We start from the raw sequence: 71010 nt of genomic DNA on the forward strand, positions 1-71010 counted from the left end.
CAAACTCGGAGGGCGGAGTTCCAGAGCGGTGAGTATATAAAAAAACCTATCTCGGGGATTCTCGGAGCAGACTCGGAGGGCGGAGTTCCAGAGCGGTGAGTAAATAAAAAACTTATCTCGGGGATTCTCGGAGCAGACTCGGAGGGCGGAGTTCCAGAGCGGTGAGTATATAAAAAAACCTATCTCGGGGATTCTCGGAGCAGACTCGGAGGGCGGAGTTCCAGAGCGGTGAGTATATAAAAAAACGAATCTCGGGGATTCGTGGAGTAGACTCGGAGGGCGGATTTCCAGAGCGGTGATTATATAAAAAAACCTATCTCGGGGATTCTCGGAGCAGACTCGGAGGGCGGAGTTCCAGAGCGGTGAGTATATAAAAAAACCTATCTCGGGGATTCTCGGAGCAGACTCGGAGGGCGGAGTTCCAGAGCGGTGAGTAAATAAAAAACTTATCTCGGGGATTCTCGGAGCAGACTCGGAGGGCGGAGTTCCAGAGCGGTGAGTATATAAAAAAACCTATCTCGGGGATTCTCGGAGCAGACTCGGAGGGCGGAGTTCCAGAGCGGTGAGTATATAAAAATACCAATCTCGTGGATTCGTGGAGTAGACTCGGAGGGCGGAGTTCCAGAGCGGTGAGTATATAAAAAAACCTATCTCGGGGATTCTCGGAGCAGACTCGGAGGGCGGAGTTCCAGAGCGGTGAGTATATAAAAAAACCTATCTCGGGGATTCTCGGAGCAGACTCGGAGGGCGGAGTTCCATAGCGGTGAGTAGATAAAAAATCTTATCTCGGGGATTCTCGGAGCAGACTCGGAGGGCGGAATTCCAGAGCGGTCAGTATATAAAAAAACCTATCTCGGGGATTCTCGGAGCAGACTCGGAGGGCGGATTTCCGGAGCGGTGAGTATATAATAAATCTTATCTCGGCGATTCTCGGAGCAAACTCGGAGGGCGGAGTTCCAGAGCGGTGAGTATATAAAAAAACTTATCTCGGTGATTCTCGGATCAGTCTCGGTGGGCGGAGTTCCAGAGCGGTGAGTATATAAAAAAACTTATCTCGGGGATTCTCGGAGCAGACTCGGAGGGCGGAGTTCCAGAGCGGTGAGTGTATAAAAAAACCTATCTCGGGGATTCTCGGAGCAGACTCGGAGGGCGGAGTTCCAGAGCGGTGAGTAAATAAAAAACTTATCTCGGGGATTCTCGGAGCAGACTCGGAGGGCGGAGTTCCAGAGCGGTGAGTATATAAAAAAACCTATCTCGGGGATTCTCGGAGCAGACTCGGAGGGCGGAGTTGCAGAGCGGTGAGTATATAAAAAACCAATCTCGGGGATTCGTGGAGTAGACTCGGAGGGCGGAGTTCCAGAGCGGTGAGTATATAAAAAAACCTATCTCGGGGATTCTCGGAGCAGACTCGGAGGGCGGAGTTCCAGAGCGGTGAGTAGATAAAAAAACTTATCTCGGGGATTCTCGGAGCAGAATCGGAGGGCGGAATTCCAGAGCGGTCAGTATATAAAAAAACCTATCTCCGGGATTCTCGGAGCAGACTCGGAGGGCGGAGTTCCAGAGCGGTGAGTATATAAAAAAACCTATCTCGGGGATTCTCGGAGCAGACTCGGAGGGCGGAGTTCCAGAGCGGTGAGTATATAAAAAAACTTATCTCGGGGATTCTCGGAGCAGACTCGGAGGGCGGAGTTCCGGAGCGGTGAGTATATAAAAAAACTTATCTCGGGGATTCTCGGAGCAGACTCGGATGGCGGATTTCCGGAGCGGTGAGTATATAAAAAATCTTATCTCGGGGATTCTCGTAGCAGACTCGGAGGGCGGAGTTCCAGAGCGGTGAGTATATAAAAAAACTTATCTCGGGGATTCTCGGAGCAGACTCGGAGGGCGGAGTTCCAGAGCGGTGAGTATATAAAAAAACATATCTCGGGGATTCTCGGAGCAGACTCGGAGGGCGGAGTTCCAGAGCGGTGAGTATATAAAAAAACCTATCTCGGGGATTCTCGGAGCAGACTCGGAGGGCGGAGTTCCAGAGCGGTGAGTAAATAAAAAACTTATCTCGGGGATTCTCGGAGCAGACTCGGAGGGCGGAGTTCCAGAGCGGTGAGTATATAAAAAAACCTATCTCGGGGATTCTCGGAGCAGACTCGGAGGGCGGAGTTCCAGAGCGGTGAGTATATAAAAAAACCAATCTCGGGGATTCGTGGAGTAGACTCGGAGGGCGGATTTCCAGAGCGGTGAGTATATAAAAAAACCTATCTCGGGGATTCTCGGAGCAGACTCGGAGGGCGGAGTTCCAGAGCGGTGAGTATATAAAAAAGCCTATCTCGGGGATTCCCGGAGCAGACTCGGAGGGCGGAGTTCCAGAGCGGTGAGAAGATAAAAAAACTTATCTCGGGGATTCTCGGAGCAGACTCGCTGGGCGGAGTTCCATAGCGGTGAGTAGATAAAAAAACTTATCTCGGGGATTCTCGGAGCAGACTCGGAGGGCGGAATTCCAGAGCGGTCAGTATATAAAAAAACCTATCTCAGGGATTCTCGGAGCAGACTCGGAGGGCGGAGTTCCAGAGCGGTGAGTATATAAAAAAACCTATCTCGGGGATTCTCGGAGCAGACTCGGAGGGCGGAGTTCCAGAGCGGTGAGTATCTAAAAAAACTTATCTCGGGGATTCTCGGAGCAGACTCGGAGGGTGGAGTTCCGGAGCGGTGAGTATATAAAAAAACTTATCTCGGGGATTCTCGGAGCAGACTCGGAGGGCGGATTTCCGTAGCGGTGAGTATATAAAAAATCTTATCTCGGGGATTCTCGGAGCAGACTCGGAGGGCGGAGTTCCAGAGCGGTGAGTATATAAAAAAACTTATCTCGGTGATTCTCGGATCAGACTCGGTGGGCGGAGTTCCAGAGCGGTGAGTATATAAAAAAACCTATCTCGGGGATTCTCGGAGCAGACTCGGAGGGCGGAGTTCCAGAGCGGTGAGTATCTAAAAAAACTTATCTCGGGGATTCTCGGAGCAGACTCGGAGGGCGGAGCTCCAGAGCGGTGAGTATATAAAAAACTTATCTCGGGGATTCGCGGAGCAGACTCGAAGGGTGAAGTTCCAGAGCGGTGAATATATAAAAAAACTTATCTCGGGGATTCTCGGAGCAGACTCGGAGGGCGGAGTTCCAGAGCGGTGAGTATATAAAAAAACTTATTTCGGGATTCTCGGAGCAGACTCGGAGGGCGGAGTTCCAGAGCGGTGAGTATATAAAAAAACCTATCTCGGGGATTCTCGGAGCAGACTCGGAGGGCGGCGTTCCAGAGCGGTGAGTATTTAAAAAAACTTATCTCGGGGATTCTCGGAGCAGACTCGGAGGGCGGAGTTCCAGATCGGTGAGTATATAAAAAAACCTATCTCGGGGATTCTTGGAGCAGACTCGGAGGGCGGAGGTCCAGAGCGGTGAGTATATAAAAAAACCTATCTCGGGGATTCTCGGAGCAGACTCGGAGGGCGGAGTTCCAGAGCGGTGAATATATAAAAAACCTATCTCGGGGATTCTCGGAGCAGACTCGGAGGGCGGAGTTCCAGAGCGGTGAGTCTTTAAAAAAACCTATCTCGGGGATTCTCGGGGCAGACTCGGAGGGCGGAGTTCCATAGCGGTGAGTAGATAAAAAAACTTATCTCGGGGATTCTCGGAGCAGACTCGGAGGGCGGAGTTCCAGAGCGGTGAGTATATAAAAAAACCTATCTCGGGGATTCTCGGAGCAGACTCGGAGGGCGGAGTTCCAGAGCGGTGAGTATATAAAAAAACCTATCTCGGGGATTCTCGGAACAGACTCGGTGGGCGGAGTTCCATAGCGGTGAGTATATAAAAAAACTTATCTCGGGGATTCTCGGAGCAGACTCGGAGGGCGGAGTTCCGGAGTGTTGAGTATGTAAAAAAACTTATCTCGGGGATTCTCGGAGCAGACTCGGAGGGCGGAGTTCCAGAGCGGTGAGTCTTAAAAAAACTTATCTCGGGGATTCTCGGATCAGACTCGGTGGGCGGAGTTCCAGAGCGGTGAGTATATAAAAAAACTTATCTCGGGGATTCTCGGAGCAGACTCGGAGGGCGGAGTTCCAGAGCGGTGAGTATATAAAAAACTTATCTCGGGGATTCTCGGAGCAGACTCGGAGGGCGGAGTTCCAGAGCGGTGAGTATATAAAAAAACCTATCTCGGGGATTCTCGGAGCAGACTCGGAGGGCGGACGTCCAGAGCGGTGAGTAAATAAAAAACTTATCTCGGGGTTTCTCGGAGCAGACTCGGAGGGCGGAGTTCCAGAGCGGTGAGTATATAAAAAAACCTATCTCGGGGATTCTCGGAGCAGACTCGGAGGGCGGAGTTCCAGAGCGGTGAGTATATAAAAAAACCAATCTCGGGGATTCGTGGAGTAGACTCGGAGGGCGGAGTTCCAGAGCGGTGAGTATATAAAAAAACCTATCTCGGGGATTCTCGGAGCAGACTCGGAGGGCGGAGTTCCAGAGCGGTGAGTATATAAAAAAACCTATCTCGGGGATTCTCGGAGCAGACTCGGAGGGCGGAGTTCCATAGCGGTGAGTAGATAAAAAAACTTATCTCGGGGATTCTCGGTGAAGACTCGGAGGGCGGAATTCCAGAGCGGTCAGTATATAAAAAAACCTATCTCCGGGATTCTCGGAGCAGACTCGGAGAGCGGAGTTCCAGAGCGGTGAGTATATAAAAAAACCTATCTCGGGGATTCTCGGAGCAGACTCGGAGGGCGGAGTTCCAGAGCGGTGAGTATATAAAAAAACTTATCTCGGGGATTCTCGGAGCAGACTCGGAGGGCGGAGTTCCGGAGCGGTGAGTATATAAAAAAACTTATCTCGGGGATTCTCGGAGCAGACTCGGAGGGCGGATTTCCGGAGCGGTGAGTATATAAAAAATCTTATCTCGGGGATTCTCGGAGCAGACTCGGAGGGCGGAGTTCCAGAGCGGTGAGTATATAAAAAAACTTATCTCGGGGATTCTCGGAGCAGACTCGGAGGGCGGAGTTCCAGAGCGGTGAGTATATAAAAAAACCTATCTCGGGGATTCTCGGAGCAGACTCGGAGGGCGGAGTTCCAGAGCGGTGAGTATATAAAAAAACCTATCTCGGGGATTCGTGGAGCAGACTCGGAGGGCGGAGTTCCAGAGCGGTGAGTATATAAAAAAACCTATCTCGGGGATTCTCGGAGCAGACTCAGAGGGCGGAGTTCCAGAGCGGTGAGTATATAAAAAAACCTATCTCGGGGATTCTCGGAGCAGACTCGGAGGGCGGAGTTCCTGAGCGGTGAGTATACAAAAAATCTTATCTCGGGCATTCTCGGAGCAGACTCGGAGGGCGGAGTTCCAGAGCGGTGAGTCTTTAAAAAAACCTATCTCGGGGATTCTCGGAGCAGACTCGGAGGGCGGAGTTCCAGAGCGGTGAGTATATAAAAAAACCTATCTCGGGGATTCTCGGAACAGACTCGGAGGGCGGAGTTCCAGAGCGGTGAGTTTATAAAAAACCTATCTCGGGGATTCTCGGAGCAGACTCGGAGGGCGGAGTTCCGGAGCAGTGAGTATGTAAAAAAACTTATCTCGGGGATTCTCGGAGCAGTCTCGGAGGGCGGAGTTCCAGAGCGGTGAGTATATAAAAAAACTTATCTCGGGGATTCTCGGATCAGACTCGGTGGGCGGAGTTCCAGAGCGGTGAGTATATAAAAAAACTTATCTCGGGGATTCTCGGAGCAGACTCGGAGGGCGGAGTTCCAGAGCGGTGAGTATATAAAAAAACTTATCTCGGGGATTCTCGGAGCAGACTCGGAGGGCGGAGTTCCAGAGCGGTGAGTATATAAAAAAACCTATCTCGGGGATTCTCGGAGCAGACTCGGAGGGCGGAGTTCCAGAGCGGTGAGTATCTAAAAAAACTTATCTCGGGGATTCTCGGAGCAGACTCGGAGGGTGGAGTTCCGGAGCGGTGAGTATATAAAAAAACTTATCTCGGGGATTCTCGGAGCAGACTCGGAGGGCGGATTTCCGTAGCGGTGAGTATATAAAAAATCTTATCTCGGGGATTCTCGGAGCAGACTCGGAGGGCGGAGTTCCAGAGCGGTGAGTATATAAAAAAACTTATCTCGGTGATTCTCGGATCAGACTCGGTGGGCGGAGTTCCAGAGCGGTGAGTATATAAAAAAACCTATCTCGGGGATTCTCGGAGCAGACTCGGAGGGCGGAGTTCCAGAGCGGTGAGTATCTAAAAAAACTTATCTCGGGGATTCTCGGAGCAGACTCGGAGGGCGGAGCTCCAGAGCGGTGAGTATATAAAAAACTTATCTCGGGGATTCGCGGAGCAGACTCGAAGGGTGAAGTTCCAGAGCGGTGAATATATAAAAAAACTTATCTCGGGGATTCTCGGAGCAGACTCGGAGGGCGGAGTTCCAGAGCGGTGAGTATATAAAAAAACTTATTTCGGGATTCTCGGAGCAGACTCGGAGGGCGGAGTTCCAGAGCGGTGAGTATATAAAAAAACCTATCTCGGGGATTCTCGGAGCAGACTCGGAGGGCGGCGTTCCAGAGCGGTGAGTATTTAAAAAAACTTATCTCGGGGATTCTCGGAGCAGACTCGGAGGGCGGAGTTCCAGAGCGGTGAGTATATAAAAAAACCTATCTCGGGGATTCGTGGAGCAGACTCGGAGGGCGGAGGTCCAGAGCGGTGAGTATATAAAAAAACCTATCTCGGGGATTCTCGGAGCAGACTCGGAGGGCGGAGTTCCAGAGCGGTGAATATATAAAAAACCTATCTCGGGGATTCTCGGAGCAGACTCAGAGGGCGGAGTTCCAGAGCGGTGAGTCTTTAAAAAAACCTATCTCGGGGATTCTCGGGGCAGACTCGGAGGGCGGAGTTCCATAGCGGTGAGTAGATAAAAAAACTTATCTCGGGGATTCTCGGAGCAGACTCGGAGGGCGGAGTTCCAGAGCGGTGAGTATATAAAAAAACCTATCTCGGGGATTCTCGGAGCAGACTCGGAGGGCGGAGTTCCAGAGCGGTGAGTATATAAAAAAACCTATCTCGGGGATTCTCGGAACAGACTCGGTGGGCGGAGTTCCATAGCGGTGAGTATATAAAAAAACTTATCTCGGGGATTCTCGGAGCAGACTCGGAGGGCGGAGTTCCGGAGTGTTGAGTATGTAAAAAAACTTATCTCGGGGATTCTCGGAGCAGACTCGGAGGGCGGAGTTCCAGAGCGGTGAGTCTTAAAAAAACTTATCTCGGGGATTCTCGGATCAGACTCGGTGGGCGGAGTTCCAGAGCGGTGAGTATATAAAAAAACTTATCTCGGGGATTCTCGGAGCAGACTCGGAGGGCGGAGTTCCAGAGCGGTGAGTATATAAAAAACTTATCTCGGGGATTCTCGGAGCAGACTCGGAGGGCGGAGTTCCAGAGCGGTGAGTATATAAAAAAACCTATCTCGGGGATTCTCGGAGCAGACTCGGAGGGCGGACTTCCAGAGCGGTGAGTAAATAAAAAACTTATCTCGGGGTTTCTCGGAGCAGACTCGGAGGGCGGAGTTCCAGAGCGGTGAGTATATAAAAAAACCTATCTCGGGGATTCTCGGAGCAGACTCGGAGGGCGGAGTTCCAGAGCGGTGAGTATATAAAAAAACCAATCTCGGGGATTCGTGGAGTAGACTCGGAGGGCGGAGTTCCAGAGCGGTGAGTATATAAAAAAACCTATCTCGGGGATTCTCGGAGCAGACTCGGAGGGCGGAGTTCCAGAGCGGTGAGTATATAAAAAAACCTATCTCGGGGATTCTCGGAGCAGACTCGGAGGGCGGAGTTCCATAGCGGTGAGTAGATAAAAAAACTTATCTCGGGGATTCTCGGTGCAGACTCGGAGGGCGGAATTCCAGAGCGGTCAGTATATAAAAAAACCTATCTCCGGGATTCTCGGAGCAGACTCGGAGAGCGGAGTTCCAGAGCGGTGAGTATATAAAAAAACCTATCTCGGGGATTCTCGGAGCAGACTCGGAGGGCGGAGTTCCAGAGCGGTGAGTATATAAAAAAACTTATCTCGGGGATTCTCGGAGCAGACTCGGAGGGCGGAGTTCCGGAGCGGTGAGTATATAAAAAAACTTATCTCGGGGATTCTCGGAGCAGACTCGGAGGGCGGATTTCCGGAGCGGTGAGTATATAAAAAATCTTATCTCGGGGATTCTCGGAGCAGACTCGGAGGGCGGAGTTCCAGAGCGGTGAGTATATAAAAAAACTTATCTCGGGGATTCTCGGAGCAGACTCGGAGGGCGGAGTTCCAGAGCGGTGAGTATATAAAAAAACCTATCTCGGGGATTCTCGGAGCAGACTCGGAGGGCGGAGTTCCAGAGCGGTGAGTATATAAAAAAACCTATCTCGGGGATTCGTGGAGCAGACTCGGAGGGCGGAGTTCCAGAGCGGTGATTATATAAAAAAACCTATCTCGGGGATTCTCGGAGCAGACTCAGAGGGCGGAGTTCCAGAGCGGTGAGTATATAAAAAAACCTATCTCGGGGATTCTCGGAGCAGACTCGGAGGGCGGAGTTCCTGAGCGGTGAGTATACAAAAAATCTTATCTCGGGCATTCTCGGAGCAGACTCGGAGGGCGGAGTTCCAGAGCGGTGAGTCTTTAAAAAAACCTATCTCGGGGATTCTCGGAGCAGACTCGGAGGGCGGAGTTCCAGAGCGGTGAGTATATAAAAAAACCTATCTCGGGGATTCTCGGAACAGACTCGGAGGGCGGAGTTCCAGAGCGGTGAGTTTATAAAAAACCTATCTCGGGGATTCTCGGAGCAGACTCGGAGGGCGGAGTTCCGGAGCAGTGAGTATGTAAAAAAACTTATCTCGGGGATTCTCGGAGCAGTCTCGGAGGGCGGAGTTCCAGAGCGGTGAGTATATAAAAAAACTTATCTCGGGGATTCTCGGATCAGACTCGGTGGGCGGAGTTCCAGAGCGGTGAGTATATAAAAAAACTTATCTCGGGGATTCTCGGAGCAGACTCGGAGGGCGGAGTTCCAGAGCGGTGAGTATATAAAAAAACTTATCTCGGGGATTCTCGGAGCAGACTCGGAGGGCGGAGTTCCAGAGCGGTGAGTATATAAAAAAACCTATCTCGGGGATTCTCGGAGCAGACTCGGAGGGCGGAGTTCCAGAGCGGTGAGTATATAAAAATACCAATCTCGGGGATTCGTGGAGTAGACTCGGAGGGCGGAGTTCCAGAGCGGTGAGTATATAAAAAAACCTATCTCGGGGATTCTCGGAGCAGACTCGGAGGGCGGAGTTCCAGAGCGGTGAGTATATAAAAAATCCTATCTCGGGGATTCTCGGAGCAGACTCGGAGGGCGGAATTCCAGAGCGGTCAGTATATAAAAAAACCTATCTCGGGGATTCTCGGAGCAGACTCGGAGGGCGGAGTTCCAGAGCGGTGAGTATATAAAAAAACCTATCTCGGGGATTCTCGGAGCAGACTCGCAGGGCGGAGTTCCAGAGCGGTGAGTATATAAAAAAACTTACTCGGGGATTCTCGGAGCAGACTCGAAGGGCGGAGTTCCGGAGCGGTGAGTATATAAAAAAACTTATCTCGGGGATTCTCGGAGCAGACTCGGAGGGCGGATTTCCGGAGCGGTGAGTATATAAAAAATCTTATCTCGGGGATTCTCGGAGCAGACTCGGAGGGCGGAGTTCCAGAGCGGTGAGTATATAAAAAAACTTATCTCGGTGATTCTCGGATCAGTCCCGGTGGGCGGAGTTCCAGAGCGGTGAGTATATAAAAAAACCTATCTCGGGGATTCTCGGAGCAGACTCGGAGGGCGGAGTTCCAGAGCGGTGAGTCTTTAAAAAAACCTATCTCGGGGATTCTCGGAGCAGACTCGGAGGGCGGAGTTCCAGAGCGGTGAGTATATAAAAAAACCTATCTCGGGGATTCTCGGAACAGACTCGGAGGGCGGAGTTCCAGAGTGGTGAGTTTATAAAAAACCTATCTCGGGGATTCTCGGAGCAGACTCGGAGGGCGGAGTTCCGGAGCAGTGAGTATGTAAAAAAACTTATCTCGGGGATTCTCGGAGCAGTCTCGGAGGGCGGAGTTCCAGAGCGGTGAGTATATAAAAAAACTTATCTCGGTGATTCTCGGATCAGTCTCGGTGGGCGGAGTTCCAGAGCGGTGAGTATATAAAAAAACCTATCTCGGGGATTCTCGGAGCAGACTCGGAGGGCGGAGTTCCAGAGCGGTGAGTAGATAAAAAAACTTATCTCGGGGATTCTCGGAGCAGACTCGGAGGGCGGAGTTGCAGAGCGGTGAGTATATAAAAAAACTTATCTCGGGGATTCGCGGAGCAGACTCGGAGGGCGGAGTTCCAGAGCGGTGAGTATATAAAAAAACCTATCTCGGGGATTCTCGGAGCAGACTCGGAGGGCGGAGTTCCAGAGCGGTGAGTAAATAAAAAACTTATCTCGGGGATTCTCGGATCAGACTCGGAGGGCGGAGTTCCAGAGCGGTGAGTATATAAAAAAACCTATCTCGGGGATTCTCGGAGCAGACTCGGAGGGCGGAGTTCCAGAGCGGTGAGTATATAAAAAAACCAATCTCGGGGATTCGTGGAGTTGACTCGGAGGGCGGAGTTCCAGAGCGGTGAGTATATAAAAAAACCTATCTCGGGGATTCTCAGAGCAGACTCGGAGGGCGGAGTTCCAGAGCGGTGAGTATATAAAAAAACCTATCTCGGGGATTCTCGGAGCAGACTCGGAGGGCGGAGTTCCATAGCGGTGAGTAGATAAAAAAACTTATCTCGGGGATTCTCGGAGCAGACTCGGAAGGTGGAATTCCAGAGCGGTCAGTATATAAAAAAACCTATCTCGGGGATTCTCGGAGCAGACTCGGAGGGCGGAGTTCCAGAGCGGTGAGTATATAAAAAAACCTATCTCGGGGATTCTCGGAGCAGACTCGGAGGGCGGATTTCCATAGCGGTGAGTATATAAAAAAACTTATCTCGGGGATTCTCGGAGCAGACTCGAAGGGCGGAGTTCCGGCGCGGTGAGTATATAAAAAAACTTATCTCGGGGATTCTCGGAGCAGACTCGGAGGGCGGATTTCCGGAGCGGTGAGTATATAAAAAATCTTATCTCGGGGATTCTCGGAGCAGACTCGGAGGGCGGAGTTCCAGAGTGGTGAGTATATAAAAAAACTTATCTCGGTGATTCTCGGATCAGTCTCGGTGGGCGGTGTTCCAGAGCGGTGAGTATATAAAAAAACCTATCTCGGGGATTCTGGGAGCAGACTCGGAGTGCGGAGTTCCAGAGCAGTGAGTATCTAAAAAAACTTATCTCGGGGATTCTCGTAGCAGACTCGGAGGGCGGAGTTCCGGTGCGGTGAGTATCTAAAAAACCTATCTCGGGGATTCTCGGAGCAGACTCAGAGGGCGGAGTTCCAGAGCGGTGAGTATATAAAAAAATGTATCTCGGGGATTCTCGGAGCAGACTCGGAGGGCGGAGTTCCAGAGAGGTGAGTATATAAAAAACTTATCTCGGGGATTCGCGGAGCAGACTCGGAGGGTGAAGTTCCATAGCGGTGAGTATATAAAAAAACCTATCTCGGGGATTCTCGGAGCAGACTCGGTGGGCGGAGTTCCATAGCGGTGAGTATATAAAAAAACTTATCTCGGGGATTCTCGGAGCAGACTCGGAGGGCGGAGTTCCAGAGCGGTGAGAAGATAAAAAAACTTATCTCGGGGATTCTCGGAGCAGACTCGGAGGGCGGAGTTCCGGAGCGGTGAGTAAAGAAAAAACTTATCTCGGGGATTCTCGGATCAGACTCGGTGGGCGGAGTTCCAGAGCGGTGAGTATATAAAAAAAACCTATCTCGGGGATTCTCGGAGCAGACTCGGAGGGCGGAGTTCCAGAGCGGTGAGAATACAAAAAAACTTATCTCAGGGATTCTCGGAGCAGACTCGGAGGGCGGAGTTCCAGAGCGGTGAGTAGATAAAAAAACTTATCTCGGGGATTCTCGGAGCAGACTCGGAGGGCGGAGTTCCAGAGCGGTGAGTATATAAAAAAACCTATCTCGGGGATTCTCGGAGCAGACTCGGTGGGCGGAGTTCCATAGCGGTGAGTATATAAAAAAACCTATCTCGGGGATTCTCGGAGCAGACTCGGAGGGCGGAGTTCCATAGCGGTGAGTATATAAAAAAACCTATCTCGGGGATTCTCGGAGCAGACTCGGAGGGCGGAGTTCCAGAGCGGTGAGTAGATAAAAAAACTTATCTCGGGGATTCTCGGAGCAGACTCGGAGGGCGGAGTTCCAGAGCGGTGAGTGTATAAAAAAACCTATCTCGGGGATTCTCGGAACAGACTCGGAGGGCGGAGTTCCAGAGCGGTGAGTATATAAAAAAACCTATCTCGGGGATTCTCGGAGCAGACTCGGAGGCGGAGTTCCATAGCGGTGAGTATATAAAAAAAATTATCTTGGGGATTCTCGGAGCAGACTCGGAGGGTGGAGTTCCGGAGCGGTGAGTATGTAAAAAAACTTATCTCGGGGATTCTCGGAGCAGACTCGGAGGGCGGAGTTCCAGAGCGGTGAGTATATAAAAAAACTTATCTCGGGGATTCTCGGATCAGACTCGGTGGGCGGAGTTCCAGAGCGGTGAGTATATAAAAAAACTTACCTCGGGGATTCTCGGAGCAGACTCGGAGGGCGGAGTTGCAGAGCGGTGAGTATATAAAAAAAACTTATCTCGGGGATTCGCGGAGCAGACTCGGAGGGCGGAGTTCCAGAGCGGTGAGTATATAAAAAAACCTATCTCGGGGATTCTCGGAGCAGACTCGGAGGGCGGAGTTCCATAGCGGTGCGTAGATAAAAAAACTTATCTCGGGGATTCTCGGAGCAGACTCGGAGGGCGGAATTCCAGAGCGGTCAGTTTATAAAAAAACCTATCTCGGGGATTCTCGGAGCAGACTCGGAGGGCGGAGTTCCAGAGCGGTGAGTATATAAAAAAACCTATCTCGGGGATTCTCGGAGCAGACTCGGAGGGCGGAGTTCCAGAGCGGTGAGTATATAAAAAAACTTATCTCGGGGTTTCTCGGAGCAGACTCGAAGGGCGGAGTTCCGGAGCGGTGAGTATATAAAAAAACTTATCTCGGGGATTCTCGGAGCAGACTCGGAGGGCGGATTTCCGGAGCGGTGAGTATATAAAAAATCTTATCTCGGGGATTCTCGGAGCAGACTCGGAGGGCGGAGTTCCAGAGCGGTGAGTATATAAAAAAACTTATCTCGGTGATTCTCGGATCAGTCTCGGTGGGCGGAGTTCCAGAGCGGTGAGTATATAAATAAACCTATCTCGGGGATTCTCGGAGCAGACTCGGAGGGCGGATTTCCAGAGCGGTGAGTATCTAAAAAAACTTATCTCGGGGATTCTCGTAGCAGACTCGGAGGGCGGAGTTCCGGAGCGGTGAGTAACTAAAAAACCTATCTCGGGGATTCTCGGAGCAGACTCGGAGGGCGGAGTTCCAGAGCGGTGAGTATATAAAAAAATGTATCTCGGGGATTCTCGGAGCAGACTCGGAGGGTGAAGTTCCAGAGCGGTGAATATATAAAAAAACTTATCTCGGGGATTCTCGGAGCAGACTCGGAGGGCGGAGTTCCATAGCGGTGAGTATATAAAAAAACCTATCTCGGGGATTCTCGGAGCAGACTCGGTGGGCGGAGTTCCATAGCGGTGAGTATATAAAAAAAACTTATCTCGGGGATTCTCGGAGCAGACTCGGAGGGCGGAGTTCCAGAGCGGTGAGAAGATAGAAAACTTATCTCGGGGATTCTCGGAGCAGACTCGGAGGGCGGAGTTCCGGAGCGGTGAGTATATAAAAAAAACTTATCTCGGGGATTCTAGGATCAGACTCGGTGGGCGGAGTTCCAGAGCGGTGAGTATATAAAAAAACCTATCTCGGGGATTCTCGGAGCAGACTCGGAGGGCGGAGTTCCAGAGCGGTGAGAATACAAAAAAACCTATCTCGGGGATTCTCGGAGCAGACTCGGAGGGCGGAGTTCCAGAGCGGTGAGTATATAAAAAAACCTATCTCGGGGATTCTCGGAGCAGACTCGGAGGGCGGAGTTCCATAGCGGTGAGTATAAAAAAAAACTTATCTCGGGGATTCTCGGAGCAGACTCGGAGGGCGGAGTTCCATAGCGGTGAGTATAAAAAAAAACTTATCTCGGGGATTCTCGGAGCAGACTCGGAGGGCGAAGTTCCGGAGCGGTGAGTATGTAAAAAAACTTATCTCGGGGATTCTCGGAGCAGACTCGGAGGGCGGAGTTCCAGAGCGGTGAGTATATAAAAAAACTTATCTCGGGGATTCTCGGATCAGACTCGGTGGGCGGAGATCCAGAGCGGTGAGTATATTAAAAAACTTATCTCGGGGAATCTCGGAGCAGACTCGGAGGGCGGAATTCGAGAGCGGTGAGTATATAAAAAAACTTATCTCGGGGATTCTCGGAGCAGCCTCGGAGGGCGGAGTTCCAGAGCGGTGAGTATATAAAAAAACCTATCTCGGGGATTCTCGGAGCAGACTCGGAGGGCGGAGTTCCAGAGCGGTGAGTATATAAAAAAACTTATCTCGGGGATTCTCGGAGCAGACTCGAAGGGCGGAGTTCCGGAGCGGTGAGTATATAAAAAAACTTATCTCGGGGATTCTCGGAGCAGACTCGGAGGGCGGATTTCCGGAGCGGTGAGTATATAAAAAATCTTATCTCGGGGATTCTCGGAGCAGACTCGGAGGGCGGAGTTCCAGAGCGGTGAGTATATAAAAAAACTTATCTCGGTGATTCTCGGATCAGTCTCGGTGGGCGGAGTTCCAGAGCGGTGAGTATATAAAAAAACCTATCTCGGGGATTCTCGGAGCAGACTCGGAGGGCGGATTTCCAGAGCGGTGAGTATCTAAAAAAACTTATCTCGGGGATTCTCGTAGCAGACTCGGAGGGCGGAGTTCCGGAGCGGTGAGTAACTAAAAAACCTATCTCGGGGATTCTCGGAGCAGACTCGGAGGGCGGAGATCCAGAGCGGTGAGTATATAAAAAAATGTATCTCGGGGATTCTCGGAGCAGACTCGGAGGGTGAAGTTCCAGAGCGGTGAATATATAAAAAAACTTATCTCGGGGATTCTCGGAGCAGACTCGGAGGGCGGAGTTCCATAGCGGTGAGTATATAAAAAAACCTATCTCGGGGATTCTCGGAGCAGACTCGGTGGGCGGAGTTCCATAGCGGTGAGTATATAAAAAAAACTTATCTCGGGGATTCTCGGAGCAGACTCGGAGGGCGGAGTTCCAGAGCGGTGAGAAGATAGAAAACTTATCTCGGGGATTCTCGGAGCAGACTCGGAGGGCGGAGTTCCGGAGCGGTGAGTATATAAAAAAAACTTATCTCGGGGATTCTAGGATCAGACTCGGTGGGCGGAGTTCCAGAGTGGTGAGTATATAAAAAAACCTATCTCGGGGATTCTCGGAGCAGACTCGGAGGGCGGAGTTCCAGAGCGGTGAGAATACAAAAAAACTTATCTCAGGGATTCTCGGAGCAGACTCGGAGGGCGGAGTTCCAGAGCGGTGAGTATATAAAAAAACCTATCTCGGGGATTCTCGGAGCAGACTCGGAGGGCGGAGTTCCAGAGCGGTGAGTATATAAAAAAACCTATCTCGGGGATTCTCGGAGCAGACTCGGAGGGCGGAGTTCCATAGCGGTGAGTATAAAAAAAAACTTATCTCGGGGATTCTCGGAGCAGACTCGGAGGGCGGAGTTCCATAGCGGTGAGTATAAAAAAAAACTTATCTCGGGGATTCTCGGAGCAGACTCGGAGGGCGAAGTTCCGGAGCGGTGAGTATGTAAAAAAACTTATCTCGGGGATTCTCGGAGCAGACTCGGAGGGCGGAGTTCCAGAGCGGTGAGTATATAAAAAAACTTATCTCGGGGATTCTCGGATCAGACTCGGTGGGCGGAGATCCAGAGCGGTGAGTATATTAAAAAACTTATCTCGGGGAATCTCGGAGCAGACTCGGAGGGCGGAGTTCCAGAGCGGTGAGTATATAAAAAAACTTATCTCGGGGATTCTCGGAGCAGCCTCGGAGGGCGGAGTTCCAGAGCGGTGAGTATATAAAAAAACCTATCTCGGGGATTCTCGGAGCAGACTCGGAGGGCGGAGTTCCAGAGCGGTGAGTATATAAAAAAACTTATCTCGGGGATTCTCGGAGCAGACTCGGAGGGCGGAGTTCCAGAGCGGTGAGTATATTAAAAAACCTATCTCGGAGATTCTCGGAGCAGACTCGGAGGGCGGAGTTCCAGAGCGGTGAGTATATAAAAAAACCAATCAAGGGGATTCGTGGAGTAGACTCGGAGGGCGGAGTTCCAGAGCGGTGAGTATATAAAAAAACCTATCTCGGGGATTCTCGGAGCAGACTCGGAGGGCGGAGTTCCAGAGCGGTGAGTATATAAAAAAACTTATCTCGGGGATTCTCGGAGCAGACTCGGAGGGCGGAGCTCCAGAGCGGTGAGTATATAAAAAAACCTATCTCGGGGATTCTCGGAGCAGACACGGAGGGCGGAGTTCCAGAGCGGTGAGTATATAAAAAAACCAATCAAGGGGATTCGTGGAGTAGACTCGGAGGGCGGAGTTCCAGAGCGGTGAGTATATAAAAAAACCTATCTCGGGGATTCTCGGTGCAGACTCGGAGGGCGGAGTTCCAGAGCGGTGAGTATATAAAAAAACCTATCTCGGGGATTCTCGGAGCAGACTCGGAGGGCGGAGTTCCAGAGCGGTGAGAAGATAAAAAAACTTATCTCGGGGATTCTCGGAGCCGACTCGGTGGGCGGAGTTCCATATGGTGAGTATATAAAAAAACCTATCTCGGGGATTCTCGGAGCAGACTCGGAGGGCGGAGTTCCAGAGCGGTGAGTATATAAAAAAACCTATCTCGGGGATTCTCGGAGCAGACGCGGAGGGCGGAGTTCCAGAGCGGTGAGTATATAAAAAAACTTACCTCGGGGATTCTCGGAGCAGACTCGGAGGGCGGAGTTCCGGAGCGGTGAGTATATAAAAAAACCTATCTCGGGGATTCTCGGAGCAGACTCGGAGGGCGGATTTCCGGAGCGGTGAGTATATAAAAAATCTTATCTCGGGGATTCTCGGAGCAGACTCGGAGGGCGGAGTTCCAGAGCGGTGAGTATATAAAAAAACTTATCTCGGGGATTCTCGGATCAGACTCGGTGGGCGGAGTTCCAGAGCGGTGAGTATACAAAAAAACTTATCTCGGGGATTCTCGGAGCAGACTCGGAGGGCGGAGTTCCAGAGCGGTGAGTATCTAAAAAAACTTATGTCGGGGATTCTAGGAGCAGACTCGGAGGGCGGAGTTCCGGAGCGGTGAGTATCTAAAAAACCTATCTCGGGGATTCTCGGAGCAGACTCGGAGGGCGGAGTTCCAGAGCGGTGAGTATATAAAAAAACTTATCTCGGGGATTCTCGGAGCAGACTCGGAGTGCGGAGTTCCAGAGCGGTGAGTATATAAAAAAACTTATCTCGGGAATTCGCGGAGCAGACTCGGAGGGCGGAGTTCCAGAGCGGTGAGTATATAAAAAACTTATCTCGGGGATTCGCGGAGCAGACTCGGAGGTTGAAGTTCCAGAGCGGTGAATATATAAAAAAACTTATCTCGGGGATTCTCGGAGCAGACTCGGAGGACGGAGTTCCATAGCGGTGAGTATATAAAAAAACCTATCTCGGGGATTCTCGGAGCAGACTCGGTGGGCGGAGTTACATAGCGGGGAGTATATAAAAAAACTTATCTCGGGCATTCTCCGAGCAGACTCGGAGGGCGGAGTTCCAGAGCGGTGAGAAGATAAAAAAACTTATCTCGGGATTCTCGGAGCAGACTCGGAGGGCGGAGTTCCGGAGCGGTGAGTATATAAAAAATCTTTTCTCGGGGATTCTCGGATCAGACTCGGTGGGCGGAGTTCCAGAGCGGTGAGTATATAAAAAAACTTATCTCGGGGATTCTCGGAGCAGACTCGGAGGGCGGAGTTCCAGAGCGGTGAGTATATAAAAAAACTTATCTCGGGGATTCTCGGATCAGACTCGGTGGGCGGAGTTCCAGAGCGGTGAGTATACAAAAAAACTTATCTCGGGGATTCTCGGAGCAGACTCGGAGGGCGGAGTTCCAGAGCGGTGAGTATCTAAAAAAACTTATGTCGGGGATTCTCGGAGCAGACTCGGAGGGCGGAGTTCCGGAGCGGTTAGTATCTAAAAAACCTATCTCGGGGATTCTCGGAGCAGACTCGGAGGGCGGAGTTCCAGAGCGGTGAGTATATAAAAAAACTTATCTCGGGGATTTTCGGAGCAGACTCGGAGGGCGGAGTTCCAGAGCGGTGAGTATATAAAAAAACTTATCTCGGGGATTCGCGGAGCAGACTCCGAGGGCGGAGTTCCAGAGCGGTGAGTATATAAAAAACTTATCTCGGGGATTCGCGCAGCAGACTCGGAGGTTGAAGTTCCAGAGCGGTGAATATATAAAAAAACTTATCTCGGGGATTCTCGGAGCAGACTCGGAGGGCGGAGTTCCATAGCGGTGAGTATATAAAAAAACCTATCTCGGGGATTCTCGGAGCAGACTCGGAGGGCGGAGTTCCATAGCGGGGAGTATATAAAAAAACTTATCTCGGGCATTCTCGGAGCAGACTCGGAGGGCGGAGTTCCAGAGCGGTGAGAAGATAAAAAAACTTATCTCGGGGATTCTCGGAGCAGACTCGGAGGGCGGAGTTCCGGAGCGGTGAGTATATAAAAAAACTTATCTCGGGGATTCTCGGATCAGACTCGGTGGGCGGAGTTCCAGAGCGGCGACGAGATAAAAAAACCTATCTCGGGGATTCTCGGAGCAGACTCGGAGGGCGGAGTTCCAGAGCGGTGAGAATACAAAAAAACTTATCTCAGAGATTCTCGGAGCAGACTCGGAGGGCGGAGTTCCAGAGCGGTGAGTAGATAAAAAAACTGATCTCGTGGATTCTCGGAGCAGACTCGGAGGGCGCAGTTCCAGAGCGGTGAGTGTATAGAAAAACCTATCTCGGGGATTCTCGGAGCAGACTCGGAGGGCGGAGTTCCAGAGCGGTGAGAATACAAAAAAACCTATCTCAGGGATTCTCGGAGCAGACTCGGAGGGCGGAGTTCCAGAGCGGTGAGTAGATAAAAAAACTTATCTCGGGGATTCTCGGAGCAGACTCGGAGGGCGGAGTTCCAGAGCGGTGAGTATATAAAAAAACCTATCTCGGGGATTCTCGGAGCAGACTCGGTGGGCGGAGTTCCATAGCGGTGAGTATATAAAAAAACATATCTCGGGGATTCTCGGAGCAGACTCGGAGGGCGGAGTTCCGGAGCGGTGAGTATATAAAAAAACTTATCTCGGGGATTCTCGGATCAGACTCGGTGGGCGGAGTTCCAGAGCGGTGAGTATATAAAAAAACCTATCTCGGGGATTCTCGGAGCAGACTCGGAGGGCGGAGTTCCAGAGCGGTGAGTGTATAAAAAAACATATCTCGGGGATTCTCGGAGCAGACTCGGAGGGCGGAGTTCCAGAGCGGTGAATAGATAAAAAAACTTATCTCGGGGATTCTCGGAGCAGACTCGGAGGGCGGAGTTCCAGAGCGGTGAGTATATAAAAAAACTTATCTCGGGGATTCTCGGAGCAGACTCGGAGGGCGGAGTTCCAGAGCGGTGAGTATATAAAAAAACCTATCTCGGGGATTCTCGGAGCAGACTCGGAGGGCGGAGTTCCATAGCGGTGAGTATAAAAAAAAACTTATCTCGGGGATTCTCGGAGCAGACTCGGAGGGCGGAGTTCCGGAGCGGTGAGTATGTAAAAAAACTTATCTCGGGGATTCTCGGAGCAGACTCGGATGGCGGAGTTCCAGAGCGGTGAGTATATAAAAAAACTTATCTCGGGGATTCTCGGATCAGATTCGGTGGGCGGAGTTCCGGAGCGGTGAGTATATAAAAAAACTTATCTCGGGGATTCTCGGAGCAGACTCGGAGGGCGGAGTTCCAGAGCGGTGAGTATATAAAAAAACTTATCGCGGGGATTCTCGGAGCAGACTCGGAGGGCGGAGTTCCAGAGCGGTGAGTATATAAAAAAACCTATCTCGGGGATTCTCGGAGCATACTCGGAGGGCGGAGTTCCAGAGCGGTGAGTATATAAAAAAACTTATCTCGGGGATTCTCGGAGCAGACTCGGAGGGCGGAGTTCCAGAGCGGTGAGTATATAAAAAAACCAATCAAGGGGATTCGTGGAGTAGACTCGGAGGGCGGAGTTCCAGAGCGGTGAGAAGATAAAAAAACTTATCTCGGGGATTCTCGGAGCAGACTCGGTGGGCGGAGTTCCATACGGTGAGTAGATAAAGAAACTTATCTCGGGGATTCTCGGAGCAGACTCGGAGGGCGGAGTTCCGGAGCGGTGAGTATATAAAAAACCTATCTCGGGGATTCTCGGAGCAGACTCGGAGGGCGGATTTCCGGAGCGGTGAGTATCTAAAAAATCTTATCTCGGGGATTCTCGGAGCAGACTCGGAGGGCGGAGTTCCGGAGCGGTGAGTATCTAAAAAACCTATCTTGGGGATTCTCGGAGCAGACTCGGAGGGCGGCGTTCCAGAGCGGTGAGTATATAAAAAAACTTATCTCGGGGATTCTCGGAGCAGACTCGGAGGGCGGAGTTCCAGAGCGGTGAGTATATAAAAAAACTTATCTCGGGGATTCGCGGAGCAGACTCGGAGGGCGGAGTTCCAGAGCGGTGAGAATATAAAAAACTTATCTCGGGGATTCGCGGAGCAGACTCGGAGGTTGAAGTTCCAGAGCGGTGAATATATAAAAAAACTTATCTCGGGGATTCTCGGAGCAGACTCGGAGGGCGGAGTTCCATAGCGGTGAGTATATAAAAAAACCTATCTCGGGGATTCTCGGAGCAGACTCGGTGGGCGGAGTTCCATAGCGGGGAGTATATAAAAAAACTTATCTCGGGCATTCTCGGAGCAGACTCGGAGGGCGGAGTTCCAGAGCGGTGAGAAGATAAAAAAACTTATCTCGGGGATTCTCGGAGCAGACTCGTAGGGCAGAGTTCCGGAGCGGTGAGTATATCAAAAAACTTATCTCGGGGATTCTCGGATCAGACTCGGTGGGAGGAGTTCCAGAGCGGTGAGTATAGAAAAAAACTTATCTCGGGGATTCTCGGAGCAGACTCGGAGGGCGGAGTTCCAGAGCGGTGAGTATATAAAAAAACTTATCTCGGGGATTCTCGGATCAGACTCGGTGGGCGGAGTTCCAGAGCGGTGAGTATACAAAAAAACTTATCTCGGGGATTCTCGGAGCAGACTCGGAGGGCGGAGTTCCAGAGCGGTGAGTATCTAAAAAAACTTATGTCGGGGATTCTCGGAGCAGACTCGGAGGGCGGAGTTCCGGAGCGGTTAGTATCTAAAAAACCTATCTCGGGGATTCTCGGAGCAGACTCGGAGGGCGGAGTTCCAGAGCGGTGAGTATATAAAAAAACTTATCTCGGGGATTCTCGGAGCAGACTCGGAGGGCGGAGTTCCAGAGCGGTGAGTATATAAAAAAACTTATCTCGGGGATTCGCGGAGCAGACTCGGAGGGCGGAGTTCCAGAGCGGTGAGTATATAAAAAACTTATCTCGGGGATTCGCGGAGCACACTCGGAGGTTGAAGTTCCAGAGCGGTGAATATATAAAAAAACTTATCTCGGGGATTCTCGGAGCAGACTCGGAGGGCGGAGATCCATAGCGGTGAGTATATAAAAAAACCTATCTCGGGGATTCTCGGAGCAGACTCGGTGGGCGGAGTTCCATAGCGGGGAGTATATAAAAAAACTTATCTCGGGCATTCTCGGAGCAGACTCGGAGGGCGGAGTTCCAGAGCGGTGAGAAGATAAAAAAACTTATCTCGGGGATTCTTGGAGCAGACTCGGAGGGCGGAGTTCCGGAGCGGTGAGTATATAAAAAAACTTATCTCGGGGATTCTCGGATCAGACTCGGTGGGCGGAGTTCCAGAGCGGTGACTATATAAAAAAACCTATCTCGGGGATTCTCGGAGCAGACTCGGAGGGCGGAGTTCCAGAGCGGTGAGAATACAAAAAAACTTATCTCAGAGATTCTCGGAGCAGACTCGGAGGGCGGAGTTCCAGAGCGGTGAGTAGATTAAAAAACTGATCTCGTGGATTCTCGGAGCAGACTCGGAGGGCGGAGTTCCAGAGCGGTGAGTGTATAAAAAAACCTATCTCGGGGATTCTCGGAGCAGACTCGGAGGGCGGAGTTCCAGAGCGGTGAGAATACAAAAAAACTTATCTCAGGGATTCTCGGAGCAGACTCGGAGGGCGGAGTTCCAGAGCGGTGAGTAGATAAAAAAACTTATCTCGGGGATTCTCGGAGCAGACTCGAAGGGCGGAGTTCCAGAGCGGTGAGTATATAAAAAAACCTATCTCGGGGATTCTCGGAGCAGACTCGGTGGGCGGAGTTCCATAGCGGTGAGTATATAAAAAAACTTATCTCGGGGATTCTCGGAGCAGACTCGGAGGGCGGAGTTCCGGAGCGGTGAATATATAAAAAAACTTATCTCGGGGATTCTCGGATCAGACTCGGTGGGCGGAGTTCCAGAGCGGTGAGTATATAAAAAAACCTATCTCGGGGATTCTCGGAGCAGACTCGGAGGGCGGAGTTCCAGAGCGGTGAGTGTATAAAAAAACTTATCTCGGGGATTCTCGGAGCAGACTCGGAGGGCGGAGTTCCAGAGCGGTGACTATATAAAAAAACCTATCTCGGGGATTCTCGGAGCAGACTCGGAGGGCGGAGTTCCAGAGCGGTGAGAATACAAAAAAACTTATCTCAGAGAATCTCGGAGCAGACTCGGAGGGCGGAGTTCCAGAGCGGTGAGTAGATTAAAAAACTGATCTCGTGGATTCTCGGAGCAGACTCGGAGGGCGGAGTTCCAGAGCGGTGAGTGTATAAAAAAACCTATCTCGGGGATTCTCGGAGCAGACTCGGAGGGCGGAGTTCCAGAGCGGTGAGAATACAAAAAAACTTATCTCAGGGATTCTCGGAGCAGACTCGGAGGGCGGAGTTCCAGAGCGGTGAGTAGATAAAAAAACTTATCTCGGGGATTCTCGGAGCAGACTCGAAGGGCGGAGTTCCAGAGCGGTGAGTATATAAAAAAACCTATCTCGGGGATTCTCGGAGCAGACTCGGTGGGCGGAGTTCCATAGCGGTGAGTATATAAAAAAACTTATCTCGGGGATTCTCGGAGCAGACTCGGAGGGCGGAGTTCCGGAGCGGTGAATATATAAAAAAACTTATCTCGGGGATTCTCGGATCAGACTCGGTGGGCGGAGTTCCAGAGCGGTGAGTATATAAAAAAACCTATCTCGGGGATTCTCGGAGCAGACTCGGAGGGCGGAGTTCCAGAGCGGTGAGTGTATAAAAAAACTTATCTCGGGGATTCTCGGAGCAGACTCGGAGGGCGGAGTTCCAGAGCGGTGAATAGATAAAAAAACTTATCTCGGGGATTCTCGGAGTAGACTCGGAGGGCGGAGTTCCAGAGTGGTGAGTATATAAAAAAACTTATCTCGGGGATTCTCGGAGCAGACTCGGAGGGCGGAGTTCCACAGCGGTGAGTATATAAAAAAACCTATCTCGGGGATTCTCGGAGCAGACCCGGAGGGCGGAGCTCCAGAGCGGTGAGTATATAAAAAAACCTATCTCGGGGATTCTCGGAGCAGACTCGGAGGGCGGAGTTCCATAGCGGTGAGTATAAAAAAAAACTTATCTCGGGGATTCTCGGAGCAGACTCGGAGGGCGGAGTTCCGGAGCGGTGAGTATATAAAACAACTTATCTCGGGGATTCTCGGAGCAGACTCGGAGGGCGGAGTTCCAGAGCGGTGAGTATATAAAAAAACTTATCTCGGGGATTCGCGGAGCAGACTCGGAGGGCGGAGTTCCAGAGCGGTGAGTATATAAAAAACTTATCTCGGGGATTCGCGGAGCAGACTCGGAGGTTGAAGTTCCAGAGCGGTGAATATATAAAAAAACTTATCTCGGGGATTCTCGGAGCAGACTCGGAGGGCGGAGTTCCATAGCGGTGAGTATATAAAAAAACCTATCTCGGGGATTCTCGGAGCAGACTCGGTGGGCGGAGTTCCATAGCGGGGAGTATATAAAAAAACTTATCTCGGGGATTCTCGGAGCAGACTCGGAGGGCGGAGTTCCGGAGCGGTGAGTATATAAAAAAACTTATCTCGGGGATTCTCGGATCAGACTCGGTGGGTGGAGTTCCAGTGCGGTGAGTATATAAAAAAACCTATCTCGGGGATTCTCGGAGCAGACTCGGAGGGCGGAGTTCCAGAGCGGTGAGTGTATAAAAAAACTTATCTCGGGGATTCTCGGAGCAGACTCGGAGGGCGGAGTTCCAGAGCGGTGAATAGATAAAAAAACTTATCTCGGGGATTCTCGGAGCAGACTCGGAGGGCGGAGTTCCAGAGCGGTGAGTATATAAAAAAACTTATCTCGGGGATTCTCGGAGCGGACTCGGAGGGCGGAGTTCCACAGCGGTGAGTATATAAAAAAACCTATCTCGGGGATTCTCGGAGCAGACTCGGAGGGCGGAGTTCCAGAGCGGTGAGTATATAAAAAAACCTATCTCGGGGATTCTCGGAGCAGACTCGGAGGGCGGAGTTCCATAGCGGTGAGTATATAAAAAAACTTATCGCGGGGATTCTCGGAGCAGACTCGGAGGGCGGAGTTCCGGAGCGGTGAGTATATAAAAAAACTTATCTCGGGGATTCTCGGATCAGACTCGGTGGGAGGAGTTCCAGAGCGGTGAGTATATAAAAAAACTTATCTCGGGGATTCTCGGAGCAGACTCGGAGGGCGGAGTTCCAGAGCGGTGAGTATATAAAAAAACTTATCTCGGGGATTCTCGGATCAGACTCGGTGGGCGGAGTTCCAGAGCGGTGAGTATACAAAAAAACTTATCTCGGGGATTCTCGGAGCAGACTCGGAGGGCGGAGTTCCAGAGCGGTGAGTATCTAAAAAAACTTATGTCGGGGATTCTCGGAGCAGACTCGGAGGGCGGAGTTCCGGAGCGGTTAGTATCTAAAAAACCTATCTCGGGGATTCTCGGAGCAGACTCGGAGGGCGGAGTTCCAGAGCGGTGAGTATATAAAAAAACTTATCTCGGGGATTCTCAGAGCAGACTCGGAGGGCGGAGTTCCAGAGCGGTGAGTATATAAAAAAACTTATCTCGGGGATTCGCGGAGCAGACTCGGAGGGCGGAGTTCCAGAGCGGTGAGTATATAAAAAACTTATCTCGGGGATTCGCGGAGCAGACTCGGAGGTTGAAGTTCCAGAGCGGTGAATATATAAAAAAATTTATCTCGGGGATTCTCGGAGCAGACTCGGAGGGCGGAGTTCCATAGCGGTGAGTATATAAAAAAACCTATCTCGGGGATTCTCGGAGCAGACTCGGTGGGCGGAGTTCCATAGCGGGGAGTATATAAAAAAACTTATCTCGGGCATTCTCGGAGCAGACTCGGAGGGCGGAGTTCCAGAGCGGTGAGAAGATAAAAAAACTTATCTCGGGGATTCTCGGAGCAGACTCGGAGGGCGGAGTTCCGGAGCGGTGAGTATATAAAAAAACCTATCTCGGGGATTCTCGGATCAGACTCGGTGGGCGGAGTTCCAGAGCGGTGACTATATAAAAAAACCTATCTCGGGGATTCTCGGAGCAGACTCGGAGGGCGGAGTTCCAGAGCGGTGAGAATACAAAAAAACTTATCTCAGAGATTCTCGGAGCAGACTCGGAGGGCGGAGTTCCAGAGCGGTGAGTAGATAAAAAAACTGATCTCGTGGATTCTCGGAGCAGACTCGGAGGGCGGAGTTCCAGAGCGGTGAGTGTATAAAAAAACCTATCTCGGGGATTCTCGGAGCAGACTCGGAGGGCGGAGTTCCAGAGCGGTGAGAATACAAAAAAACTTATCTCAGGGATTCTCGGAGCAGACTCGGAGGGCGGAGTTCCAGAGCGGTGAGTAGATAAAAAAACTTATCTCGGGGATTCTCGGAGCAGACTCGAAGGGCGGAGTTCCAGAGCGGTGAGTATATAAAAAAACCTATCTCGGGGATTCTCGGAGCAGACTCGGTGGGCGGAGTTCCATAGCGGTGAGTATATAAAAAAACTTATCTCGGGGATTCTCGGAGCAGACTCGGAGGGCGGAGTTCCGGAGCGGTGAATATATAAAAAAACTTATCTCGGGGATTCTCGGATCAGACTCGGTGGGCGGAGTTCCAGAGCGGTGAGTATATAAAAAAACCTATCTCGGGGATTCTCGGAGCAGACTCGGAGGGCGGAGTTCCAGAGCGGTGAGTGTATAAAAAAACTTATCTCGGGGATTCTCGGAGCAGACTCGGAGGGCGGAGTTCCAGAGCGGTGAATAGATAAAAAAACTTATCTCGGGGATTCTCGGAGCAGACTCGGAGGGCGGAGTTCCAGAGCGGTGAGTATATAAAAAAACTTATCTCGGGGATTCTCGGAGCAGACTCGGAGGGCGGAGTTCCACAGCGGTGAGTATATAAAAAAACCTATCTCGGGGATTCTCGGAGCAGACCCGGAGGGCGGAGTTCCAGAGCGGTGAGTATACAAAAAAACCTATCTCGGGGATTCTCGGAGCAGACTCGGAGGGCGGAGTTCCATAGCGGTGAGTAGAAAAAAAAACTTATCTCGGGGATTCTCGGAGCAGACTCGGAGGGCGGAGTTCCGGAGCGGTGAGTATATAAAAAAACTTATCTCGGGGATTCTCGGAGCAGACTCGGAGGGCGGAGTTCCAGAGCGGTGAGTATATAAAAAAACTTATCTCGGGGATTCGCGGAGCAGACTCGGAGGGCGGAGTTCCAGAGCGGTGAGTATATAAAAAACTTATCTCGTGGATTCGCGGAGCACACTCGGAGGTTGAAGTTCCAGAGCGGTGAATATATAAAAAAACTTATCTCGGGGATTCTCGGAGCAGACTCGGAGGGCGGAGTTCCATAGCGGTGAGTATATAAAAAAACCTATCTCGGGGATTCTCGGAGCAGACTCGGAGGGCGGAGTTCCAGAGCGGGGAGTATATAAAAAAACTTATCTCGGGCATTCTCGGAGCAGACTCGGAGGGCGGAGTTCCAGAGCGGTGAGAAGATAAAAAAACTTATCTCGGGGATTCTCGGAGCAGACTCGGTGGGCGGAGATCCGGAGCGGTGAGTATATAAAAAAACTTATCTCGGGGATTCTCGGATCAGACTCGGTGGGCGGAGTTCCAGAGCGGTGACTATATAAAAAAACCCATCTCGGGGATTCTCGGAGCAGACTCGGAGGGCGGAGTTCCAGAGCGGTGAGAATACAAAAAAACCTATCTCAGAGATTCTCGGAGCAGACTCGGAGGGCGGAGTTCCAGAGCGGTGAGTAGATAAAAAAACTGATCTCGTGGATTCTCGGAGCAGACTCGGAGGGCGGAGTTCCAGAGCGGTGAGTGTATAAAAAAACCTATCTCGGGGATTCTCGGAGCAGACTCGGAGGGCGGAGTTCCAGAGCGGTGAGAATACAAAAAAACTTATCTCAGGGATTCTCGGAGCAGACTCGGAGGGCGGAGTTCCAGAGCGGTGAGTAGATAAAAAAACTTATCTCGGGGATTCTCGGAGCAGACTCGGAGGGCGGAGTTCCGGAGCGGTGAGTATATAAAAAAACTTATCTCGGGGATTCTCGGATCAGACTCGGTGGGCGGAGTTCCAGTGCGGTGAGTATATAAAAAAACCTATCTCGGGGATTCTCGGAGCAGACTCGGAGGGCGGAGTTCCAGAGCGGTGAGTGTATAAAAAAACTTATCTCGGGGATTCTCGGAGCAGACTCGGAGGGCGGAGTTCCAGAGCGGTGAATAGATAAAAAAACTTATCTCGGGGATTCTCGGAGCAGACTCGGAGGGCGGAGTTCCAGAGCGGTGAGTATATAAAAAAACTTATCTCGGGGATTCTCGGAGCGGACTCGGAGGGCGGAGTTCCACAGCGGTGAGTATATAAAAAAACCTATCTCGGGGATTCTCGGAGCAGACTCGGAGGGCGGAGTTCCAGAGCGGTGAGTATATAAAAAAACCTATCTCGGGGATTCTCGGAGCAGACTCGGAGGGCGGAGTTCCATAGCGGTGAGTATATAAAAAAACTTATCGCGGGGATTCTCGGAGCAGACTCGGAGGGCGGAGTTCCAGAGCGGTGAGTATATAAAAAAACCTATCTCGGGGATTCTCGGAGCAGACTCGGAGCGCGGAGTTCCAGAGCGGTGAGTATATAAAAATACTTATCTCGGGGATTCTCGGAGCAGACTCGGAGGGCGGAGTTCCAGAGCGGTGAGAATATAAAAAACCTATCTCGGGGATTCTCGGAGCAGACTCGGAGGGCGGAGTTCCAGAGCGGTGAGTATATAAAAAAACCAATCAAGGGGATTCGTGGAGTAGACTCGGAGGGCGGAGTTCCAGAGCGGTGAGTATATAAAAAAACCTATCTCGGGGATTCTCGGAGCAGACTCGGAGGGCGGAGTTCCAGAGCGGTGAGTATATAAAAAAACCTATCTCGGGGATTCTCGGAGCAGACTCGGAGGGCGGAGTTCCAGAGCGGTGAGAAGATAAAAAAACTTATCTCGGGGATTCTCGGAGCAGACTCGGTGGGCGGAGTTCCAAACGGTGAGTAGATAAAAAAACTTATCTCGGGGATTCTCGGAGCAGACTCGGAGGGCGGAATTCCAGAGCGGTCAGTATATAAAAAAACCTATCTCGGGGATTCTCGGAGCAGACTCGGAGGGCGGAGTTCCAGAGCGGTGAGTATATAAAAAAACCTATCTCGGGGATTCTCGGAGCAGACTCGGAGGGCGGAGTTCCAGAGCGGTGAGTGTATATAAAAACTTATCTCGGGGATTCTCGGAGCAGACTCGGAGGGCGGAGTTCCAGAGCGGTGAATTGATAAAAAAACTTATCTCGGGGATTCTCGGAGCAGACTCGGAGGGCGGAGTTCCAGAGCGGTGAGTATATAAAAAAACTTATCTCGGGGATTCTCGGAGCAGACTCGGAGGGCGGAGTTCCAGAGCGGTGAATAGATAAAAAAACTTATCTCGGGGATTCTCGGAGCAGACTCGGAGGGCGGAGTTCCAGAGCGGTGAGTATATAAAAAAACTTATCTCGGGGATTCTCGGAGCGGACTCGGAGGGCGGAGTTCCACAGCGGTGAGTATATAAAAAGACCTATCTCGGGGATTCGCGGAGCAGACTCGGAGGGCGGAGTTCCAGAGCGGTGAGTATATAAAAAAACCTATCTCGGGGATTCTCGGAGCAGACTCGGAGGGCGGAGTTCCATAGCGGTGAGTATATAAAAAAAATTATCGCGGGGATTCTCGGAGCAGACTCGGAGGGCGGAGTTCCAGAGCGGTGAGTATATTAAAAAACCTATCTCGGGGATTCTCGGAGCAGACTCGGAGCGCGGAGTTCCAGAGCGGTGAGTATATAAAAATACTTATCTCGGGGATTCTCGGAGCAGACTCGGAGGGCGGAGTTCCAGAGCGGTGAGAATATAAAAAACCTATCTCGGGGATTCTCGGAGCAGACTCGGAGGGCGGAGTTCCAGAGCGGTGAGTATATAAAAAAACCAATCAAGGGGATTCGTGGAGTAGACTCGGAGGGCGGAGTTCCAGAGCGGTGAGTATATAAAAAAAACCTATCTCGGGGATTCTCGGAGCAGACTCGGAGGGCGGAGTTCCAGAGCGGTGAGTATATAAAAAAACCTATCTCGGGGATTCTCGGAGCAGACTCGGAGGGCGGAGTTCCAGAGCGGTGAGAAGATAAATAAACCTATCTCGGGGATTCTCGGAGCAGACTCGGTGGGCGGAGTTCCAAACGGTGAGTAGATAAAAAAACTTATCTCGGGGATTCTCGGAGCAGACTCGGAGGGCGGAATTCCAGAGCTGTCAGTATATAAAAAAACCTATCTCGGGGATTCTCGGAGCAGACTCGGAGGGCGGAGTTCCAGAGCGGTGAGTATATAAAAAAACCTATCTCGGGGATTCTCGGAGCAGACTCGGAGGGCGGAGTTCCAGAGCGGTGAGAAGATAAAAAAACTTATCTCGGGGATTCTCGGAGCAGACTCGGTGGGCGGAGTTCCATAGCGGTGAGTAGATAAAAAAACCTATCTCGGGGATTCTCGGAGCAGACTCGGAGGGCGGAGTTCCAGAGCGGTGAGTATATAAAAAAACCTATCTCGGGGATTCTCGGAGCAGACTCGGAGGGCGGAGTTCCAGAGCGGTGAGAAGATAAAAAAACTTATCTCGGGGATTCTCGGAGCAGACTCGGTGGGCGGAGTTCCAAACGGTGAGTAGATAAAAAAACTTATCTCGGGGATTCTCGGAGCAGACTCGGAGGGCGGAATTCCAGAGCGGTCAGTATATAAAAAAACCTATCTCGGGGATTCTCGGAGCAGACTCGGAGGGCGGAGTTCCAGAGCGGTGAGTATATAAAAAAACCTATCTCGGGGATTCTCGGAGCAGACTCGGAGGGCGGAGTTCCAGAGCGGTGAGTGTATATAAAAACTTATCTCGGGGATTCTCGGAGCAGACTCGGAGGGCGGAGTTCCAGAGCGGTGAATAGATAAAAAAACTTATCTCGGGGATTCTCGGAGCAGACTCGGAGGGCGGAGTTCCAGAGCGGTGAGTATATAAAAAAACTTATCTCGGGGATTCTCGGAGCAGACTCGGAGGGCGGAGTTCCAGAGCGGTGAATAGATAAAAAAACTTATCTCGGGGATTCTCGGAGCAGACTCGGAGGGCGGAGTTCCAGAGCGGTGAGTATATAAAAAAACTTATCTCGGGGATTCTCGGAGCGGACTCGGAGGGCGGAGTTCCACAGCGGTGAGTATATAAAAAGACCTATCTCGGGGATTCGCGGAGCAGACTCGGAGGGCGGAGTTCCAGAGCGGTGAGTATATAAAAAAACCTATCTCGGGGATTCTCGGAGCAGACTCGGAGGGCGGAGTTCCATAGCGGTGAGTATATAAAAAAAATTATCGCGGGGATTCTCGGAGCAGACTCGGAGGGCGGAGTTCCAGAGCAGTGAGTATATAAAAAAACCTATCTCGGGGATTCTCGGAGCAGACTCGGAGCGCGGAGTTCCAGAGCGGTGAGTATATAAAAATACTTATCTCGGGGATTCTCGGAGCAGACTCGGAGGGCGGAGTTCCAGAGCGGTGAGAATATAAAAAACCTATCTCGGGGATTCTCGGAGCAGACTCGGAGGGCGGAGTTCCAGAGCGGTGAGTATATAAAAAAACCAATCAAGGGGATTCGTGGAGTAGACTCGGAGGGCGGAGTTCCAGAGCGGTGAGTATATAAAAAAAACCTATCTCGGGGATTCTCGGAGCAGACTCGGAGGGCGGAGTTCCAGAGCGGTGAGTATATAAAAAAACCTATCTCGGGGATTCTCGGAGCAGACTCGGAGGGCGGAGTTCCAGAGCGGTGAGAAGATAAATAAACTTATCTCGGGGATTCTCGGAGCAGACTCGGTGGGCGGAGTTCCAAACGGTGAGTAGATAAAAAAACTTATCTCGGGGATTCTCGGAGCAGACTCGGAGGGCGGAATTCCAGAGCGGTCAGTATATAAAAAAACCTATCTCGGGGATTCTCGGAGCAGACTCGGAGGGCGGAGTTCCAGAGCGGTGAGTATATAAAAAAACCTATCTCGGGGATTCTCGGAGCAGACTCGGAGGGCGGAGTTCCATAGTGGTGAGTATAAAAAAAAACTTATCTCGGGGATTCTCGGAGCAGACTCGGAGGGCGGAGTTCCGGAGCGGTGAGTATGTAAAAAAACTTATCTCGGGGATTCTCGGAGCAGACTCGGAGGGCGGAGTTCCAGAGCGGTGAGTATATAAAAAAACTTAACTCGGGGATTCTCGGATCAGACTCGGTGGGCGGAGTTCCAGAGCGGTGAGTATATAAAAAAACTTATCTCGGGGATTCTCGGAGCAGACTCGGAGGGCGGAGTTCCAGAGCGGTGAGTATATAAAAAAACTTATCGCGGGGATTCTCGGAGCAGACTCGGAGGGCGGAGTTCCAGAGCGGTGAGTATATAAAAAAACCTATCTCGGGGATTCTCGGAGCAGACTCGGAGGGCGGAGTTCCAGAGCGGTGAGTATATAAAAAAACTTATCTCGGGGATTCTCGGAGCAGACTCGGAGGGCGGAGTTCCAGAGCGGTGAGAATACAAAAAAACCTATCTCAGAGATTCTCGGAGCAGACTCGGAGGGCGGAGTTCCAGAGCGGTGAGTAGATAAAAAAACTGATCTCGTGGATTCTCGGAGCAGACTCGGAGGGCGGAGTTCCAGAGCGGTGAGTGTATAAAAAAACCTATCTCGGGGATTCTCGGAGCAGACTCGGAGGGCGGAGTTCCAGAGCGGTGAGAATACAAAAAAACTTATCTCAGGGATTCTCGGAGCAGACTCGGAGGGCGGAGTTCCAGAGCGGTGAGTAGATAAAAAAACTTATCTCGGGGATTCTCGGAGCAGACTCGGAGGGCGGAGTTCCGGAGCGGTGAGTATATAAAAAAACTTATCTCGGGGATTCTCGGATCAGAATCGGTGGGCGGAGTTCCAGTGCGGTGAGTATATAAAAAAACCTATCTCGGGGATTCTCGGAGCAGACTCGGAGGGCGGAGTTCCAGAGCGGTGAGTGTATAAAAAAACTTATCTCGGGGATTCTCGGAGCAGACTCGGAGGGCGGAGTTCCAGAGCGGTGAATAGATAAAAAAACTTATCTCGGGGATTCTCGGAGCAGACTCGGAGGGCGGAGTTCCAGAGCGGTGAGTATATAAAAAAACTTATCTCGGGGATTCTCGGAGCGGACTCGGAGGGCGGAGTTCCACAGCGGTGAGTATATAAAAAGACCTATCTCGGGGATTCGCGGAGCAGACTCGGAGGGCGGAGTTCCAGAGCGGTGAGTATATAAAAAAACCTATCTCGGGGATTCTCGGAGCAGACTCGGAGGGCGGAGTTCCATAGCGGTGAGTATATAAAAAAACTTATCGCGGGGATTCTCGGAGCAGACTCGGAGGGCGGAGTTCCAGAGCGGTGAGTATATAAAAAAACCTATCTCGGGGATTCTCGGAGCAGACTCGGAGCGCGGAGTTCCAGAGCGGTGAGTATATAAAAATACTTATCTCGGGGATTCTCGGAGCAGACTCGGAGGGCGGAGTTCCAGAGCGGTGAGAATATAAAAAACCTATCTCGGGGATTCTCGGAGCAGACTCGGAGGGCGGAGTTCCAGAGCGGTGAGTATATAAAAAAACCAATCAAGGGGATTCGTGGAGTAGACTCGGAGGGCGGAGTTCCAGAGCGGTGAGTATATAAAAAAACCTATCTCGGGGATTCTCGGAGCAGACTCGGAGGGCGGAGTTCCAGAGCGGTGAGTATATAAAAAAACCTATCTCGGGGATTCTCGGAGCAGACTCGGAGGGCGGAGTTCCAGAGCGGTGAGAAGATAAATAAACTTATCTCGGGGATTCTCGGAGCAGACTCGGTGGGCGGAGTTCCAAACGGTGAGTAGATAAAAAAACTTATCTCGGGGATTCTCGGAGCAGACTCGGAGGGCGGAATTCCAGAGCGGTCAGTATATAAAAAAACCTATCTCGGGGATTCTCGGAGCAGACTCGGAGGGCGGAGTTCCAGAGCGGTGAGTATATAAAAAAACCTATCTCGGGGATTCTCGGAGCAGACTCGGAGGGCGGAGTTCCAGAGCGGTGAGTGTATATAAAAACTTATCTCGGGGATTCTCGGAGCAGACTCGGAGGGCGGAGTTCCAGAGCAGTGAATAGATAAAAAAACTTATCTCGGGGATTCTCGGAGCAGACTCGGAGGGCGGAGTTCCAGAGCGGTGAGTATATAAAAAAACTTATCTCGGGGATTCTCGGAGCGGACTCGGAGGGCGGAGTTCCACAGCGGTGAGTATATAAAAAAACCTATCTCGGGGATTCTCGGAGCAGACTCGGAGGGCGGAGTTCCAGAGCGGTGAGTATATAAAAAAACCTATCTCGGGGATTCTCGGAGCAGACTCGGAGGGCGGAGTTCCATAGCGGTGAGTATAAAAAAAAACTTATCTCGGGGATTCTCGGAGCAGACTCGGAGGGCGGAGTTCCGGAGCGGTGAGTATGTAAAAAAACTTATCTCGGGGATTCTCGGAGCAGACTCGGAGGGCGGAGTTGCAGAGCGGTGAGTATATAAAAAAACTTATCTCGGGGATTCTCGGATCAGACTCGGTGGGCGGAGTTCCAGAGCGGTGAGTATATAAAAAAACTTATCTCGGGGATTCTCGGAGCAGACTCGGAGGGCGGAGTTCCAGAGCGGTGAGTATATAAAAAAACTTATCGCGGGGATTCTCGGAGCAGACTCGGAGGGCGGAGTTCCAGAGCGGTGAGTATATAAAAAAACCTATCTCGGGGATTCTCGGAGCAGACTCGGAGGGCGGAGTTCCAGAGCGGTGAGTATATAAAAAAACTTATCTCGGGGATTCTCGGAGCAGACTCGGAGGGCGGAGTTCCAGAGCGGTGAGAATATAAAAAACCTATCTCGGGGATTCGTGGAGTAGACTCGGAGGGCGGAGTTCCAGAGCGGTGAGTATATAAAAATAGCTATCTCGGGGATTCTCGGAGCAGACTCGGAGGGCGGAGTTCCAGAGCGGTGAGTATATAAAAAAACCTATCTCGGGGATTCTCGGAGCAGACTCGGAGGGCGGAGTTCCAGAGCGGTGAGAAGATAAAAAAACTTATCTCGGGGATTCTCGGAGCAGACTCGGTGGGCGGAGTTCCATACGGTGAGTAGATAAAAAAACTTATCTCGGGGATTCTCGGAGCAGACTCGGAGGGCGGAATTCCAGAGCGGTCAGTATATAAAAAAACCTATCTCGGGGATTCTCGGAGCAGACTCGGAGGGCGGAGTTCCAGAGCGGTGAGTATATAAAAAAACCTATCTCGGGGATTCTCGGAGCAGACTCGGAGGGTGGAGTTCCAGAGCGGTGACTATATAAAAAAACTTATCTCGGGGATTCTCGGAGCTGACTCGGAGGGCGGAGTTCCAGAGCGGTGAGTATCTAAAAAAACTTATGTCGGGGATTCTCGGAGCAGACTCGGAGGGCGGAGTTCCGGAGCGGTGAGTATCTAAAAAACCTATCTCGGGGATTCTCGGAGCAGACTCGGAGGGCGGAGTTCCAGCGCGGTGAGTATATAAAAAAACTTATCTCGGGGATTCTCGGAGCAGACTCGGAGGGCGGAGTTCCAGAGCGGTGAGTATATAAAAAAACTTATCTCGGGGATTCGCGGAGCAGACTCGGAGGGCGGAGTTCCAGAGCGGTGAGTATATAAAAAAACTTATCTCGGGGATTCTCGGAGCAGACTCGGAGGGCGGATTTCCGGAGCGGTGAGTATATAAAAAATCTTATCTCGGGGATTCTCGGAGCAGACTCGGAGGGCGGAGTTCCAGAGCGGTGAGTATATAAAAAAACGTATCTCGGGGATTCTCGGATCAGACTCGGTGGGCGGAGTTCCAGAGCAGTGACTATATAAAAAAACTTATCTCGGGGATTCTCGGAGCAGACTCGGAGGGCGGAGTTCCAGAGCGGTGAGTATCTAAAAAAACTTATGTCGGGGATTCTCGGAGCAGACTCGGAGGGTGGAGTTCCGGAGCGGTGAGTATCTAAAAAACCTATCTCGGGGATTCTCGGAGCAGACTCGGAGGGCGGAGTTCCAGAGCGGTGAGTATATAAAAAAACTTATCTCGGGGATTCTCGGAGCAGACTCGGAGGGCGGAGTTCCAGAGCGGTGAGTATATAAAAAATCTTATCTCGGGGATTCGCGGAGCAGACTCGGAGGGCGGAGTTCCAGAGCGGTGAGTATATAAAAAACTTATCTCGGGGATTCGCGGAGCAGACTCGGAGGTTGAAGTTCCAGAGCGGTGACTATATAAAAAAACTTATCTCGGGGATTCTCGGAGCAGACTCGGAGGGCGGAGTTCCATAGCGGTGAGTATATAAAAAAACCTATCTCGGGGATTCTCGGAGCAGACTCGGTGGGCGGAGTTCCGTAGCGGGGAGTATATAAAAAAACTTATCTCGGGCATTCTCGGAGCAGACTCGGAGGGCGGAGTTCCAGAGCGGTGAGAAGATAAAAAAACTTATCTCGGGGATTCTCGGAGCAGACTCGGAGGGCGGAGTTCCGGAGCGGTGAGTATATAAAAAAACTTATCTCGGGGATTCTCGGATCAGACTCGGTGGGCGGAGTTCCAGAGCGGTGAGTATATAAAAAAACCTGTCTCGGGGATTCTCGGAGCAGACTTGGAGGGCGGAGTTCCAGAGCGGTGAGAATACAAAAAAACTTATCTCAGAGATTCTCGGAGCAGACTCGGAGGGCGGAGTTCCAGAGCGGTGAGTAGATAAAAAAACTGATCTCGGGGATTCTCGGAGCAGACTCGGAGGGCGGAGTTCCAGAGCGGTGAGTGTATAAAAATACCTATCTCGGGGATTCTCGGAGCAGACTCGGTGGGCGGAGTTCCATAGCGGTGAGTATATAAAAAAACTTATCTCGGGGATTCTCGGAGCAGACTCGGAGGGCGGAGTTCCGGAGCTGTGAGTATATAAAAAAACTTATCTCGGGGATTCTCGGATCAGACTCGGTGGTCGGAGTTCCAGAACGGTGAGTATATAAAAAAACCTATCTCGGGGATTCTCGGAGCAGATTCGGAGGGCGGAGTTCCAGAGCGGTGAGTATATAAAAAAACTTATCTCGGGGATTCTCGGAGCAGACTCGAAGGGCGGAGTTCCAGAGCGGTGAGTAGATAAAAAAACTGATCTCGGGGATTCTCGGAGCAGACTCGGAGGGCGGAGTTCCAGAGCGGTGAGTATATAAAAAAACTTATCTCGGGGATTCTCGGAGCAGACTCGGAGGGCGGAGTTCCGGAGCGGTGAGTATATAAAAAAACTTATCTCGGGGATTCTCGGATCAGACTCGGTGGTCGAAGTTCCAGAGCGGTGAGTATATAAAAAAACCTATCTCGGGGATTCTCGGAGCAGACTCAGAGGGCGGAGTTCCAGAGCGGTGAGTATATAAAAAAACTTATCTCGGGGATTCTCGGAGCAGACTCGGAGGGCGGAGGTCCAGAGCGGTGAATAGATAAAAAAACTTATCTCGGGGATTCTCGGAGCAGACTCGGAGGGCGGAGTTCCAGAGCGGTGAGTATATAAAAAAACTTATCTCGGGGATTCTCGGAGCAGACTCGGAGGGCGGAGTTCCAGAGCGGTGAGTCGATAAAAAAACTGATCTCGGGGATTCTCGGAGCAGACTCGGAGGGCGGAGTTCCAGAGCGGTGAGTATATAAAAAAACTTATCTCGGGGATTCTCGGATCAGACTCGGTGGGCGGAGTTCCAGAGCGGTGACTATATAAAAAAACCTATCTCGGGGATTCTCGGAGCAGACTCGGAGGGCGGAGTTCCAGAGCGGTGAGAATACAAAAAAACCTATCTCAGAGATTCTCGGAGCAGACTCGGAGGGCGGAGTTCCAGAGCGGTGAGTAGATAAAAAAACTGATCTCGTGGATTCTCGGAGCAGACTCGGAGGGCGGAGTTCCAGAGCGGTGAGTGTATAAAAAAACCTATCTCGGGGAATCTCGGAGCAGACTCGGAGGGCGGAGTTCCAGAGCGGTGAGAATACAAAAAAACTTATCTCAGGGATTCTCGGAGCAGACTCGGAGGGCGGAGTTCCAGAGCGGTGAGTAGATAAAAAAACTTATCTCGGGGATTCTCGGAGCAGACTCGGAGGGCGGAGTTCCGGAGCGGTGAGTATATAAAAAAACTTATCTCGGGGATTCTCGGATCAGACTCGGTGGGCGGAGTTCCAGTGCGGTGAGTATATAAAAAAACCTATCTCGGGGATTCTCGGAGCAGACTCGGAGGGCGGAGTTCCAGAGCGGTGAGTGTATAAAAAAACTTATCTCGGGGATTCTCGGAGCAGACTCGGAGGGCGGAGTTCCAGAGCGGTGAATAGATAAAAAAACTTATCTCGGGGATTCTCGGAGCAGACTCGGAGGGCGGAGTTCCAGAGCGGTGAGTATATAAAAAAACTTATCTCGGGGATTCTCGGAGCGGACTCGGAGGGCGGAGTTCCACAGCGGTGAGTATATAAAAAAACCTATCTCGGGGATTCTCGGAGCAGACTCGGAGGGCGGAGTTCCAGAGCGGTGAGTATATAAAAAAACCTATCTCGGGGATTCTCGGAGCAGACTCGGAGGGCGGAGTTCCATAGCGGTGAGTATATAAAAAAAACTTATCGCGGGGATTCTCGGAGCAGACTCGGAGGGCGGAGTTCCAGAGCGGTGAGTATATAAAAAAACCTATCTCGGGGATTCTCGGAGCAGACTCGGAGCGCGGAGTTCCAGAGCGGTGAGTATATAAAAATACTTATCTCGGGGATTCTCGGAGCAGACTCGGAGGGCGGAGTTCCAGAGCGGTGAGAATATAAAAAACCTATCTCGGGGATTCTCGGAGCAGACTCGGAGGGCGGAGTTCCAGAGCGGTGAGTATATAAAAAAACCAATCAAGGGGATTCGTGGAGTAGACTCGGAGGGCGGAGTTCCAGAGCGGTGAGTATATAAAAAAACCTATCTCGGGGATTCTCGGAGCAGACTCGGAGGGCGGAGTTCCAGAGCGGTGAGTATATAAAAAAACCTATCTCGGGGATTCTCGGAGCAGACTCGGAGGGCGGAGTTCCAGAGCGGTGAGAAGATAAAAAAACTTATCTCGGGGATTCTCGGAGCAGACTCGGTGGGCGGAGTTCCAAACGGTGAGTAGATAAAAAAACTTATCTCGGGGATTCTCGGAGCAGACTCGGAGGGCGGAATTCCAGAGCGGTCAGTATATAAAAAAACCTATCTCGGGGATTCTCGGAGCAGACTCGGAGGGCGGAGTTCCAGAGCGGTGAGTATATAAAAAAACCTATCTCGGGGATTCTCGGAGCAGACTCGGAGGGCGGAGTTCCAGAGCGGTGAGTGTATATAAAAACTTATCTCGGGGATTCTCGGAGCAGACTCGGAGGGCGGAGTTCCAGAGCGGTGAATAGATAAAAAAACTTATCTCGGGGATTCTCGGAGCAGACTCGGAGGGCGGAGTTCCAGAGCGGTGAGTATATAAAAAAACTTATCTCGGGGATTCTCGGAGCGGACTCGGAGGGCGGAGTTCCACAGCGGTGAGTATATAAAATAACCTATCTCGGGGATTCTCGGAGCAGACTCGGAGGGCGGAGTTCCAGAGCGGTGAGTATATAAAAAAACCTATCTCGGGGATTCTCGGAGCAGACTCGGAGGGCGGAGTTCCATAGCGGTGAGTATAAAAAAAAACTTATCTCGGGGATTCTCGGAGCAGACTCGGAGGGCGGAGTTCCGGAGCGGTGAGTATGTAAAAAAACTTATCTCTGGGACTCTCGGAGCAGACTCGGAGGGCGGAGTTCCAGAGCGGTGAGTATATAAAAAAACTTATCTCGGGGATTCTCGGATCAGACTCGGTGGGCGGAGTTCCAGAGCGGTGAGTATATAAAAAAACTTATCTCGGGGATTCTCGGAGCAGACTCGGAGGGCGGAGTTCCAGAGCGGTGAGTATATAAAAAAACTTATCGCGGGGATTCTCGGAGCAGACTCGGAGGGCGGAGTTCCAGAGCGGTGAGTATATAAAAAAACCTATCTCGGGGATTCTCGGAGCAGACTCGGAGGGCGGAGTTCCAGAGCGGTGAGTATATAAAAAAACTTATCTCGGGGATTCTCGGAGCAGACTCGGAGGGCGGAGTTCCAGAGCGGTGAGAATACAAAAAAACCTATCTCAGAGATTCTCGGAGCAGACTCGGAGGGCGGAGTTCCAGAGCGGTGAGTAGATAAAAAAACTGATCTCGTGGATTCTCGGAGCAGACTCGGAGGGCGGAGTTCCAGAGCGGTGAGTGTATAAAAAAACCTATCTCGGGGATTCTCGGAGCAGACTCGGAGGGCGGAGTTCCAGAGCGGTGAGAATACAAAAAAACTTATCTCAGGGATTCTCGGAGCAGACTCGGAGGGCGGAGTTCCAGAGCGGTGAGTAGATAAAAAAACTTATCTCGGGGATTCTCGGAGCAGACTCGGAGGGCGGAGTTCCGGAGCGGTGAGTATATAAAAAAACTTATCTCGGGGATTCTCGGATCAGACTCGGTGGGCGGAGTTCCAGTGCGGTGAGTATATAAAAAAACCTATCTCGGGGATTCTCGGAGCAGACTCGGAGGGCGGAGTTCCAGAGCGGTGAGTGTATAAAAAAACTTATCTCGGGGATTCTCGGAGCAGACTCGGAGGGCGGAGTTCCAGAGCGGTGAATAGATAAAAAAACTTATCTCGGGGATTCTCGGAGCAGACTCGGAGGGCGGAGTTCCAGAGCGGTGAGTATATAAAAAAACTTATCTCGGGGATTCTCGGAGCGGACTCGGAGGGCGGAGTTCCACAGCGGTGAGTATATAAAAAGACCTATCTCGGGGATTCTCGGAGCAGACTCGGAGGGCGGAGTTCCAGAGCGGTGAGTATATAAAAAAACCTATCTCGGGGATTCTCGGAGCAGACTCGGAGGGCGGAGTTCCATAGCGGTGAGTATATAAAAAAACTTATCGCGGGGATTCTCGGAGCAGACTCGGAGGGCGGAGTTCCAGAGCGGTGAGTATATAAAAAAACCTATCTCGGGGATTCTCGGAGCAGACTCGGAGCGCGGAGTTCCAGAGCGGTGAGTATATAAAAATACTTATCTCGGGGATTCTCGGAGCAGACTCGGAGGGCGGAGTTCCAGAGCGGTGAGAATATAAAAAACCTATCTCGGGGATTCTCGGAGCAGACTCGGAGGGCGGAGTTCCAGAGCGGTGAGTATATAAAAAAACCAATCAAGGGGATTCGTGGAGTAGACTCGGAGGGCGGAGTTCCAGAGCGGTGAGTATATAAAAAAACCTATCTCGGGGATTCTCGGAGCAGACTCGGAGGGCGGAGTTCCAGAGCGGTGAGTATATAAAAAAACCTATCTCGGGGATTCTCGGAGCAGACTCGGAGGGCGGAGTTCCAGAGCGGTGAGAAGATAAAAAAACTTATCTCGGGGATTCTCGGAGCAGACTCGGTGGGCGGAGTTCCAAACGGTGAGTAGATAAAAAAACTTATCTCGGGGATTCTCGGAGCAGACTCGGAGGGCGGAATTCCAGAGCGGTCAGTATATAAAAAAACCTATCTCGGGGATTCTCGGAGCAGACTCGGAGGGCGGAGTTCCAGAGCGGTGAGTATATAAAAAAACCTATCTCGGGGATTCTCGGAGCAGACTCGGAGGGCGGAGTTCCAGAGCGGTGAGTGTATATAAAAACTTATCTCGGGGATTCTCGGAGCAGACTCGGAGGGCGGAGTTCCAGAGCAGTGAATAGATAAAAAAACTTATCTCGGGGATTCTCGGAGCAGACTCGGAGGGCGGAGTTCCAGAGCGGTGAGTATATAAAAAAACTTATCTCGGGGATTCTCGGAGCGGACTCGGAGGGCGGAGTTCCACAGCGGTGAGTATATAAAAAAACCTATCTCGGGGATTCTCGGAGCAGACTCGGAGGGCGGAGTTCCAGAGCGGTGAGTATATAAAAAAACCTATCTCGGGGATTCTCGGAGCAGACTCGGAGGGCGGAGTTCCATAGCGGTGAGTATAAAAAAAAACTTATCTCGGGGATTCTCGGAGCAGACTCGGAGGGCGGAGTTCCGGAGCGGTGAGTATGTAAAAAAACTTATCTCGGGGATTCTCGGAGCAGACTCGGAGGGCGGAGTTCCAGAGCGGTGAGTATATAAAAAAACTTATCTCGGGGATTCTCGGATCAGACTCGGTGGGCGGAGTTCCAGAGCGGTGAGTATATAAAAAATCTTAACTCGGGGATTCTCGGAGCATACTCGGAGGGCGGAGTTCCAGAGCGGTGAGTATATAAAAAAACTTATCGCGGGGATTCTCGGAGCAGACTCGGAGGGCGGAGTTCCAGAGCGGTGAGTATATAAAAAAACCTATCTCGGGGATTCTCGGAGCAGACTCGGAGGGCGGATTTCCAGAGCGGTGAGTATATAAAAAAACTTATCTCGGGGATTCTCGGAGCAGACTCGGAGGGCGGAGTTCCAGAGCGGTGAGAATATAAAAAACCTATCTCGGGGATTCTCGGAGCAGACTCGGAGGGCGGAGTTCCAGAGCGGTGAGTATATAAAAAAAACAATCAAGGGGATTCGTGGAGTAGACTCGGAGGGCGGAGTTCCAGAGCGGTGAGTATATAAAAATAGCTATCTCGGGGATTCTCGGAGCAGACTCGGAGGGCGGAGTTCCAGAGCGGTGAGTATATAAAAAAACCTATCTCGGGGATTCTCGGAGCAGACTCGGAGGGCGGAGTTCCAGAGCGGTGAGAAGATAAAAAAACTTATCTCGGGGATTCTCGGAGCAGACTCGGTGGGCGGAGTTCCATACGGTGAGTAGATAAAAAAACTTATCTCGGGGATTCTCGGAGCAGACTCGGAGGGCGGAATTCCAGAGCGGTCAGTATATAAAAAAACCTATCTCGGGGATTCTCGGAGCAGACTCGGAGGGCGGAGTTCCAGAGCGGTGAGTATATAAAAAAACCTATCTCGGGGATTCTCGGAGCAGACTCGGAGGGCGGAGTTCCAGAGCGGTGACTATATAAAAAAACTTATCTCGGGGATTCTCGGAGCTGACTCGGAGGGCGGAGTTCCAGAGCGGTGAGTATCTAAAAAAACTTATGTCGGGGATTCTCGGAGCAGACTCGGAGGGCGGAGTTCCGGAGCGGTGAGTATCTAAAAAACCTATCTCGGGGATTCTCGGAGCAGACTCGGAGGGCGGAGTTCCAGCGCGGTGAGTATATAAAAAAACTTATCTCGGGGATTCTCGGAGCAGACTCGGAGGGCGGAGTTCCAGAGCGGTGAGTATATAAAAAAACTTATCTCGGGGATTCGCGGAGCAGACTCGGAGGGCGGAGTTCCAGAGCGGTGAGTATATAAAAAAACTTATCTCGGGGATTCTCGGAGCAGACTCGGAGGGCGGATTTCCGGAGCGGTGAGTATATAAAAAATCTTATCTCGGGGATTCTCGGAGCAGACTCGGAGGGCGGAGTTCCAGAGCGGTGAGTATATAAAAAAACGTATCTCGGGGATTCTCGGATCAGACTCGGTGGGCGGAGTTCCAGAGCGGTGACTATATAAAAAAACTTATCTCGGGGATTCTCGGAGCAGACTCGGAGGGCGGAGTTCCAGAGCGGTGAGTATCTAAAAAAACTTATGTCGGGGATTCTCGGAGCAGACTCGGAGGGTGGAGTTCCGGAGCGGTGAGTATCTAAAAAACCTATCTCGGGGATTCTCGGAGCAGACTCGGAGGGCGGAGTTCCAGAGCGGTGAGTATATAAAAAAACTTATCTCGGGGATTCTCGGAGCAGACTCGGAGGGCGGAGTTCCAGAGCGGTGAGTATATAAAAAAACTTATCTCGGGGATTCGCGGAGCAGACTCGGAGGGCGGAGTTCCAGAGCGGTGAGTATATAAAAAACTTATCTCGGGGATTCGCGGAGCAGACTCGGAGGTTGAAGTTCCAGAGCGGTGACTATATAAAAAAACTTATCTCGGGGATTCTCGGAGCAGACTCGGAGGGCGGAGTTCCAGAGCGGTGAGTATATAAAAAAACCTATTTCGGGGATTCTCGGAGCAGACTCGGTGGGCGGAGTTCCATAGCGGGGAGTATATAAAAAAACTTATCTCGGGCATTCTCGGAGCAGACTCGGAGGGCGGAGTTCCAGAGCGGTGAGAAGATAAAAAAACTTATCTCGGGGATTCTCGGAGCAGACTCGGAGGGCGGAGTTCCGGAGCGGTGAGTATATAAAAAAACTTATCTCGGGGATTCTCGGATCAGACTCGGTGGGCGGAGTTCCAGAGCGGTGAGTATATAAAAAAACCTGTCTCGGGGATTCTCGGAGCAGACTTGGAGGGCGGAGTTCCAGAGCGGTGAGAATACAAAAAAACTTATCTCAGAGATTCTCGGAGCAGACTCGGAGGGCGGAGTTCCAGAGCGGTGAGTAGATAAAAAAACTGATCTCGGGGATTCTCGGAGCAGACTCGGAGGGCGGAGTTCCAGAGCGGTGAGTGCATAAAAATACCTATCTCGGGGATTCTCGGAGCAGACTCGGTGGGCGGAGTTCCATAGCGGTGAGTATATAAAAAAACTTATCTCGGGGATTCTCGGAGCAGACTCGGAGGGCGGAGTTCCGGAGCTGTGAGTATATAAAAAAACTTATCTCGGGGATTCTCGGATCAGACTCGGTGGTCGGAGTTCCAGAACGGTGAGTATATAAAAAAACCTATCTCGGGGATTCTCGGAGCAGATTCGGAGGGCGGAGTTCCAGAGCGGTGAGTATATAAAAAAACTTATCTCGGGGATTCTCGGAGCAGACTCGAAGGGCGGAGTTCCAGAGCGGTGAGTAGATAAAAAAACTGATCTCGGGGATTCTCGGAGCAGACTCGGAGGGCGGAGTTCCAGAGCGGTGAGTATATAAAAAAACTTATCTCGGGGATTCTCGGAGCAGACTCGGAGGGCGGAGTTCCAGAGCGGTGAGTATCTAAAAAAACTTATGTCGGGGATTCTCGGAGCAGACTCGGAGGGTGGAGTTCCGGACGGTGAGTATCTAAAAAACCTATCTCGGGGATTCTCGGAGCAGACTCGGAGGGCGGAGTTCCAGAGCGGTGAGTATATAAAAAAACTTATCTCGGGGATTCTCGGAGCAGACTCGGAGGGCGGAGTTCCAGAGCGGTGAGTATATAAAAAAACTTATCTCGGGGATTCTCGGAGCAGATTCGGAGGGCGGAGTTCCAGAGCGGTGAGTATATAAAAAAACTTATCTCGGGGATTCTCGGAGCAGACTCGAAGGGCGGAGTTCCAGAGCGGTGAGTAGATAAAAAAACTGATCTCGGGGATTCTCGGAGCAGACTCGGAGGGCGGAGTTCCAGAGCGGTGAGTATATAAAAAAACTTATCTCGGGGATTCTCGGAGCAGACTCGGAGGGCGGAGTTCCAGAGCGGTGAGTATCTAAAAAAACTTATGTCGGGGATTCTCGGAGCAGACTCGGAGGGTGGAGTTCCGGACGGTGAGTATCTAAAAAACCTATCTCGGGGATTCTCGGAGCAGACTCGGAGGGCGGAGTTCCAGAGCGGTGAGTATATAAAAAAACTTATCTCGGGGATTCTCGGAGCAGACTCGGAGGGCGGAGTTCCAGAGCGGTGAGTATATAAAAAAACTTATCTCGGGGATTCGCGGAGCAGACTCGGAGGGCGGAGTTCCAGAGCGGTGAGTATATAAAAAACTTATCTCGGGGATTCGCGGAGCAGACTCGGAGGTTGAAGTTCCAGAGCGGTGACTATATAAAAAAACTTATCTCGGGGATTCTCGGAGCAGACTCGGAGGGCGGAGTTCCATAGCGGTGAGTATATAAAAAAACCTATCTCGGGGATTCTCGGAGCAGACTCGGTGGGCGGAGTTCCATAGCGGGGAGTATATAAAAAAACTTATCTCGGGCATTCTTGGAGCAGACTCGGAGGGCGGAGTTCCAGAGCGGTGAGAAGATAAAAAAACTTATCTCGGGGATTCTCGGAGCAGACTCGGAGGGCGGAGTTCCGGAGCGGTGAGTATATAAAAAAACTTATCTCGGGGATTCTCGGATCAGACTCGGTGGGCGGAGTTCCAGAGCGGTGAGTATATAAAAAAACCTGTCTCGGGGATTCTCGGAGCAGACTTGGAGGGCGGAGTTCCAGAGCGGTGAGAATACAAAAAAACTTATCTCAGAGATTCTCGGAGCAGACTCGGAGGGCGGAGTTCCAGAGCGGTGAGTAGATAAAAAAACTGATCTCGGGGATTCTCGGAGCAGACTCGGAGGGCGGAGTTCCAGAGCGGTGAGTGTATAAAAATACCTATCTCGGGGATTCTCGGAGCAGACTCGGTGGGCGGAGTTCCATAGCGGTGAGTATATAAAAAAACTTATCTCGGGGATTCTCGGAGCAGACTCGGAGGGCGGAGTTCCGGAGCTGTGAGTATATAAAAAAACTTATCTCGGGGATTCTCGGATCAGACTCGGTGGTCGGAGTTCCAGAACGGTGAGTATATAAAAAAACCTATCTCGGGGATTCTCGGAGCAGATTCGGAGGGCGGAGTTCCAGAGCGGTGAGTATATAAAAAAACTTATCTCGGGGATTCTCGGAGCAGACTCGAAGGGCGGAGTTCCAGAGCGGTGAGTAGATAAAAAAACTGATCTCGGGGATTCTCGGAGCAGACTCGGAGGGCGGAGTTCCAGAGCGGTGAGTATATAAAAAAACTTATCTCGGGGATTCTCGGAGCAGACTCGGAGGGCGGAGTTCCGGAGCGGTGAGTATATAAAAAAACTTATCTCGGGGATTCTCGGATCAGACTCGGAGGGCGGAGTTCCAGAGCGGTGAGTCGATAAAAAAACTGATCTCGGTAATTCTCGGAGCAGACTCGGTGGGCGGAGTTCCATAGCGGTGAGTATATAAAAAAACTTATCTCGGGGATTCTCGGAGCAGACTCGGAGGGCGGAGTTCCGGAGCGGTGAGTATATAAAAAAACTTATCGCGGGGATTCTCGGAGCAGACTCGGAGGGCGGAGTTCCAGAGCGGTGAGTATATAAAAAAACCTATCTCGGGGATTCTCGGAGCAGACTCGGAGGGCGGAGTTCCAGAGCGGTGAGTATATAAAAAAACTTATCTCGGGGATTCTCGGAGCAGACTCGGAGGGCGGAGTTCCAGAGCGGTGAGAATATAAAAAACCTATCTCGGGGATTCTCGGAGCAGACTCGGAGGGCGGAGTTCCAGAGCGGTGAGTATATAAAAAAACCAATCAAGGGGATTCGTGGAGTAGACTCGGAGGGCGGAGTTCCAGAGCGGTGAGAAGATAAAAAAACTTATCTCGGGGATTCTCGGAGCAGACTCGGTGGGCGGAGTTCCATACGGTGAGTATATAAAAAAACTTATCTCGGGGATTCTCGGAGCAGACTCGGAGGGCGGAGTTCCGCAGCGGTGAGTATATAAAAAAACTTATCTCGGGGATTCTCGGATCAGACTCGGTGGCAGGAGTTCCAGACCGGTGAGAAAATAAAAAAACCTATCTCGGGGATTCTCGGAGCAGACTCGGAGGGCGGAGTTCCAGAGCGGTGAGAATACAAAAAAACTTATCTCAGGGATTCTCGGAGCAGACTCGGAGGGCGGAGTTCCAGAGCGGTGAGTAGATAAAAAAACTGATCTCGGGGATTCTCGGAGCAGACTCGGAGGGCGGAGTTCCAGAGCGGTGAGTGTATAAAAATACCTATCTCGGGGATTCTCGGAGCAGACTCGGTGGGCGGAGTTCCATAGCGGTGAGTATATAAAAAAACTTATCTCGGGGATTCTCGGAGCAGACTCGGAGGGCGGAGTTCCGGAGCTGTGAGTATATAAAAAAACTTATCTCGGGGATTCTCGGATCAGACTCGGTGGTCGGAGTTCCAGAACGGTGAGTATATAAAAAAACCTATCTCGGGGATTCTCGGAGCAGATTCGGAGGGCGGAGTTCCAGAGCGGTGAGTATATAAAAAAACTTATCTCGGGGATTCTCGGAGCAGACTCGGAGGGCGGAGTTCCAGTGCGGTGAGTAGATAAAAAAACTGATCTCGGGGATTCTCGGAGCAGACTCGGAGGGCGGAGTTCCAGAGCGGTGAGTATATAAAAAAACCTATCTCGGGGATTCTCGGAGCAGACTCGGTGGGCGGAGTTCCATAGCGGTGAGTATATAAAAAAACTTATCTCGGGGATTCTCGGAGCAGACTCGGAGGGCGGAGTTCCGGATCGGTGAGTATATAAAAAAACTTATCTCGGGGATTCTCGGATCAGACTCGGTGGTCGGAGTTCCAGAGCGGTGAGTATATAAAAAAACCTATCTCGGGGATTCTCGGAGCAGACTCAGAGGGCGGAGTTCCAGAGCGGTGAGTATATAAAAAAACTTATCTCGGGGATTCTCGGAGCAGACTCGGAGGGCGGAGGTCCAGAGCGGTGAATAGATAAAAAAACTTATCTCGGGGATTCTCGGAGCAGACTCGGAGGGCGGAGTTCCAGAGCGGTGAGTATATAAAAAAACTTATCTCGGGGATTCTCGGAGCAGACTCGGAGGGCGGAGTTCCATAGCGGTGAGTATATAAAAAAACCTATCTCGGGGATTCTCGGAGCAGACTCGGAGGGCGGAGTTCCAGAGCGGTGAGTATATAAAAAAACTTATCACGGGGATTCTCGGATCAGACTCGGTGGGCGGAGTTCCAGAGCGGTGAGTATATAAAAAAACTTATCTCGGGGATTCGCGGAGCAGACTCGGAGGGCGGAGTTCCAGAGCGGTGAGTATATAAAAAACTTATCTCGGGGATTCGCGGAGCAGACTCGGAGGTTGAAGTTCCAGAGCGGTGTATATATAAAAAAACTTATCTCGGGGATTCTCGGAGCAGACTCGGAGGGCGGAGTTCCATAGCGGTGAGTATATAAAAAAACCTATCTCGGGGATTCTCGGAGCAGACTCTGTGGGCGGAGTTCCATAGCGGGGAGTATATAAAAAAACTTATCTCGGGCATTCTCGGAGCAGACTCGGAGGGCGGAGTTCCAGAGCGGTGAGAAGATAGAAAAACTTATCTCGGGGATTCTCGGAGCAGACTCGGAGGGCGGAGTTCCGGAGCGGTGAGTATATAAAAAAACTTATCTCGGGGATTCTCGGATCAGACTCGGTGGGCGGAGTTCCAGAGCGGTGAGTATATAAAAAAACCTGCCTCGGGGATTCTCGGAGCAGACTCGGAGGGCGGAGTTCCAGAGCGGTGAGAATACAAAAAAACTTATCTCAGAGATTCTCGGAGCAGACTCGGAGGGCGGAGTTCCAGAGCGGTGAGTAGATAAAAAAACTGATCTCGGGGATTCTCGGAGCAGACTCGGAGGGCGGAGTTCCAGAGCGGTGAGTGTATAAAAAAACCTATCTCGGGGATTCTCGGAGCAGACTCGGTGGGCGGAGTTCCATAGCGGTGAGTATATAAAAAAACTTATCTCGGGGATTCTCGGAGCAGACTCGGAGGGCGGAGTTCCGGAGCTGTGAGTATATAAAAAAACTTATCTCGGGGATTCTCGGATCAGACTCGGTGGTCGGAGTTCCAGAACGGAGAGTATATAAAAAAACCTATCTCGGGGATTCTCGGAGCAGATTCGGAGGGCGGAGTTCCAGAGCGGTGAGTATATAAAAAAACATATCTCGGGGATTCTCGGAGCAGACTCGGAGGGCGGAGTTCCAGTGCGGTGAGTAGATAAAAAAACTGATCTCGGGGATTCTCGGAGTAGACTCGGAGGGCGGAGTTCCAGAGCGGTGAGTATATAAAAAAACCTATCTCGGGGATTCTCGGAGCAGACTCGGTGGGCGGAGTTCCATAGCGGTGAGTATATAAAAAAACTTATCTCGGGGATTCTCGGAGCAGACTCGGAGGGCGGAGTTCCGGAGCGGTGAGTATATAAAAAAACTTATCTCGGGGATTCTCGGATCAGACTCGGTGGTCGGAGTTCCAGAGCGGTGAGTATATAAAAAAACCTATCTCGGGGATTCTCGGAGCAGACTCAGAGGACGGAGTTCCAGAGCGGTGAGTATATAAAAAAACTTATCTCTGGGATTCTCGGAGCAGACTCGGAGGGCGGAGGTCCAGAGCGGTGAATAGATAAAAAAACTTATCTCGGGGATTCTCGGAGCAGACTCGGAGGGCGGAGTTCCAGAGCGGTGAGTATATAAAAAAACTTATCTCGGGGATTTTCGGAGCAGACTCGGAGGGCGGAGTTCCATAGCGGTGAGTATATAAAAAAACCTATCTCGGGGATTCTCGGAGCAGACTCGGAGGGCGGAGTTCCAGAGCGGTGAATATATAAAAAAACTTATCTCGGGGATTCTCGGATCAGACTCGGTGGGCGGAGTTCCAGAGCGGTGAGTATATAAAAAAACCTATCTCGGGGATTCTCGGAGCAGACTCGGAGGGCGGAGTTCCAGAGCGGTGAGTATCTAAAAAAACTTATCTCGGGGATTCTCGGAGCAGACTCGGAGGGCGGAGTTCCAGAGCGGTGAGTATCTAAAAAACCTATCTCGGGGATTCTCGGAGCAGACTCGGAGGGCGGAGTTCCAGAGCGGTGAGTATATAAAAAACTTATCTCGGGGATTCGCGGAGCAGACTCGGAGGGTGAAGTTCCAGAGCGGTGAATATATAAAAAAACTTATCTCGGGGATTCTCGGAGCAGACTCGGAGTGCGGAGTTCCATAGCGGTGAGTATATAAAAAAACCTATCTCGGGGATCCTCGGAGCAGACTCGGTGGGCGGTGTTCCATCGCGGTGAGTATATAAAAAAACTTATCTCGGGGATTCTCGGAGCAGACTCGGAGGGCGGAGTTCCAGAGCGGTGAGAAGATAAAAAAACTTAGCTCGGGGATTCTCGGAGCAGACTCGGAGGGCGGAGTTCCGCAGCGGTGAGTATATAAAAAAACTTATCTCGGGGATTCTCGGATCAGACTCGGTGGGCGGAGTTCCAGACCGGTGAGTATATAAAAAAACCGATCTCGGGGATTCTCGGAGCAGACTCGGAGGGCAGAGTTCCAGAGCGGTGAGAATACAAAAAAACTTATCTCAGGGATTCTCGGAGCAGACTCGGAGGGCGGAGTTCCAGAGCGGTGAGTAGATAAAAAAACTGATTTCGGGGATTCTCGGAGCAGACTCGGAGGGCGGAGTTCCAGAGCGGTGAGTATATAAAAAAACCTATCTCGGGGATTCTCGGAGCAGACTCGGTGGGCGGAGTTCCATAGCGGTGAGTATATAAAAAAACTTATCTCGGGGATTCTCGGAGCAGACTCGGAGGGCGGAGTTCCGGAGCGGTGAGTATATAAAAAAACTTATCTCGGGGATTCTCGGATCAGACTCGGTGGTCGGAGTTCCAGAGCGGTGAGTATATAAAAAAACCTATCTCGGGGATTCTCGGAGCAGACTCAGAGGGTGCAGTTCCAGAGCGGTGATTATATAAAAAAACTTATCTCGGGGATTCTCGGAGCAGACTCGGAGGGCGGAGTTCCAGAGCGGTGAATAGATAAAAAAACTTATCTCGGGGATTCTCGGAGCAGACTCGGAGGGCGGAGTTCCAGAGCGGTGAGTATATAAAAAACTTATCTCGGGGATTCTCGGAGCAGACTCGGAGGGCGGAGTTCCATAGCGGTGAGTATATAAAAAAACCTATCTCGGGGATTCTCGGAGCAGACTCGGAGGGCGGAGTTCCAGAGCGGTGAGTATATAAAAAAACTTATCTCGGGGATTCTCGGATCAGACTCGGTGGGCGGAGTTCCAGAGCGGTGAGTATATAAAAAAACCTATCTCGGGGATTCTCGGAGCAGACTCGGAGGGCGGAGTTCCATAGCGGTGAGTATATAAAAAAACCTATCTCGGGGATTCTCGGAGCAGACTCGGAGGGCGGAGTTCCAGAGCGGTGAGTATATAAAAAAACTTATCTCGGGGATTCTCGGATCAGACTCGGTGGGCGGAGTTCCAAAGCGGTGAGTATATAAAAAACTTATCTCGGGGATTCGCGGAGCAGACTCGGAGGGTGAAGTTCCAGAGCGGTGAATATATAAAAAAACTTATCTCGGGGATTCTCGGAGCAGACTCGGAGTGCGGAGTTCCATAGCGGTGAGTATATAAAAAAACCTATCTCGGGGATTCTCGGAGCAGACTCGGTGGGCGGAGTTCCATAGCGGTGAGTATATAAAAAAACTTATCTCGGGGATTCTCGGAGCCGACTCGGAGGGCGGAGTTCCAGAGCGGTGAGAAGAGAAAAAAACTTATCTCGGGGATTCTCGGAGCAGACTCGGAGGGCGGAGTTCCGCAGCGGTGAGTATATAAAAAAACTTATCTCGGGGATTCTCGGATCAGACTCGGTGGGCGGAGTTCCAGACCGGTGAGTATATAAAAAAACCTATCTCGGGGATTCTCGGAGCAGACTCGGAGGGCGGAGTTCCAGAGCGGTGAGAATACAAAAAAACTTATCTCAGGGATTCTCGGAGCAGACTCGGAGGGCGGAGTTCCAGAGCGGTGAGTAGATAGAAAAACTGATCTCGGGGATTCTCGGAGCAGACTCGGAGGGCGGAGTTCCAGAGCGGTGAGTATATAAAAAAACCTATCTCAGGGATTCTCGGAGCAGACTCGGTGGGCGGAGTTCCATAGCGGTGAGTTTATAAAAAAACTTATCTCGGGGATTCTCGGAGCAGACTCGGAGGGCGGAGTTCCGGAGCGGTGAGTATATAAAAAAACTTATCTCGGGGATTCTCGGATCAGACTCGGTGGTCGGAGTTCCAGAGCGGTGAGTATATAAAAAAACCTATCTCGGGGATTCTCGGAGCAGACTCAGAGGGCGGAGTTCCAGAGCGGTGAGTATATAAAAAAACTTATCTCGGGGATTCTCGGAGCAGACTCGGAGGGCGGAGATCCAGAGCGGTGAATAGATAAAAAAACTTATCTCGGGGATTCTCGGAGCAGACTCGGAGGGCGGAGTTCCAGAGCGGTGAGTATATAAAAAAACTTATCTCGGGGATTTTCGGAGCAGACTCGGAGGGCGGAGCTCCATAGCGGTGAGTATATAAAAAAACTTATCTCGGGGATTCTCGGAGCAGACTCGGAGGGCGGAGTTCCAGAGCGGTGAGTATATAAAAAAACTTATCTCGGGGATTCTCGGATCAGACTCGGTGGGCGGAGTTCCAGAGCGGTGAGTATATAAAAAAACCTATCTTGGGGATTCTCGGAGCAGACTCGGAGGGCGGAGTTCCAGAACGGTGAGTATCTAAAAAAACTTATCTCGGGGATTCTCGGAGCAGACTCGGAGGGCGGAGTTCCGGAGCGGTGAGTACCAAAAAAACCTATCTCGGGGATTCTCGGAGCAGACTCGGAGGGCGGAGTTCCGGAGCGGTGAGTATATAAAAAAACTTATCTCGGGGATTCTCGGATCAGACTCGGTGGTCGGAGTTCCAGAGCGGTGAGTATATAAAAAAACCTATCTCGGGGATTCTCGGAGCAGACTCAGAGGGCGGAGTTCCAGGGCGGTGAGTATATAAAAAAACTTATCTCGGGGATTCTCGGAGCAGACTCGGAGGGCGGAGGTCCAGAGCGGTGAATAGATAAAAAAACTTATCTCGGGGATTCTCGGAGCAGACTCGGAGGGCGGAGTTCCAGAGCGGTGAGTATATAAAAAAACTTATCTCGGGGATTCTCGGAGCAGACTCGGAGGGCGGAGTTCCATAGCGGTGAGTATATAAAAAAACCTATCTCGGGGATTCTCGGAGCAGACTCGGAGGGCGGAGTTCCAGAGCGGTGAGTATATAAAAAAACATATCTCGGGGATTCTCGGATCAGACTCGGTGGGCGGAGTTCCAGAGCGGTGAGTATATAAAAAAACCTATCTCGGGGATTCTCGGAGCAGACTCGGAGGGCGGAGTCTCAGAGCGGTGAGTATCTAAAAAAACTTATCTCGGGGATTCTCGGAGCAGACTCGGAGGGCGGAGTTCCGGAGCGGTGAGTATCTAAAAAACCTATCTCGGGGATTCTCGGAGCAGACTCGGAGGGCGGAGTTCCATAGCGGTGAGTATGTAAAAAAACCTATCTCGGGGATTCTCGGAGCAGACTCGGTGGGCGGTGTTCCATCGCGGTGAGTATATAATTAAATTTTTCTCGGGGATTCGCGGAGCAGACTCGGAGGGCGGAGTCCCAGAGCGGTGAGTATATAAAAAACTTATCTCGGGGATTCGCGGAGCAGACTCGGAGGGTGAAGTTCCAGAGCGGTGAATATATAAAAAAACTTATCTCGGGGATTCTCGGAGCAGACTCGGAGTGCGGAGTTCCATAGCGGTGAGTATATAAAAAAACTTATCTCGGGGATTCTCGGAGCAGACTCGGAGGGCGGAGTTCCAGAGCGGTGAGAAGATAAAAAAAACTTATCTCGGGGATTCTCGGAGCAGACTCGGAGGGCGGAGTTTCGCAGCGGTGACTATATAAAAAAACTTATCTCGGGGATTCTCGGATCAGACTCGGTGGGCGGAGTTCCAGACCGGTGAGTATATAAAAAAACCTATCTCGGGGATTCTCGGAGCAGACTCGGAGGGCGGAGTTCCAGAGCGGTGAGAATACAAAAAAACTTATCTCAGGGATTCTCGGAGCAGACTCGGAGGGCGGAGTTCCAGAGCGGTGAGTAGATAAAAAAACTGATCTCGGGGATTCTCGGAGCAGACTCGGAGGGCGGAGTTCCAGAGCGGTGAGTATATAAAAAAACCTATCTCGGGGATTCTCGGAGCAGACTCGGTGGGCGGAGTTAGATAGCGGTGAGTATATAAAAAAACTTATCTCGGGGATTCTCGGAGCAGACTCGGAGTGCGGAGTTCCGGAGCGGTGAGTATATAAAAAAACTTATCTCGGGGATTCTCGGATCAGACTCGGTGGTCGGAGTTCCAGAGCGGTGAGTATATAAAAAAACCTATCTCGGGAATTCTCGGAGCAGACTCAGAGGGCGGAGTTCCAGAGCGGTGAGTATATAAAAAAACTTATCTCGGGGATTCTCGGAGCAGAATCGGAGGGCGGAGTTCCAGAGCGGTGAATAGATAAAAAAACTTATCTCGGGGATTCTCGGAGCAGACTCGGAGGGCGGAGTTCCAGAGCGGTGAGTATATAAATAAACTTATCTCGGGGATTCTCGGAGCAGACTCGGAGGGCGGAGCTCCATAGCGGTGAGTATATAAAAAAACCTATCTCGGGGATTCTCGGAGCAGACTCGGAGGGCGGAGTTCCAGAGCGGTGAGTATATAAAAAAACTTATCTCGGGGATTCTCGGATCAGACTCGGTGGGCGGAGTTCCAGAGCGGTGAGTATATAAAAAAACCTATCTCGGGGATTCTCGGAGCAGACTCGGAGGGCGGAGTTCCAGAACGGTGAGTATCTAAAAAAACTTATCTCGGGGATTCTCGGAGCAGACTCGGAGGGCGGAGTTCCGGAGCGGTGAGTATCTAAAAAACCTATCTCGGGGATTCTCGGAGCAGACTCGGAGGGCGGAGTTCCGGAGCGGTGAGTATATAAAAAAACTTTTCTCGGGGATTCTCGGATCACACTCGGTGGTCGGAGTTCCAGAGCGGTGAGTATATAAAAAAACCTATCTCGGGGATTCTCGGAGCAGACTCAGAGGGCGGAGTTCCAGAGCGGTGAGTATATAAAAAAATTATCTCGGGGATTCTCGGAGCAGACTCGGAGGGCGGAGGTCCAGAGCGGTGAGTATATAAAAAAACCTATCTCGGGGATTCTCGGAGCAGACTCGGAGGGCGGAGTTTCAGAGCGGTGAGTATCTAAAAAAACTTATCTCGGGGATTCTCGGAGCAGACTCGGAGGGCGGAGTTCCGGAGCGGTGAGTATCTAAAAAACCTATCTCGGGGATTCTCGGAGCAGACTCGGAGGGCGGAGTTCCAGAGCGGTGAGTATATAAAAAAACTTATCTCGGGGATTCTCGGAGCAGACTCGGAGGGCGGAGTTCCAGAGCGGTGAGTATATAAAAAAACGTATCTCGGGGATTCGCGGAGCAGACTCGGAGTGCGGAGTTCCAGAGCGGTGAGTATATAAAAAACTTATCTCGGGGATTCGCGGAGCAGACTCGGAGGGTGAAGTTCCAGAGCGGTGAATATATAAAAAAACTTATCTCGGGGATTCTCGGAGCAGACTCGGAGTGCGGAGTTCCATAGCGGTGAGTATGTAAAAAAACCTATCTCGGGGATTCTCGGAGCAGACTCGGTGGGCGGTGTTCCATCGCGGTGAGTATATAAAAAAACTTATCTCGGGGATTCGCGGAGCAGACTCGGAGGGCGGAGTTCCAGAGCGGTGAGTATATAAAAAACTTATCTCGGGGATTCGCGGAGCAGACTCGGAGGGTGAAGTTCCAGAGCGGTGAATATATAAAAAAACTTATCTCGGGGATTCTCGGAGCAGACTCGGAGTGCGGAGTTCCATAGCGGTGAGTATATAAAAAAACCTATCTCGGGGATTCTCGGAGCAGACTCGGTGGGCGGAGTTCCATAGCGGTGAGTATATAAAAAAACTTATCTCGGGGATTCTCGGAGCAGACTCGGAGGGCGGAGTTCCAGAGCGGTGAGTATATAAAAAAACCTATCTCGGGGATTCTCGGAGCAGACTCGGAGGGCGGAGTTCCAGAACGGTGAGTATCTAAAAAAACTTATCTCGGGGATTCTCGGAGCAGACTCGGAGGGCGGAGTTCCGGAGCGGTGAGTATCTAAAAAACCTATCTCGGGGATTCTCGGAGCAGACTCGGAGGGCGGAGTTCCGGAGCGGTGAGTATATAAAAAAACTTTTCTCGGGGATTCTCGGATCACACTCGGTGGTCGGAGTTCCAGAGCGGTGAGTATATAAAAAAACCTATCTCGGGGATTCTCGGAGCAGACTCAGAGGGCGGAGTTCCAGAGCGGTGAGTATATAAAAAAACTTATCTCGGGGATTCTCGGAGCAGACTCGGAGGGCGGAGGTCCAGAGCGGTGAGTATATAAAAAAACCTATCTCGGGGATTCTCGGAGCAGACTCGGAGGGCGGAGTTTCAGAGCGGTGAGTATCTAAAAAAACTTATCTCGGGGATTCTCGGAGCAGACTCGGAGGGCGGAGTTCCGGAGCGGTGAGTATCTAAAAAACCTATCTCGGGGATTCTCGGAGCAGACTCGGAGGGCGGAGTTCCAGAGCGGTGAGTATATAAAAAAACTTATCTCGGGGATTCTCGGAGCAGACTCGGAGGGCGGAGTTCCAGAGCGGTGAGTATATAAAAAAACGTATCTCGGGGATTCGCGGAGCAGACTCGGAGTGCGGAGTTCCAGAGCGGTGAGTATATAAAAAACTTATCTCGGGGATTCGCGGAGCAGACTCGGAGGGTGAAGTTCCAGAGCGGTGAATATATAAAAAAACTTATCTCGGGGATTCTCGGAGCAGACTCGGAGTGCGGAGTTCCATAGCGGTGAGTATGTAAAAAAACCTATCTCGGGGATTCTCGGAGCAGACTCGGTGGGCGGTGTTCCATCGCGGTGAGTATATAAAAAAACTTATCTCGGGGATTCGCGGAGCAGACTCGGAGGGCGGAGTTCCAGAGCGGTGAGTATATAAAAAACTTATCTCGGGGATTCGCGGAGCAGACTCGGAGGGTGAAGTTCCAGAGCGGTGAATATATAAAAAAACTTATCTCGGGGATTCTCGGAGCAGACTCGGAGTGCGGAGTTCCATAGCGGTGAGTATATAAAAAAACCTATCTCGGGGATTCTCGGAGCAGACTCGGTGGGCGGAGTTCCATAGCGGTGAGTATATAAAAAAACTTATCTCGGGGATTCTCGGAGCAGACTCGGAGGGCGGAGTTCCAGAGCGGTGAGAAGATAAAAAAAACTTATCTCGGGGATTCTCGGAGCAGACTCGGAGGGCGGAGTTCCGCAGCGGTGAGTATATAAAAAAACTTATCTCGGGGATTCTCGGATCAGACTCGGTGGGCGGAGTTCCAGACCGGTGAGTATATAAAAAAACCTATCTCGGGGATTCTCGGAGCAGACTCGGAGGGCGGAGTTCCAGAGCGGTGAGAATACAAAAAAACTTATCTCAGGGATTCTCGGAGCAGACTCGGAGGGCGGAGTTCCAGAGCGGTGAGTATCTAAAAAAACTTATCTCGGGGATTCTCGGAGCAGACTCGGAGGGCGGAGTTCCGGAGCGGTGAGTATCTAAAAAACCTATCTCGGGGATTCTCGGAGCAGACTCGGAGGGCGGAGTTCCAGAGCGGTGAGTATATAAAAAAACTTATCTCGGGGATTCTCGGAGCAGACTCGGAGGGCGGAGTTCCAGAGCGGTGAGTATATAAAAAAACGTATCTCGGGGATTCGCGGAGCAGACTCGGAGTGCGGAGTTCCAGAGCGGTGAGTATATAAAAAACTTATCTCGGGGATTCGCGGAGCAGACTCGGAGGGTGAAGTTCCAGAGCGGTGAATATATAAAAAAACTTATCTCGGGGATTCTCGGAGCAGACTCGGAGTGCGGAGTTCCATAGCGGTGAGTATGTAAAAAAACCTATCTCGGGGATTCTCGGAGCAGACTCGGTGGGCGGTGTTCCATCGCGGTGAGTATATAAAAAAACTTATCTCGGGGATTCGTGGAGCAGACTCGGAGGGCGGAGTTCCAGAGCGGTGAGTATATAAAAAACTTATCTCGGGGATTCGCGGAGCAGACTCGGAGGGTGAAGTTCCAGAGCGGTGAATATATAAAAAAACTTATCTCGGGGATTCTCGGAGCAGACTCGGAGTGCGGAGTTCCATAGCGGTGAGTATATAAAAAAACCTATCTCGGGGATTCTCGGAGCAGACTCGGTGGGCGGAGTTCCATAGCGGTGAGTATATAAAAAAACTTATCTCGGGGATTCTCGGAGCAGACTCGGAGGGCGGAGTTCCAGAGCGGTGAGAAGATAAAAAAAACTTATCTCGGGGATTCTCGGAGCAGACTCGGAGGGCGGAGTTCCGCAGCGGTGAGTATATAAAAAAACTTATCTCGGGGATTCTCGGATCAGACTCGGTGGGCGGAGTTCCAGACCGGTGAGTATATAAAAAAACCTATCTCGGGGATTCTCGGAGCAGACTCGGAGGGCGGAGTTCCAGAGCGGTGAGATTACAAAAAAACTTATCTCAGGGATTCTCGGAGCAGACTCGGAGGGCGGAGTTCCAGAGCGGTGAGTAGATAAAAAAACTGATCTCGGGGATTCTCGAAGCAGACTCGGAGGGCGGAGTTCCAGAGCGGTGAGTATATAAAAAAACCTATCTCGGGGATTCTCGGAGCAGACTCGGTGGGCGGAGTTCCATAGCGGTGAGTATATAAAAAAACTTATCTCGGGGATTCTCGGAGCAGACTCGGAGGGCGGAGTTCCGGAGCGGTGAGTATATAAAAAAACTTATCTCGGGGATTCTCGGATCAGACTCGGTGGTCGGAGTTCCAGAGCGGTGAGTATATAAAAAAACCTATCTCGGGGATTCTCGGAGCAGACTCAGAGGGCGGAGTTCCAGAGCGGTGAGTATATAAAAAAACTTATCTCGGGGATTCTCGGAGCAGACTCGGAGGGCGGAGTTCCAGAGCGGTGAATAGATAAAAAAACTTATCTCGGGGATTCTCGGAGCAGACTCGGAGGGCGGAGTTCCAGAGCGGTGAGTATATAAAAAAACTTATCTCGGGGATTCTCGGAGCAGACTCGGAGGGCGGAGCTCCATAGCGGTGAGTATATAAAAAAACCTATCTCGGGGATTCTCGGAGCAGACTCGGAGGGCGGAGTTCCAGAGCGGTGAGTATATAAAAAAACTTATCTCGGGGATTCTCGGATCAGACTCGGTGGGCGGAGTGCAAGAGCGGTGAGTATATAAAAAAACCTATCTCGGGGATTCTCGGAGCAGACTCGGAGGGCGGAGTTCCAGAACGGTGAGTATCTAAAAAAACTTATCTCGGGGATTCTCGGAGCAGACTCGGAGGGCGGAGTTCCGGAGCGGTGAGTATCTAAAAAACCTATCTCGGGGATTCTCGGAGCAGACTCGGAGGGCGGAGTTCCGGAGCGGTGAGTATATAAAAAAACTTTTCTCGGGGATTCTCGGATCACACTCGGTGGTCGGAGTTCCAGAACGGTGAGTATATAAAAAAACCTATCTCGGGGATTCTCGGAGCAGACTCAGAGGGCGGAGTTCCAGAGCGGTGAGTATATAAAAAATCTTATCTCGGGGATTCTCGGAGCAGACTCGGAGGGCGGAGGTCCAGAGCGGTGAATAGATAAAAAAACTTATCTCGGGGATTCTCGGAGCAGACTCGGAGGACGGAGTTCCAGAGCGGTGAGTATATAAAAAAACTTATCTCGGGGATTCTCGGAGCAGACTCGGAGGGCGGAGTTCCATAGCAGTGAGTATATAAAAAAACCTATCTCGGGGATTCTCGGAGCAGAATCGGAGGGCGGAGTTCCAGAGCGGTGAGTATATAAAAAAACTTATCTCGGGGATTCTCGGATCAGACTCGGTGGGCGGAGTTCCAGAGCGGTGAGTATATAAAAAAACCTATCTCGGGGATTCTCGGAGCAGACTCGGAGGGCGGAGTTTCAGAGCGGTGAGTATCTAAAAAAACTTATCTCGGGGATTCTCGGAGCAGACTCGGAGGGCGGAGTTCCGGAGCGGTGAGTATCTAAAAAACCTATCTCGTGGATTCTCGAAGCAGACTCGGAGGGCGGAGTTCCAGAGCGGTGAGCATATAAAAAAACTTATCTCGGGGATTCTCGGAGCAGACTCGGAGGGCGGAGTTCCAGAGCGGTGAGTATATAAAAAAACGTATCTCGGGGATTCGCGGAGCAGACGCGGAGGGCGGAGTTCCAGAGCGGTGAGTATATAAAAAACTTATCTCGGGGATTCGCGAAGCAGACTCGGAGGGTGAAGTTCCGGAGCGGTGAGTATATCAAAAAACTTATCTCGGGGATTCTCGGAGCAGACTCGGAGGGCGGAGTTCCATAGCGGTGAGTATCTAAAAAACCTATCTCGGGGATTCTCGGAGCAGACTCGGAGGGCGGAGTTCCGGAGCGGTGAGTATCTAAAAAACCTATCTCGGGGATTCTCGGAGCAGACTCGGAAGGCGGAGTTCCAGAGCAGTGAGTATATAAAAAAACTTATCTCGGGGATTCTCGGATCACACTCGGTGGTCGGAGTTCCAGAACGGTGAGTATATAAAAAAATGTATCTCGGGGATTCTCGGAGCAGACTCAGAGGGCGGAGTTCCAGAGCGGTGAGTATATAAAAAAACTTATCTCGGGGATTCTCGGAGCAGACTCGGAGGGCGGAGGTCCAGAGCGGTGAATAGATAAAAAAACTTATCTCGGGGATTCTCGGAGCAGACTCGGAGGACGGAGTTCCAGAGCGGTGAGTATATAAAAAAACTTATCTCGGGGATTCTCGGAGCAGACTCGGAGGGCGGAGTTCCATAGCAGTGAGTATATAAAAAAACCTATCTCGGGGATTCTCGGAGCAGAATCGGAGGGCGGAGTTCCAGAGCGGTGAGTATATAAAAAAACTTATCTCGGGGATTCTCGGATCAGACTCGGTGGGCGGAGTTCCAGAGCGGTGAGTATATAAAAAAACCTATCTCGGGGATTCTCGGAGCAGACTCGGAGGGCGGAGTTTCAGAGCGGTGAGTATCTAAAAAAACTTATCTCGGGGATTCTCGGAGCAGACTCGGAGGGCGGAGTTCCGGAGCGGTGAGTATCTAAAAAACCTATCTCGGGGATTCTCGAAGCAGACTCGGAGGGCGGAGTTCCAGAGCGGTGAGCATATAAAAAAACTTATCTCGGGGATTCTCGGAGCAGACTCGGAGGGCGGAGTTCCAGAGCGGTGAGTATATAAAAAAACGTATCTCGGGGATTCGCGGAGCAGACTCGGAGGGCGGAGTTCCAGAGCGGTGAGTATATAAAAAACTTATCTCGGGGATTCGCGGAGCAGACTCGGAGGGTGAAGTTCCGGAGCGGTGAGTATATCAAAAAACTTATCTCGGGGATTCTCGGAGCAGACTCGGAGGGCGGAGTTCCATAGCGGTGAGTATCTAAAAAACCTATCTCGGGGATTCTCGGAGCAGACTCGGAGGGCGGAGTTCCGGAGCGGTGAGTATCTAAAAAACCTATCTCGGGGATTCTCGGAGCAGACTCGGAAGGCGGAGTTCCAGAGCAGTGAGTATATAAAAAAACTTATCTCGGGGATTCTCGGAGCAGACTCGGAGGGCGGAGTTCCAGAGCGGTGAGTATATAAAAAAATGTATCTCGGGGAATCTCGGAGCAGACTCGGAGGGCGGAGTTCCAGAGCGGTGAATGTATAAAAAAACTTATCTCGGGGATTCTCGGAGCAGACTCGGAGTGCGGAGTTCCATAGCGGTGAGTATATAAAAAAACCTATCTCGGGGATTCTCGGAGCAGACTCGGTGGGCGGTGTTCCATCGCGGTGAGTATATAAAAAAACTTATCTCGGGGATTCGCGGAGCAGACTCGGAGGGCGGAGTTCCAGAGCGGTGAGTATATAAAAAACTTATCTCGGGGATTCGCGGAGCAGACACGGAGGGTGAAGTTCCAGAGCGGTGAATATATAAAAAAACGTATCTCGGGGAATCTCGGAGCAGACTCGGAGGGCGGAGTTCCAGAGCGGTGAGTATATAAAAAACTTATCTCGGGGATTCGCGGAGCAGACTCGGAGGGTGAAGTTCCAGAGCGGTGAATATATAAAAAAACTTATCTCGGGGATTCTCGGAGCAGACTCGGAGTGCGGAGTTCCATAGCGGTGAGTATATAAAAAAACCTATCTCGGGGATTCTCGGAGCAGACTCGGTGGGCGGAGTTCCATAGCGGTGAGTATATAAAAAAACTTATCTCGGGGATTCTCGGAGCAGACTCGGAGGGCGGAGTTCCAGAGCGGTGAGAAGATAAAAAAACTTATCTCGGGGATTCTCGGAGCAGACTCGGAGGGCGGAGTTCCGCAGCGGTGAGTATATAAAAAAACTTATCTCGGGGATTCTCGGATCAGACTCGGTGGGCGGAGTTCCAGACCGGTGAGTATATAAAAAAACCTATCTCGGGGATTCTCGGAGCAGACTCGGAGGGCGGAGTTCCAGAGCGGTGAGAATACAAAAAAACTTATCTCAGGGATTCTCGGAGCAGACTCGGAGGGCGGAGTTCCAGAGCGGTGAGTAGATAAAAAAACTCATCTCGGGGATTCTCGGAGCAGACTCGGAGGGCGGAGTTCCAGAGCGGTGAGTATATAAAAAAACCTATCTCGGGGATTCTCGGAGCAGACTCGGTGGGCGGAGTTCCATAGCGCTGAGTATATAAAAAAACTTATCTCGGGGATTCTCGGAGCAGACTCGGAGGGCGGAGTTCCGGAGCGGTGAGTATATAAAAAAACTTATCTCGGGGATTCTCGGATCAGACTCGGTGGTCGGAGTTCCAGAGCGGTGAGTATATAAAAAAACCTATCTCGGGGATTCTCGGAGCAGACTCAGAGGGCGGAGTTCCAGAGCGGTGAGTATATAAAAAAACTTATCTCGGGGATTCTCGGAGCAGACTCGGAGGGGCTAGTTCCAGAGCGGTGAATAGATAAAAAAACTTATCTCGGGGATTCTCGGAGCAGACTCGGAGGGCGGAGTTCCAGAGCGGTGAGTATATAAAAAAACTTATCTCGGGGATTCTCGGAGCAGACTCGGAGGGCGGAGCTCCATAGCGGTGAGTATATAAAAAAACCTATCTCGGGGATTCTCGGAGCAGACTCGGAGGGCGGAGTTCCAGAGCGGTGAGTATATAAAAAAACTTATCTCGGGGATTCTCGGATCAGACTCGGTGGGCGGAGTTCCAGAGCGGTGAGTATATAAAAAAACCTATCTCGGGGATTCTCGGAGCAGACTCAGAGGGCGGAGTTCCAGAGCGGTGAGTATATAAAAAAACTTATCTCGGGGATTCTCGGAGCAGACTCGGAGGGCGGAGTTCCGGAGCGGTGAGTATATAAAAAAACTTATCTCGGGGATTCTCGGATCAGACTCGGTGGTCGGAGTTCCAGAGCGGTGAGTATATAAAAAAACCTATCTCGGGGATTCTCGGAGCAGACTCAGAGGGCGGAGTTCCAGAGCGGTGAGTATATAAAAAAACTTATCTCGGGGATTCTCGGAGCAGACTCGGAGGGGCTAGTTCCAGAGCGGTGAATAGATAAAAAAACTTATCTCGGGGATTCTCGGAGCAGACTCGGAGGGCGGAGTTCCAGAGCGGTGAGTATATAAAAAAACTTATCTCGGGGATTCTCGGAGCAGACTCGGAGGGCGGAGCTCCATAGCGGTGAGTATATAAAAAAACCTATCTCGGGGATTCTCGGAGCAGACTCGGAGGGCGGAGTTCCAGAGCGGTGAGTATATAAAAAAACTTATCTCGGGGATTCTCGGATCAGACTCGGTGGGCGGAGTTCCAGAGCGGTGAGTATATAAAAAAACCTATCTCGGGGATTCTCGGAGCAGACTCGGAGGGCGGAGTTCCAGAACGGTGAGTATCTAAAAAAACTTATCTCGGGGATTCTCGGAGCAGACTCGGAGGGCGGAGTTCCGGAGCGGTGAGTATCTAAAAAACCTATCTCGGGGATTCTCGGAGCAGACTCGGAGGGCGGAGTTCCGGAGCGGTGAGTATATAAAAAAACTTATCTCGGGGATTCTCGGATCAGACTCGGTGGTCGGAGTTCCAGAGCGGTGAGTATATAAAAAAACCTATCTCGGGGATTCTCGGAGCAGACTCAGAGGGCGGAGTTCCAGAGCGGTGAGTATATAAAAAAACTTATCACGGGGATTCTCGGAGCAGACTCGGAGGGCGGAGGTCCAGAGCGGTGAATAGATAAAAAAATCTTATCTCGGGGATTCTCGGAGCAGACGCGGAGGGCGCAGTTCCGGAGCGGTGAGTATATAAAAAAACCTATCTCGGGGATTCTCGGAGCAGACTCGGAGGGCGGAGTTCCAGAGCGGTGAGTATATAAAAAAACTTATCTCGGGGATTCTCGGATCAGACTCGGTGGGCGGAGTTCCAGAGCGGTGAGTATATAAAAAAACCTATCTCGGGGATTCTCGGAGCAGACTCGGAGGGCGGAGTTCCAGAGCGGTGAGTATCTAAAAAAACTTATCTCGGGGATTCTCGGAGCAGACTCTTAGTGCGGAGTTCCGGAGCGGTGAGTATCTAAAAAACCTATCTCGGGGATTCTCGGAGCAGACTCGGAGGGCGGAGTTCCAGAGCTTTGAGTATATAAAAAAACTTATCTCGGGGATTCTCGGAGCAGACTCGGAGGGCGGAGTTCCAGAGCGGTGAGTATATAAAAAAACGTATCTCGGGGATTCGCGGAGCAGACTCGGAGGGCGGAGTTCCAGAGCGGTGAGTATATAAAAAACTTATCTCGGGGATTCGCGGAGCAGACTCGGAGGGTGAAGTTCCAGAGCGGTGAATATATAAAAAAACTTATCTCGGGGATTCTCGGAGCAGACTCGGAGTGCGGAGTTCCATAGCGGTGAGTATATAAAAAAACCTATCTCGGGGATTCTCGGAGCAGACTCGGTGGGCGGTGTTCCATCGCGGTGAGTATATAAAAAAACTTATCTCGGGGATTCGCTGAGCAGACTCGGAGGGCGGAGTTCCAGAGCGGTGAGTATATAAAAAACTTATCTCGGGGATTCGCGGAGCAGACTCGGAGGGTGAAGTTCCAGAGCGGTGAATATATAAAAAAACTTATCTCGGGGATTCTCGGAGCAGACTCGGAGTGCGGAGTTCCATAGCGGTGAGTATATAAAAAAACCTATCTCGGGGATTCTCGGAACAGACTCGGTGGGCGGAGTTCCATAGCGGTGAGTATATAAAAAAACTTATCTCGGGGATTCTCGGAGCAGACTCGGAGGGCGGAGTTCCGCAGCGGTGAGTATATAAAAAAACTTATCTCGGGGATTCTCGGAGCATACTCGGAGGGCGGAGTTCCGGAGCGGTGAGTATCTAAAAAACCTATCTCGGGGATTCTCTTAGCAGACTCGGAGGGCGGAGTTCCGGAGCGGTGAGTATATAAAAAAACTTATCTCGGGGATTCTCGGATCAGACACGGTGGTCGGAGTTCCAGAGCGGTGAGTATATAAAAAAACCTATCTCGGGGATTCTCGGAGCAGACTCAGAGGGCGGAGTTCCAGAGCGGTGAGTATATAAAAAAACTTATCTCGGGGATTCTCGGAGCAGACTCGGAGGGCGGAGGTCCAGAGCGGTGAATAGATAAAAAAACGTATCTCGGGGATTCTCGGAGCAGACTCGAAGGGCGGAGTTCCATAGCGGTGAGTATATAAAAAAACCTATCTCGGGGATTCTCGGAGCAGACTCGGAGGGCGGAGTTCCAGAGCGGTGAGTATATAAAAAAACGTATCTCGGGGATTCTCGGATCAGACTCGGTGGGCGGAGTTCCAGAGCGGTGAGTATATAAAAAAACCTATCTCGGGGATTCTCGGAGCAGACTCGGAGGGCGGAGTTCCAGAGCGGTGAGTATATAAAAAAACCTATCTCGGGGATTCTCGGAGCAGACTCAGAGGGCGGAATTCCAGAGCGGTGAGTATATAAAAAAACTTATCTCGGGGATTCGCGGAGCAGACTCGGAGGGCGGAGTTCCAGAGCGGTGAGTATATAAAAAACTTATCTCGGGGATTCGCGGAGCAGACTCGGAGGGTGAAGTTCCAGAGCGGTGAATATATAAAAAAACTTATCTCGGGGATTCTCGGAGCAGACTCGGAGTGCGGAGTTCCATAGCGGTGAGTATATAAAAAAACCTATCTCGGGGATTCTCGGAACAGACTCGGTGGGCGGAGTTCCATAGCGGTGAGTATATAAAAAAACTTATCTCGGGGATTCTCGGAGCAGACTCGGAGGGCGGAGTTCCGCAGCGGTGAGTATATAAAAAAACTTATCTCGGGGATTCTCGGAGCATACTCGGAGGGCGGAGTTCCGGAGCGGTGAGTATCTAAAAAACCTATCTCGGGGATTCTCTTAGCAGACTCGGAGGGCGGAGTTCCGGAGCGGTGAGTATATAAAAAAACTTATCTCGGGGATTCTCGGATCAGACTCGGTGGTCGGAGTTCCAGAGCGGTGAGTATATAAAAAAACCTATCTCGGGGATTCTCGGAGCAGACTCAGAGGGCGGAGTTCCAGAGCGGTGAGTATATAAAAAAACTTATCTCGGGGATTCTCGGAGCAGACTCGGAGGGCGGAGGTCCAGAGCGGTGAGTATATAAAAAAACGTATCTCGGGGATTCTCGGAGCAGACTCGGAGGGCGGAGTTCCAGAGCGGTGAGTATATAAAAAAACGTATCTCGGGGATTCTCGGATCAGACTCGGTGGGCGGAGTTCCAGAGCGGTGAGTATATAAAAAAACCTATCTCGGGGATTCTCGGAGCAGACTCGGAGGGCGGAGTTCCAGAGCGGTGAGTATCTAAAAAAACTTATCTCGGGGATTCTCGGAGCAGACTCGGTGGGCGGTGTTCCATCGCGGTGAGTATATAAAAAAACTTATCTCGGGGATTCGCGGAGCAGACTCGGAGGGCGGAATTCCAGAGCGGTGAGTATATAAAAAAACTTATCTCGGGGATTCTCGGAGCAGACTCGGAGGGCGGAGTTCTGCAGCGGTGAGTATATAAAAAAACTTATCTCGGGGATTCTCGGAGCAGACTCAGAGGGCGGAATTCCAGAGCGGTGAGTATATAAAAAAACTTATCTCGGGGATTCTCGGAGCAGACTCGGAGGGCGGAGTTCTGCAGCGGTGAGTATATAAAAAAACTTATCTCGGGGATTCTCGGAGCATACTCGGAGGGCGGAGTTCCAGAGCGGTGAGTACATAAAAAAACCTATCTCGGGGATTCTCGGAGCAGACTCGGAGGGCGGAGCTCCAGAGCGGTGAGTATATAAAAAAACTTATCTCGGGGATTCTCGGAGCAGACTCGGAGGGCGGATTTCCAGAGCGGTGAGTATATAAAAAAACCTATCTCGGGGATTCTCGGAGCAGACTCGGAGGGCGGAGTTCCAGAGCGGTGAGTATATAAAAAAACCTATCTCGGGGATTCGTGGAGCAGACTCGGAGGGCGGAGTTCCAGAGCGGTGAGTATATAAAAAAACCTATCTCGGGGATTCTCGGAGCAGACTCGGAGGGCGGAGTTCCAGAGTGGTGAGAAGATAAAAAAACTTATCTCGGGGATTCTCGGAGCAGACTCGGTGGGCGGAGTTCCATAGCGGTGAGTATATAAAAAAACTTATCTCCGGGATTCTCGGAGCAGACTCGGAGGGCGGAGTTCCGGAGCGGTGAGTATATAAAAAAACTTATCTCGGGGATTCTCGGAGCAGACTCGGAGGGCGGAGTTCCAGAGCGGTGAGTATATAAAAAAACTTATCTCGGGGATTCGCGGAGCAGACTCGGAGAGCGGAGTTCCAGAGCGGTGAGTATATAAAAAACTTATCTCGGGGATTCGCGGAGCAGACTCGGAGGGTGAAGTTCCAGAGCGGTGAATATATAAAAAATCTTATCTCGGGGATTCTCGGAGCAGACTCGGAGGGCGGAGTTCTGGAGCGGTGAGTATATAAAAAAACCTATCTCGGGGATTCTCGGAGCAGACTCGGAGGGCGGAGTTCCAGAGCGGTGAGTATATAAAAAAACTTATCTCGGGGATTCTCGGAGCAGACTCGGAGGGCGGAGTTCCAGAGCGGTGAATAGATAAAAAAACTTATCTCGGGGATTCTCGGAGCAGACTCGGAGGGCGGAGTTCCAGAGCGGTGAGTATGTAAAAAAACTTATCTCGGGGATTCTCGGAGCAGACTCGGAGGGCGGAGTTCCATAGCGGTGAGTATATAAAAAAACTTATCTCGGGGATTCTCGGAGCAGACGCGGAGGGCGGAGTTCCAGAGCGGTGAGTATATAAAAAAACCTATCTCGGGGATTCTCGGAGCAGACTCGGAGGGCGGAGTTCCAGAGCGGTGAGAAGATAAAAAAACTTATCTCGGGGATTCTCGGAGCAGACTCGGAGGGCGGAGTTCCAGAGCAGTGAGTATATAAAAAAACTTATCTCGGGGATTCTCGGAGCAGACTCGGAGGGCGGAGTTCCAGAGCGGTGAGTATATAACAAATTCTATCTCGGGGATTCTCGGAGCAGGCTCAGAGGGCGGAGTTCCAGAGCGGTGAGTATATAAAAAGACCTATCTCGGGGATTCTCGGAGCAGACTCGGAGGGCAGAGTTCCAGAGCGGTGAGTATATAAAAAAACCTATCTCGGGGATTCTCGGAGCAGACTCGGAGGGCGGAGCTCCAGAGCGGTCAGTATATAAAAAAACCTATCTCGGGGATTCTTGGAGCAGACTCGGAGGGCGGAGTTCCAGAGCGGTGAGTATATAAAAAACTTATCTCAGGGATTCTCGGAGCAGACTCGGAGGGCGGAGTTCCAGAGCAGTGAGTACATAAAAAAACCTATCTCGGGGATTCTCGGAGCAGACTCGGAGGGCGGAGTTCCAGAGCGGTGAGTATATAAAAAAACTTATCTCGGGGATTCTCGGAGCAGACTCGGAGGGCGGAGTTCCAAAGCGGTGAGTATATAAAAAAACCTATCTCGGGGATTCGTGGAGCAGACTCGGAGGGCGGAGTTCCAGAGCGGTGAGTATATAAAAAAAACTATCTCGGGGATTCTCGGAGCAGACTCGGAGGGCGGAGTTCCAGAGCGGTGAGTATATAAAAAAACATATCTCGGGGATTCTCGGAGCAGACTCGGAGGGCGGAGTTCCAGAGCGGTGAGAAGATAAAAAAACTTATCTCGGGGTTTCTCGGAGCAGACTCGGTGGGCAGAGTTCCATAGCGGTGACTCGATAAAAAAACTTATCTCGGGGATTCTCGGAGCAGACACGGAGGGCGGAGTTCCAGAGCGGTGAGTATATAAAAACACCTATCTCGGGGATTCTCGGAGCAGACTCGGAGGGCGGAGTTCCAGAGCGGTGAGTATATAAAAATACCTATCTCGGGGATTCTCGGAGCAGACTCGGAGGGCGGAGTTCCATAGCGGTGAGTATATAAAAAAACTTATCTCGGGGATTCTCGGAGCAGACTTGGAGGGCGGAGTTCCGGAGCGGTGAGTATATAAAAAAACTTATCTCGGGGATTCTCGGAGCAGACACGGAGGGCGGAGTTCCAGAGCAGTGAGTATATAAAAAAACTTATCTCGGGGATTCTCGGATCAGACTCGGTGGGCGGAGTTCCAGAGCAGTGAGTATATAAAAAAACTTATCTCGGGGATTCGCGGAGCAGACTCGGAGAGCGGAGTTCCAGAGCGGTGAGTATATAAAAAACTTATCTCGGGGATTCGCGGAGCAGACTCGGAGGGTGAAGTTCCAGAGCGGTGAATATATAAAACACTTATCTCGGGGATTCTCGGAGCAGACTCGGAGGGCGGAGTTCTGGAGCGGTGAGTATATAAAAAAACCTATCTCGGGGATTCTCGGAGCAGACTCGGTGGGCGGAGTTCCATAGCGGTGAGTATATAAAAAAACTTATCTCGGGGATTCTCGGAGCAGACTCGGAGGGCGGAGTTCCAGAGCGGTGAGTATATAAAAAAACGTATCTCGGGGATTCTCGGAGCAGACTCGGAGGGCAGAGTTCCGGAGCGGTGAGTATATAAAAAAACTTATCTCGGGGATTCTCGGATCAGACTCGGTGGGCGGAGTTCCAGAGCGGTGAGTACATAAGAAAACCTATCTCGGGGATTCTCGGAGCAGACTCGGAGGGCTGAGTTCCAGAGCGGTGAGTATACAAAAAAACTTATCTCAGGGATTTTCGGAGCAGACTCGGAGGGCGGAGTTCCAGTGCGGTGAGTAGATAAAAAAACTTATCTCGGGGATTCTCGGAGCAGACTCGGTGGGCGGAGTTCCATAGCGGTGAGTATATAAAAAAACTTATCTCGGGGATTCTCGGAGCAGACTCGGAGGGCGGAGTTCCGGAGCGGTGAGTATATAAAAAAACTTATCTCGGGGATTCTCGGATCAGACTCGGTGGGCGGAGTACCAGAGCGGTGAGTATATAAAAAAACCTATCTCGGGGATTCTCGGAGCAGACTCGGAGGGCGGAGTTCCAGAGCG

The sequence above is a fragment of the Heterodontus francisci genome, chromosome 28 (genome assembly GCF_036365525.1).
Source record: "Heterodontus francisci isolate sHetFra1 chromosome 28, sHetFra1.hap1, whole genome shotgun sequence".
Lineage (NCBI taxonomy): Eukaryota > Metazoa > Chordata > Chondrichthyes > Heterodontiformes > Heterodontidae > Heterodontus > Heterodontus francisci.